At 44.3% G+C, this 59,095-nt stretch overlaps 2 protein-coding genes and 1 long non-coding RNA gene across 11 annotated transcripts; 2 read left to right on the forward strand and 1 right to left on the reverse strand.

Annotated features, from left to right (window-relative positions):
- Positions 1-4,136: 4,136 nt before the first annotated feature.
- Positions 4,137-16,658, forward strand: CBX1 (chromobox 1). Its single transcript, XM_035134335.3, has 5 exons — positions 4,137-4,503; positions 11,069-11,239; positions 12,580-12,757; positions 14,494-14,588; positions 15,309-16,658. Exons 2-5 carry the CDS (start codon positions 11,100-11,102, stop codon positions 15,451-15,453), a joined length of 558 nt encoding a protein of 185 aa, XP_034990226.1. The 5' UTR covers positions 4,137-4,503; positions 11,069-11,099; the 3' UTR covers positions 15,454-16,658.
- Positions 16,659-16,934: 276 nt separating this feature from the next.
- On the reverse strand, positions 16,935-48,772 carry NFE2L1 (NFE2 like bZIP transcription factor 1). 9 transcript variants are annotated; one of them, XM_035134324.3, is made up of 7 exons: positions 48,658-48,772; positions 43,233-43,424; positions 42,412-42,923; positions 23,923-24,138; positions 21,867-21,956; positions 21,283-21,444; positions 16,935-20,169 (listed from the first exon to the last, which is right to left on the reverse strand). In XM_035134324.3, the coding sequence occupies exons 3-7, from the start codon at positions 42,919-42,921 to the stop codon at positions 18,853-18,855; spliced, it is 2,295 nt and encodes a 764-aa protein (XP_034990215.3). In that variant the 5' UTR covers positions 42,922-42,923; positions 43,233-43,424; positions 48,658-48,772; the 3' UTR covers positions 16,935-18,852. The 9 variants fall into 9 exon arrangements, with proteins under 9 accessions (XP_034990215.3, XP_034990216.3, XP_034990218.3 ...); XM_035134325.3 differs by lacking the exon at positions 48,658-48,772 and adding an exon at positions 48,258-48,377; XM_035134327.3 differs by lacking the exon at positions 48,658-48,772 and adding an exon at positions 47,708-47,727.
- A 495-nt stretch (positions 48,773-49,267) lies between these two features.
- Positions 49,268-54,425, forward strand: LOC132593033 (uncharacterized). The gene is made up of 2 exons (XR_009558454.2): positions 49,268-49,583; positions 50,477-54,425. It is a non-coding gene; the product is annotated as an uncharacterized LOC132593033 (long non-coding RNA).
- Positions 54,426-59,095: the final 4,670 nt, after the last annotated feature.

Consider the following 59,095-nt stretch of genomic DNA (forward strand, 5'->3'; position numbering starts at 1 on the left):
CTTGCACCCTGTGACTCTATTTTTTTAAAAAAATATTTTTTATTAATTTTAGAGTAAAAAACAACCAAAACAAACAGCACAATAAAACATAATAAACACAAAAAACATAGCAATACAAAGAAAAACACAAAAGATCCAAATAAACAATCTTTTTCTTTTAACATTGTAACATTCCTCGAGTTCCCTCCAACTGCGATTCATTTCTTCTTCATCTTTAGCAATTTCCAATTTAATTATTAAAAAATTCATACAATTTCAATCTCTCATACCTCTATTTATCTCTCCTTTTTCCTCAGTCCACAGTTTCTATACACTTCTAAATCTAATCTTAATATACAATTTTACCATATTTTTTCAAATAAATTTTAACTTCTTTCCATTCTTTTTCTATCACTTCTTCTCACCGGTCGCGGATTCTCCCGGTCATTTCAGCCCGTTCCATGTATTCCATCATCTTCATTTGCCAATCTTCCACTGTTGGTAATTCCTGAGTCTTCCAGTTCTTAGCTAATGCACCCTGTGACTCTAACCTACTTCTATTTCCACAGTCCCTTTCCGAGTTTGTTTCTTTTTTCTTTTTTTAAAAATTTAAAATAGATCTTTATTCGAATAGTTTCAAGAAATTACAAAATCCAAAATCAAGCACACAGAAAACGAAAAATACATTAAAGATACAAAAAAAAACAAAAATCCAATGATAAAAGAAGAATACATAATCAATCATAAATCATAAATCAGCTCAATAGTACATAAGTTTGTTTCTTGGGGTGAAAACAGATGTAAATTTCCTTTTGTGGCTGCAATCCTTGGAATGATCTCCACAAGACTGAGCTATTATGTATAGATAGGATCGCGCTGTCAGTGGTACAGGTGGCTTCAGATGTAACTTCCATGTGGCCTAAATACAAAGGCTTTTTGAAAGACTAAGATTGCACATTTTCATTTGTCACACAACTTTTAATTCCCCCAAATGCAGAAACATTAAGAATTTCAAGCCTCCATTCATCACTATTTAATATGTGCTAAGATTCTGTCCCTGATGCATCATTTATTGTAAGCCACTCAAACTCTTTTCTTGAGAAAAATAATTGAAATTTCTAAAAAGGATTGTGGGGGGAAGTCAGAATATATCGTTATGGACCATCCTATTCTGTTGTACAAATGAAGATACAGTATATCCTAAGTTCTATATAGCCTTCAAGTTGATGGTTTAACAGCAGGTGTTGCTTTTCGTCAGTGGCCTAACATGTTAATTTGTTTGTTTTTGATCTAAAAGTCAACCTGGAAAGTACCTAAAGCCAGGAGACAATGTTTGGTGGCGCTGAGAAACAAGATACTGGATTTTATAGGCCTTTGGTCAGGTCTGATCCAGCAGAGAGCTTCTTAAAGCCGGATCAGAAGATGCTTTGTCTTGGGGGCTGCTGTTGATTCTGAAGCTGCTGTTTTTACCGCTAGGGTTGACTGCTTATGTTCCTACTTGCTTCCCACCTGTTCAACCTGTATATTTTAATCAGTAAATAGAGAAAAACACAAGTCTTTAGTGCTGTCTTCCCGAAGGAAATTGATCCTGCAAAGCTCCCCTGGGCATGGGAATCAAATTTTCTTCTGGTCACATTCATGTTGAGTTAAAAATAGCTCCTTCCTATTATTTGGGATGTACAGTACTGAGTATTGTAATCCTAATCCACTATGTTCCTGGGTATTGTGTGCCATGAGACTACAGCTCCCAGGAGGCACAGCAGACAACCTCCCGTTTGCGAGTGCCCATTCTTGGGTGCTAAGTGCTACAGGTCTGTAGTGGTGTTAGACTGAAATAAAGTTAATGTCGAGTCAGATAGGTGGCGATGGGAAAGTCTTCGGACAGTGTAGGAAGTCTGAAAACGAAACTTCTGGGTTCCTTTACCATGCCCCTCTCCGTGCCTATTCATTGGAAGCAATGGAGAAACCCAGGATTTTTGCGCTGCTGTGATTGAATACCAATGTGTTCACCAATAAGGCAGCAGCCACGGTGACAAAAAGTAGGGCTTTTCTGATATTTCATGTGAAGAACTGTTCTTTAAACTTTTCAGGCATAATAATAATAATAATAATAATAATAATAATTTATTATTTGTACCCCGCCCATCTGGCTGAGTCCCCCCAGCCACTCTGGGCGCCTCGCAATTGAGTATTAAAACAATACAGCATTAAATATTAAAAACTTCCCTAAACAGGGCTGCAATCAGGTGTCTTTTAAAAATAGGGTAGCTGCTTATTTCCTTGACGACTCTTGGAAGGGCCTTCCACAGGGCGGGTGCCACTACCGAGAAGGCCCTCTGGTTCCCTATAACCTCACTTCTCGCAATGAGGAAACCGCCAGAAGGCCCTCGGCGCTAGATCTCAGTGTCCGGGCTGAATGATGGGGGTAGAGATGCTCCTTCAGGTATACAGGACCGAGGCCGTTTAGGGCTTTAAAGTTCAACACCAACACTTTGAATTGTGCTCGGAAACATACTGGGAGCCAATGTAGATCTCTCAGGAACAGTGTTACCGGTATGTGGTCTTGGTAGCCATTCCCAGTCACCAGTTTAGCTGCCGCGTTCTGGATTAATTGCAGTTTCCAGGTCACCTTCAAAGGTAGCCCCAGGTAGAGCGCATTGCAGTAATCCAAGCGGGAGATGACCAGAGCATGCACCACTCTGGCGAGACACTCTGCGGGGCAGGTAGGGTCTCAGCTGGTAGACAGCCGCCCTGGACACAGAATTAACCTGTGCCTCCATGGGCAGCTACGAGTCCAAAATGACTCCCAGGCTGCGCACCTGGTCCTTCAGGGGCACAGTTACCCCATTCAGGACCAGGGAGTCCCCAACACCCACCCGCCCCCTGCCCCCACAAAACAGTACTTCTGTCTTGTCAGGATTCAACCTCAATCCGTTAGCCACCATCCATCCTTCAACCGCCTCCAGGCACTCGCACAGGACATTCACTGCCTTCACTGGTTCTGATTTAAAAGAGAGGTAGAGCTGGGTATCATCTGCATACTGATGAACACCCAGCCCAAACCCCCTGATCTCTCCCAGCTGCTTCATATAGATATTAAAAAGCGTGGGGAAGAGAACGGAACCCTGAAGCACCCCACAAGTGAGTGCCCAGGGGTCTGAACACTCATCCCCCAACACCACTTTCTGGACATGGCCTGGAGAAAGGAGTAGAACCACTGTATAACAGTGCCCCCAGCTCCCAGCACCTCTAGACAGTCCAGAACAGGGGTCCCCAAACTAAGGCCCGGGGGCCGGATGCGGTCCAATCACCTTTTCAATCCGGCCTGCGGACAGTCCGGGAATCAGCATGTTTTTACATGAGTAGAAAGTGTCCTTTTATTTAAAATGCATCTCTGGGTTGATTGTGGGGCCTGCCTGGTGTTTTTACATGAGTGGAATGTGTCCTTTTATTTTAAATGCAACTCTAGGTTATTTGTGGGGCATAGGAATTCGTTCATTTTTTCCCCAAAATATAGTCCGGCCCTCCACAAGGTCTGAGAGACAGTGGACTGGCCCCCTGCTGAAAAAGTTTGGTGACCCCTGGTTCAGAAGGATGTTATGGTCAATGGTGTCAAAGGCTGTTGAGAGATCCAGCAGAACTAGGAAACAGCTCTCACCTTTGTCCCTAGCTCGCTGGAGATCATCGACCAGCGCAACCAAGGCAGTTTCGGTCACATGGTGAGGCCTGAATCCTGATTGGAAGGGATCCAAATGGTCCGCATCCTCCGCATCCTTGGAAACCTGCCCTGTGTCAATGCTTCACATACTGCGGAATGGGGGTGGCTTACCTTGCAAAGCCAAATCCTGCCCTCAGTTGTAACACAAGCTTTGTTTTTCATTGACTTGCATGCAACTAAGCTGCGCTTGTTAAAGCTGCAATTCTCTAACCACTTTCTTGAGAGTAAGCCTCATTGAACTCAGTGGAACTAACTTCTGAGTAGAAGGCGCGTATAGGATTCTGCTTGGAACCTTTCAAAAACCACGATTAGAAAAGAGGAAGGTTTTGTTTTCGCGGCGTGTGTGTGTGTGTGTGCGTGTGTGTGCGTGTGTGTGCGTGTGTCTGTGCAGGCTGCTTTGCTGTCCATCGCGGCGGTGCGGCGCTCTCAATGGCTACCCGCGAAGAGACTCGCAAGTAAGAGGCGCACGCGAGTCTATTTCGTACAAGTTTACGGGTAGAGGAAGGAAAAAGACAACATCCGGTCCCAAAATGCCGTGGGCGAGAGGAGGTCTTGGAGGGAATTAGAAAGAGGGGCGTAGGAGGAGAACCCGGAGCATGCGCAGTGCGTCTCGGCGGGCCGAAGGGGTTGCAGCGCTCTTTTGTTTGGCGGAGGTGGAGCGAACGCGGGAGGCCTGTTGTCCAACCGTCGCTCTGTTCTGCTTTGAAACGAGACCGGCTCGCTCCGTGCGCCGCTCGCGCCGTCCTTTTCTCTCCCGCCCGTTTGTTTTTATTTCCCCTCGTGCGTTCTTGGCGGGGCTGAAGAAGGTAAAACGGGAAGCGCGCGCAGGGGGCAAACATCGCGCGCGCGGGCTGGACGGCCATGTTGGGGGGTGCTGAGGGAGGGGGGATATTTCTGGGTGAGCGGGGGCTCCTCTTGGGAAGAGAGGTCCAGTATTTAAAAATATGCGGGGTGGGGGGCCCTTTTCTGGGCAGAGGGGAAATAGACACAGTGCTTTATGAGGAGGAAGGCGAAATACGTGAGTTCGGAGTGGAGTCGGCTATGGCTCTTCCTAAGGGCGCCTGTGGATGTGGAGTCCGAAAAGTGGGGTGTCTATGGGGGGGGAGGGATTCTCTAAAAGAAGCGCATAATGTATGGGGGAGCTATTTCAAAGGGGCAAACGTGGAGTGGGCAGAGCAGATGGGGTGTTATGGGAGGGGGGACCCACAAAATGAACCCCCGTGTACATAAGGTGCGGCATTTGCTGGGGTTTCACGTGGGAACGGGGAAATCGAGAAGGCGTTGGTAGTAAGTAAGGGGGGGAGGGGGCGTTAATGAACGCGTGCAGGAAGGTGGAGAACGGTTTCCTAAAATAAGCTGTAGCGGTATCATAAATAGGGATGCCCAAATAAACGGGCCGGTGGAGGGAGCCTGTGTGTGTGCGCGCGCGCGCGCATTTTTAATAGGTGTTCGAGGAAGCTGCTCCAAAGATGACGAAGGGTGTGATGTGTGGAAGATGATGTAAAAAATCCTAAGGTGGGGGGGGGGATGGATGTAGAAAGAAGTGAGTGCAGTGGGTGGTGAGGAAGTGGGTATGTAAGCCAAATAGGTCCCCCCCCTCCCCGAAAGTGGGAGGAAATATGCAGAAAAGGGATAATAGGGGTGGGCTTATGTGGAGCTGAGATGGTTAGTTAAGAGGACTGTTAGAAAATTTATAAGGGGAAATGAAATGGTAGGATATTGGGGAGAATAATTCTTCAAGAAACTAACTATGAAAGTAAAGCGGTAGCGACTTTTTCCAAGTAAGGGGATCATCTGTCCAGGGAGGTAGTGCTTGTGAAATTGGACACTCCTTTAATGTAACAAGAACATTGACTGGTGTGTTGGGATTGAGGCTTTCCTGTGAAGGAGACAAAAGTGTTTCAGAGTATTGCATAGTAAAGTTCAGTGTTGGGATGGTGCTAGTTTCAGAGAGACCTGTAGAAAGCAATGGCTTCTAAAATTTCTGGGCTGCAATCCAGCAGTTTGTACAGATACCATTATTTCTGAGGTGCACACAAAGAAAACTGAGGTAGCTTGTGAGAGTACTGTGAGAGTCTGTATTGGAATGTAGCTGGTTATGTGGCTAAAATGAGGGGGGAACAAAAATGGATTGCATACAGATTGTGTAGCGAGTAATGTGGGTAGGAAGGGTGAAATTAAAATTTTAAGGAAGGTAGGTAAGGGTTTTTATAAATTTGCACCTCCAAACTAGCGTAATCAAAGTGTAGTATTGGAGGAAGGTAAATGGGTTAAGAGTGTGGGACCATACAGCTAGGCAGTCTCCTATGTAGTGGTGAGGGTGTTAATTCACTTGGAAAACAGCCAAAATGATCACTGTTGGTTTGAAGAGCGCTAATAGGTAACCAAGTCGTGTGGGTGAACAGGTTTAATATTTAGAAGATAAAAAGAACTGGGGTGTACTTCAGGGAAATATCTAGGAAACTTGTGATATGTGAATTTGAGTCAATGTGGATCTGTTTGTTAGAGTGAAAGAACCTCATAATGGGGTGCTATTTTGAATGTATCCAGGCAACAGTATTGTATGATGGCTCACATTGGCAAATAGTGTTGCATTTGATGAGAGAGATGCATCTATTTATTACATTTATGCCCCGTGTTTCTTCCAAGGAGCTCAGGGTTAGCCCCATTTTTATCTTCCCTGTTGGTAGGTTAGACTGAGGGGTACTAACTAGCTTAAGATCACATTGTGAGACTTATGACTGTGTAGAAATGAACTTAGATTTCCCTAGTCCCAGGTCCAGCACTTTATTCCTTATGCCACCCTGACGTATGTTGAAGACACATAAGCATGTAGAACCAATGACCTTTTAATAAGTTGTCATGGGTAGTAATTAAAAGAATAACGGCCCTGTGAGGTCAGCCTAAAGCCTATCTAGCCCAGTTCCCTTTTCCCACAGTTAAGTAGCTTAACTCAATATATGTGGGAAGCCAAGAAACACAACATGAGCGCAATAGCCCTCTCCTGTGGCTGTTTGCCAGCAACTGGTATTAAGAGACAAGCAGTATATAAAGCCTTGCTCAGTTCTCACTTATTTTGCAAATGCTGATAGTAAGTACTTCTTTCTTTCAATACTAATTCATATTCCTAAAGTGGCTTACAGTGAACAATAAAATATAAAACTAAAATACAAATATCAAAACCTTATAAAACATTGTATCACAACCACAAAGTGGAGGATTAAACGCTGTAGATGAGGGTTGTCTAACTTCTCATACCAAGTGGACCGCAAGAGTACTTCAACATAGAACCCTGGGCTGCACACTGCCTAGTCACATGGGGTGGGGAAGCAAGGCTCAAAATTGATGCCCCTGCCCCAGCCATCATGCTGCCTTCCCAAAGTCAGATAAGCGAGTCTCTGGCAGTGTCCAAGAGCCCTCATGCCTCCTTTCCAAAGCCCAGCACCTAGGTTTTGGGAAGGCAGCTCATGGGCTGTGGGGGGGGGATCAAATGTTGCTGAGAGCCATCAAAAAAAGGCCTCAAGGGCCATGTGTTGGAACCTCCCTGCTCTAGACATTTCCCTTGACTGAAAAGTATAATTTTTGATAGCCAGCTATATCAGAATTTCCCCACTTCCCTTGCTTAAGGTAAACATGATCTCTTCAAACTGAGTGTCTGGTCCTCTTACGCAAGGCTGCTTTTCTTTATGAAGAACAAACTAAATGAAGTTATTTTTCGTTCATCATACATCACAATAGTTCATTTATTTTACAGCTTGATACTGGTGGCCAGCAAGCCACCACAGGTGTCATGCATTGGTCCATTTGGGTGTTTTATTATTAAATATCTAGTAACTACTTCATCTGCAGTTTGCCCAGTCAGACTAATTGTACTACCCCATCAAACAACATGGGAACAGCACCTAGGAGGATGCATTGGGATGTTTATAGCTGCAATGCTAGAAAGGGTTTTTTAATGGAAAATACTGGAAAAGCCATTTGAAGGTAGAAAAGTGATTAGTGTAGAAGCAGTGGGGCTATACGTAGATGAGTTTCAGAAGCATATAAATTTCAGGCCTCCTGGGTTGCATTTTTCACTTGCTACTTGATTCATACCCTTCTCAAATGTGTTTGCAGGGCTGACTGGAGAACAGAGAGGAGTGTATGTAGGAACTACCAGTAGTGTACTGTATAGGTAAAGGCAAAATTTGAATCAATAGTTCTGCCAACTTTTCCAACTGGCTTCACCCACCATTGGCATGAGGTCCCTGGAAGATTACCTGGAAGGGAAAGCAGCCCTCCAGCTGAAAGTTTACAAAGCACACTGATGATAACGCCTATTCATGCAGAGGTAGCTTTGGTTTGGGATGTTAGGGGAGGCGTACCTATGGTGAATGACATGTTGTGCTCCTACTAGGGTACTTTGTCCAGCTTTGGGTCCCTACCTGCACTCAGCTCTCCACTGCAGCTCCTAGAAGCTGTCAGCATGAAACAGCGGCCACATAGGCTACCCTCACCTGGTTTAGCCAGCCAGTCAAAGCCATTTCCTGGGGTGTGGCCGCTGTCTCATGCTTTGGAGGTTTGTCAACCTAGGAAGTTAGCCATCTAGGAAAACTCTAATCCTACACCTCCAGTGCCTTGTGGGATATCTTCGGGAGAAGAAACGGCTAAGGAGTAATCCCTACACAAATTCAGAGTAGAGTCCCTAAGACAGTTGAATGGCATCTTGTATGTCTCCTTTCGGCAACTTCTGCAGCCAACCTGGTGCCAAATGTATTGCTCTGCTTTCGTTTGGGAGCACATCAGCGAGGCCATGGGGTGGGGTCTTGTCATTTGGGCAGCCCAGGATCTCCATACACACTGTCTAGGCTTGTGCCGCCAATGCAGCGGTTTGACTTTGCTGGAGGCACACTCCTTTGTCTCTCAAGACAATCCACTTTGAGTTTGGCTCAAGGGGCCTGTAGAAGGAGCGACACCACTTCAGATCAAAGGTGATGGAAATTCTGAGGACTTAACTGAACGAAAATTTAAGTTCAGTTGAACCCCTTTTCTCCTCATAATAAAGGAACCAAAGTTAAAAGGTTCTGGAATCTGAGTTGTGTTGTATTGGGTAGGGTTGCCAAGACAGTGGGAAGCCAAGAAACACAACATGAAATGTCTGGGAAAATTTGGACGTATGGCAACCTATGTTGGCTGAGTTGTTTTTTGCAATTTACCTTAAAAATAGCTCCCAAATATTCCCCCCCCCAAAAAAGCTCAAGAAGTTTCTTCATTTTTGTCTCAATCCTAGTACGATATTTTATTTACAAAAGGCAAAGTGTGTGTGTGTGTGTGTGAGAGAGAGAGAGAGAGGTTCTCTAAAACTCCACATCCAGCTCTATTTGCCCTGTTCATTTATAGAACAACTTTGTGCATGTATGTAGGCATTGGTGTGGATACCAAAGCAGGTCAAAGTAATTCAAATGGAGCCTGATTAAATCTATATAGCCTACCGTATATTCTGGCGTATAAGACGACTGGGCATATAAGACGACCCCCAACTTTTCCAATTAAAATATAGAGTTTAGGATATACTCGCTGTATAAGAAATACGACCCGGCGTATAAGACTACCCCCGACTTTTGAGAAAATTTTCCTGCGTTAAAAAGTAGTCTTATACGCAGGAATATACAGTACTTTCAATTTCTTAGTCATGGGGTATGCAAGATGGAGTCTGTTTTATAGACCACAGGCACCTTTGAAACGTCGTGAGAAGCCCATAGAGATCTCACTAAAACACTTGATAATTGTATTGAAGCCCATGAGGAATATGAAGTCCCAATGCTTCCAGGTCATGCTGGTTAAGAATAAAATTCCTTGTGCATGAAGATGCCCAGCTACTCCCCTCCATACCTCAGAGTAAAAAAATGATGTTTCTTCCCAACTACTTTACTGTTCCTGAGATACACTTCCAGAAATTCTGAGCTTTGGCACTATATAGGACTAACACCAAGCAGTGCAGATCGCATGTTATTCCCCTCCTGGTTGGAAAGAGGAAAATGTCTATACAATGTAAACTGGTTTTAAACTAGTTTTAATATGGTTTTCTTCCTTAAAAGAATTATGGAAGCAGTGACTTCACGAGTGTGCCAAGATTCCAGCATTTGTGAGGGAGGGAGACAGGACTAGTTTAAACTTTGTGAAATTGTGTTCTCTAAAAATCTCTCTTCCCCCCCCCCCCAATTCAGCTGCTGTTTGTGGGTCTCTTTCCCTAGCCAACCATCCTTCACTGCAAACGAGACCCATTTCCTCTAAAACCTAGCTGTGCTTGACGGCCCCTTTTGCCTATGTTTTATCAGACCCCGACTGAGACAAGTGCATCCTCCTGCTGAGAGATGCTTTGCCTGCAGGAGCCCAGCGTAGCTTTCTTTTTCCAGTAGACTATAACTTTTCATTTCCAGAAAAAGCAAGCTGTTTAATCTTCTATGCTTGCTGGGTACCCTTGTGGTGCCTCCACCACTCATGGATGCCTTCTCTTCCCAGCACTGCCGTGCTTGCTGTGTAGTCACAAACACAGTCCTGTTGTTTCTGAAAGTGGTGGAGGGAGGATATGGTGGGAATTTTTCCTGCTGCAAGCAGAAAGGCCAGGCCTGAAGAACTTCAAAGTTCTGCAGAGACACAGTGATTCTGTCTCCTGCAGAGCCTGCTCCTTTTGGAAGAAAAATGTTAGTTTTACAGAGCTTCCTACAGTTGGTCCAAGTGTTCAGTATAGATTAAGACTGTCACAAGTTGCTTGGGCAACAAACAAATCGTAGGTTTGGCAGATGGAACATGTTGAGCAAATGTGCACAGTTGTGATTCGTATGCCATATTTTTAAATACCTAGAGTTGGGGAAAGCATTACCGGTAGTTAAGTTTTTATGCAATTGCATCTTGAGGCAAGGGGAAAGTCTTAACATAAATTCCAGGAAAGTAGCCATGTGTGTCCTGTTGCAGAAAAAGTCAGAACCTGATTAGCTGTCATAGGGAAGTGTTCACCATGAGGTGCTGCATCTACTTTTTAATAATCAGTATATGTGGATAGATGTTGTACAGCAAGGTTTGGGTTTATGTGGGTCCCATTGATATTGATGGGATTCAACATTTAACTATCTCTTTTATTTGAAGAAGTATCTGAAGAAGTGTGCATGCACACAAAAGCTCATACCACTGACAAACTTAGTTGGTACTGGAAGGAATTTTTTCCCCTTTTATTTGTGTCACTTTGCAGCTTCTGGAACATTTTTCCTACACTTTTTTTTTACATATTAAAAAATAAAATGACAATACAGACAAAAAATTGTAAGTGTCACGGATCTCTGGTATTGACAATTGCAGTTTCTAAAGCTATCTTTCTGCATTCTCTGTTAACAGCCTCCTTAAAACTGCAAAGCTGGCGAGCACAATGGGAAAAAAGCAGAACAAGAAGAAAGTGGAGGAGGTCCTAGAAGAAGAGGAGGAGGAGTATGTGGTGGAGAAGGTCCTTGACCGGCGGGTGGTGAAAGGGAAAGTGGAGTACCTGCTCAAGTGGAAAGGCTTCTCAGAGTAAGGCTGCTTTCCCTTTATTTCAGCTTTGCAAACTAATCTTTAAAGGTTAGTAGCCCATAAAATCAGTAGCCTCTTATTCCACATATACTTGTGGTTAATCTCTCTGTGCACTGGTTTTGAGAGAGGGAAACGTCTCTTCCGGTTTTCAAAGCTTTGCTTGCCTTGTCACCCAGGAGCTGTTTAGAACCCTGCTTTAGGCCTTTTTTATCTTGCTCTAGGGCAGGCATCCCCAAACTGCAGCCCTCCAGATGTTTTGGACTACAATTCCCATCATCGCTGACCACTGGTCCTGTTAGCTAGGGATCATGGGAGTTGTAGGCCAAAACATCTGGAGGGCCGCAGTTTGGGGATGCCTGCTCTAGGGTGATGTGCCAGGGCTGCTGAATACCTGTGTCTTAAAAACCAGCCCAGTTTCCCCATCCCATTTCTGGTTTATTCATGGTCTTGAAATCTTCTTTTGGACTTCTTCCAGATATGTGTGGGGCTTAATTCTGTTCCTGCAGGAGGGAAAACATGTTTGAGAAACAGGTGTGGTTTTTTCCTTCCCAAAAGTACTTTCTACCTTGAAAATTCTGTTTGAGGCCCAGTTTGGCTGTAGTTTGTGAGCAAATGAATGATTTCACGTCTGTGGATGCTTGTATGTGTTCAGAGTACAGGTCAGCCTCAAACTGATTGTGTGCTTCTGGGCAAATAAGCAGTCCTCAGTTCTGCTGTAAGGGGTGCTTGAGGGGGAAAGTATCTAAGACTGCTGGTTATGTGTAGGAGAAAGCAACCATGCCTAAAAGTATTTATCTGCCTGTTTAGTGTTGAAGCTGAAAATCTGATGTGCTTGTAGAGAAGTTGCAATTTCTGCAGAAGGCTTCCAGGTCTGCACTTACACTTTTTCCTTCCTTCTCCTAAATAATGCAAATCTGAGGTCCATCTCATTAAGTCAGAACCCAGTCAAGAATAACAGCTGAAAATCTAGTAGCCTTACTCTGCCCTTATCACTCCCTATTCTGCCTTACAGCAGTCCATCAGCTTTAAGTCACACTAAGTCACATTCTCAAGTTTACAACTTTAGGGTGTCTTCTTTGCATTTCCAGAAAACTTTTCAGGAATCTCAACCCACCATGTCAGGATTCTAGCAGAAATTGCCTATCATTGCAAAAACCTGTAGTTTTTAAGTCTTCCCCATTCCTAGAAAAGTCATTTTTATAGATTTTGTGCCAAGAATTTCCAGGTCACATAACCAGGGAGATAAATTTCTTAAAGGGGCTATTTTGCAAAAGAAACTCTAGTTACAAAATCTGGTATTTTGCAGTCCTGTCCAGCTGATAATAGTTGTATGGTTTCAGCGAAGATAACACGTGGGAGCCAGAGGAGAACCTTGACTGCCCTGACCTCATTGCGGAGTTCCTGCAGCACCAGAAAACGGCACATGAGAGTGACAAGTCAGAGGGAAGCAAGCGCAAGGCAGAATCTGATTCAGAGGATAGGGGGGAGGAAAGCAGACCAAAGAAAAAGAAAGAGGAGGTAAGGCAGATTTTCTCCATCTGTGGCTCAATGAGGGTTGCTTTATGCTTTGCAGTTAAAGAAACATGAAAAAGGACCGATTGATGTTTCTGAAAGGGTGAAACATTAGCTAACAGCAGTGATATTTATTGCCTCCTTAAAGTGAGCTACATAACTTTTTGTAGTGTAGTGCCTCAGCTGCAAGTGTCTTTGGGAGTATGGTTGACATTCATTAGTCTTTGGTACCACTAGTGGTGTTTCTCACCAGAATCTCTGCCTCCAGCCAAGTTACCTCCCCATCAGAGAATGTGGCTATGTGTTCTTTCAATTTTGGGGATGCACCTGTTACAGTGGGAAGACTCCATTTGCTGTGTTAGTATGCTGGAAGCCAAGTGTCATGGTCCTCATTGTGTTGTTCTTGCATACAGCACTGTGCATTTAAAAAGTTGGATCTGGTGACTTGGCTGGTGGTGGGCTTCTGTTTTCTCATGTATTTCTCTTTGTAGAGTCTGCCCTGTGTCTTGCCTTGCATTCTTTTGAATACAGCCTTTTTTCATTCTGCCTCTAAACTCTTTATAGTCGCATTATCCCTCCTTTTTATTTCAAGACAAGAGACTTCTGATAGTAGTTTTGTGTGGTTAAGTAAAAACAGCCAGACCGTTCCGATATATGTATGGGTTCTCAAAAGTTCATAGTTCTTTCCCACTCCGCATTGTTTGCATTATTTACCCTCTGTCTGTTTGTCTGTCTGTTTGTTCATCCTCCCTTTATTTATTGGTTAATGCTTAGCACTTCCATCCCTTTTATATTGTTGCATTTTCCTGTTAGCACACAACTCTTCCTCTTCATTTCTGATTTCTTTGATTTTATAAGTTTTTTCCTGTCTTTGCTTCACACCCTCCCATTTTCAACTGTTCCTCTCCAGCCCTTTTCTCCACATCCTCCCTTGGAAACATAACATGATTAAGCTAGGGATTACCAAAAATGTAGCTCTGAAATCTTTCAATGCTGGAGCTTTGTTCTGGAAGATACTTCTCAGCAAATTATTTCCAGGAATGGTTGAGCCCAACACCTTTCCTCAGCTGAGGAAGAAACCAGAATGCAACAAGAGCAGGTTCTCTGCCTCACTAGCATACTCTGATGTCTGTTTCTCCCTCCCTCCCTGCCAGCTATGTTCCTGCTCTAGCAATCAAGGCAGTTGCTTCAGTAGTGCCACACAAATATGTTATGGTAGATTAAAAGTGGGAAAGATTCTGGAAGGTGATGGGTGTGGTCTTACTTTGTTTGGAATGAGCGGTTTAAAATTGCAATGCCAAATAAGAAACGCTTTGTCTTAAAACCTCCTTGTTTAATATGCACTGTAGAGCAGTGTCATATTATAAAGAGCTTGAAACTGATTAAACTGGTAGCATGTACCAGAGAAGCTTGATAATATTTTTGTGACTATGCTAAGAATTCTTGCTGGAGATCTAACACTTCCACAGAGGTACAATTAATGGGATTCTTAGGAATTGCAGTAGCTCAAACAACTTTAAAACTAGTTCAAATCTCATAGTATAATTATGCATGGACAAAGCATCTACATCATGTCACTCTTGACTTTGATATCCCCCCTCCCCCAAAGTAGGTCACTGGAAAGGCATTTTCTGGCAGTTGTTTTGGCTCTGCGTCACACCAAATAAAGTTCAATGTCCGTTTTCTCTGTCACCCTTTAAAGGCAATACAGTAATCAGAAACCTTTCCAATTCTTTCATCAGGCTGAGAAGCCTCGAGGCTTTGCAAGAGGGTATGACCCAGAGCGGATTATTGGTGCCACAGACTCCAGTGGAGAGCTCATGTTCCTGATGAAATGGTAAGCCTGATCCTTTGTCTTTTCTCCCTTGTGCATCCTCCATCAGAGATTAGAATCCAGATGTTGAATTGTTGGGAACACAGCTGCTTGTGTCTGTAATGAGATCAGGTGGTAGGACCATTGGTTCTCTAACATTTTTAAAAGTTTAGGGGGATAATTAGCTGCAGAATGCTGTTAATATACAGTCTCTTCGCTTTGATGACCTCTTGCATTTTGATCTGCTTTCTAGTTCCTTGCAAGTGATTTATATGAAACTTGTAATCTGCTTTCTATGTTGTGTAGGGTTCAACTATCTTTTACTTGCAAGCATTCTGAGGTCATAACTGGAAATAACTAGCTCTTGCAACCCTTCCCACAATCCTTCCATGCCTTGAGGAAGGATTGTGTGGATCAGGCAGGTAGATGTATTCTTATAAATCCTATTCTGCATTCTATACATTTTGCATTATACATTTGTGGCCAATGATTCTATGAACTGCCAAGTGTTAAGGTACCTCAGATTTGCATTATCTTTCTGGACAATAATCTTCGTTGTGGTTATGCATCAATAGCAGAGCCATGCATTAAATTCTCAATATTATCCAGAGTTTTAAGATTTCAGATCACATGACCCCAGACTCAGCCGTATGCACACACATTTGGCAGAAATGTTAACACTAGAATATCTTCATACCTTCTCTTTGAGATCAATCCCAAATTTCCCATTTCTTGGTTGTACAGGAAGAACTCTGACGAAGCTGATCTGGTCCCTGCCAAGGAAGCGAATATCAAGTGCCCACAGGTGGTTATCTCGTTCTATGAGGAAAGGCTGACATGGCACTCCTATCCATCAGAAGATGATGACAAGAAGGATGAGAAGAACTAACCTGCCTCCCCTTCTGTCCCCATCCTTCCTCTGGCCGACTTTTGTATTAAATCATCAAACTGTGGGTTTGAACATGAGTGAGAAAGTGAAGAGGAGGTTGTGGAAGATGCTCTCTGTAGAAACTGGACAATTTCTATGCCCCTGACAACTAGGTATGACAACATGCTGTCCCCTTTCTTCCTTTCTCATCATTTACACGTGAGGAAAGAGGAGAGAATTGGTGAGTTCCCAGCTGGGGGGAAGGGTTGAAGCAAAAATAACTAAAAATAATAGAGTTGGAACAGGCTGCCACAAGGGATAGGCAGAGGCTATGTGTTCTTCAGAGACCATCCCTGTGATTTACAGCCTTTCTCCCCAATAGTGTTAACTGCATTTTTACAGATTAGCATGCGTGTAGTTTTTCTTTCTTCCTTTTTGCTATTATCTGTGTTATCGTTGGGGTGGGAAGGGAGGGTGCATTCTGATTGATTTGGGGAGGGCCAATTCATGGTTTCTGTATCCAGAATTGCAATTCTTACAAAATACATGCCTCCTGCTGCAAGTGGAATTGACTCCGGTGAGGCCGGAGCTTATGTGTCTAAGTGTTAAAGTTAACAATTTGATTGCAACCATGAATACAGCCACCTTCCAGAATTATTACTGCTGAAATTGGAATAGTGAGGGCACTCTGCCCCCAAAATCATGTGACAATTTTTTTTAAGTACCTCTGCATTTTTTTATTCCAACCAACCAGAAACTGAGGGTTTTTAGCCTCCCCCTCCCCCCCCCGCTCTTGTATGTATGTGGCATTTTAGGCTTCCTTTTAATTAAGGGGAAGGAAAGCAGGGGTGAAATCTACCCCCTACAGCACAAGGTAGTGGTAGGTTTCAGAATATTCTGTAAACAACTATCTTCTGTTCAGACTTGGGCATTTATGATTGCTTCCCTTGCCCCAAGTCCTACCCACATTTCATTTTTAAGCTAATGACACTTTGTTCTTCCAAAGGACAATTTTACCTCTGACATTCAAAAAACCCCACAAGCCACTGACCCCCCCCCATTCATCCTTTGTGGGGGGGGGTGGTATGTACGTAGAAGTGTACAAACCTTTTTTAAAAAACAAAGCATGTTTAGGTTTCTGTGAAAATGTTGTCTAAAACTCAAGTGTTTGGATTCTAACTTCATACTGAACTGTCTTTTTGTCTCAATAAAACTTTAGATTTATAGTCCTGCTCTTTTTCTTCTTCATCTGGTCCAGGCCTTCATCTGGACCACAAGGCTGTCCTTTTCAATTGCAACTAGAAAATATTGCAGGAATAAGTGATATGCTGAACTGAGAAGTATTGCAGTCTGTTAGAGGGGAGCATGGTCGGTACATAAAGTCAAGAGAGGGCACATTCCCTCAGTCATTATAATGCTGAATTTGGTGACCCTACCTTTATCACAACACAGGCCTACCAACAAAAGTGCAGAAAATTAAAGACACCAAACAAATCCTCAAATAGTGAATAAGCCATTTTATTTTTGTCCTGTGCTCATACGCTCTCTCTCCTCTCCCCAACAGGTCATAGAAACCATTCAAAATAAAACCTCTACAGAAAAAAATAAATTAACACATGCACACATCAGGGCTCTATCCTCCAGCAACCCAGCCACAGTTCCAACACATTTTGTGCTTCAAGTTTCATGCTGTCAAATCACAGAAGCCTGAGAGGTGGAAGAGACTCACTAATAGTTTACTTCCCCTCTCACCTTTTATATATTCCTTGTAAGAAATCATGGCCTTGAGAAAAAACAAGATCATATAGAACATATGGCTGCAGAAGTTGCCTCTATTACAGTGCTTCATACCCCCAGAGTTTCCTGGAGGATGCCCATTTCAGTGCCAAGTCCTCACACGCCATCACATACACAGGACTGACTGGGGAAAACCAAAGCCATTTAGCTCATCAGATGCTGGTAAAGTCAATAATACTCCCAGCTGTGCTATACTGCAAGTTAAACAGCTTCGAGGATTGCCTCGAAACTTGAGGCCAGCTGTGTTCAAGGCACTACCCTCACCCTTTGCCTTATTTTTTTTTTAAGGAGGAGGAAAGGGGGAAGTTGGAATGACACCACCCAAGGACAGAAAAGAAACCAGCTGTGGAATCACAGTTTAACACACCGAGTCTTAATGGCAGAAATACCTTTCAGCAGCTTTGATCATCTGGCGGAAAGCATCTCCCTTCTCTCCTTCCTGCATACCACAAATCCATTTTACAGCCCTATGGGAATGGGGAAACAGGCGCACACAAGTCCTACAGAAATAAATTAAAACCAAAGTGCCCATTAAGAAAGGGGCTTGCCATAGATGGCTATTTGCTCTACACAACATGCCCACTTTATGGGGGTAAAACCCATTGTGCTGTAGACGAAGTGGTGATCACACACCAGACCCCCCTCCACCTTGCAGCCTCCGCTAAATGAAAGTTCAGCCTTCACACCTGGCCCTCACACACCCCTTTTTGTCCACAGAATGAATCTCTTCAAGCCAAATCAGTGAGAAATGTCAGCATTGTAGCATGCAGTTACCATGCGCCATCTTGTAATGTACCTTGATGGTAGCCCAGTATAACACTGGCTCCTCACTGTGGGCAGTGACATGCTTAGTGAGTTTTGAATGGAAGAGAAGGGTGGTGGAATCATAGTAATTCTATTAACCCTTTCCACTCCCACCATTCCAACCTTTATGGCAGATTAACTCAAAGTCCACCCAAAAGGCTGTACTCGGTAACTCCTTGCATGGAGATCTCTCCATTCTCCCGAGCTGAAAGGGGTTAAGAAAAATCACCCTTCCCCCCTAAACAAACACAACTTAATGTGTTCCACCTGCACTTACATATACATACAGATGTAGGAAGGGATGGCGGCTATGTCATGGGATTCAGTCATGTTGTCAAATTCCATACAACTGATGCCAAAACTGGTTCGGGGGAAAACAAAACCAGCTATCTGGAATATCGAAGTTTGAAGGTGGGGGGGGGATGACTTTAAGCCTGCTCAGTTTGTCCACTTAACCTTTTTTCCTTTAAAAAAAAATCCAGCTTTAACAATTCAGATTTTCTACCCTCTGCCAAGACTCACCCCCCTCCCCACACATATTTATGCCAGCTTGTCCCCCCTCCCTCAACGTTCAATAATGGATTCCAGGCTGCTGGGGGCACAGGTCTTTCCCTACATGCTTTGCCATTCTGCCTCTCAAGACTTGTAGGCCCCCGCCCAGCAGTCTGTTCCTATACACTGACTGGCAGCTATCATGGTTTGAGAAGATATATTGGATAAGAAGGCGTGAAAGTTCCTTCAAATTCTTCGGGGCTCAGCCCTTTCTCCAGGATGCAGTTTCTGCAAGTTTTGCACTCTCCTGCCAACATTCATCACCTCTCACTTCCTCCTGTCTTTCTGTTTCCTCTCTTGACGTCTGCCTTGCTGGTCAGCCAAGGAGCGTGGTATTAGGATAACACTACCGTTACTGGCGTACTGTAGGGCATACTGATTCGGGGAGTAGGGCTGGCCATTCTCATCACGCAGGCGGCCAAATACCTCCTGATAGAGGTTCTGCACCTTTTGCTTCATCTGGCGAATGGACCTGAGAAATTCCACCTTCTCCCTGAGCAGCTTTGACTTGTCTCTCTGCAAATCCTCTACATCCCGTTCCAAGTTGAGGATAGTGTCCAGCTTTCTCTTACGACAGTTTTGGGCAGCCATCTTGTTCTTGCCCCGTCTCCGGATGTCCCGGATTAAGCTCAGCTGGGCCTCACTCAGTTGGTACTTCGACAGGAGTTCATTGAATTCCTCTACAGGCAAGTTGATGATCTTCTCGTTGGGGAAAGGGATCTTCATGGCTCGGGCCCGGTGCTCGTCTCGGCTCATCTGCTTATCCAAGAAGTCTGCCTGCTTATCCTTGGCACTCTTCTTCCCCATGGTGGCTGGCTGGGGCTCGTCAGTGTCTAAGGTCCTGGGGGCCATGTTGTAGGTGTGATTGTGACCTACATGCTCCAGATAAGGCAGATATTGCAGCTGAGAAGGGTTCTGGTAGCTCATCCGACAGAACTTGCTGTACTCTGGCTGGTACCCAACTGCCCCTTCTGCATCTTCAACATCCACATTTTCAGAGTCCGAGTTGTAGCCCACAGCACCTTCCTCAGAAAAGGAGGAGGAAGCTGAAGATGATGACGACGATGCTTCTGAACTGCTGAGAGAAGCAGGGCTGTGGCTCGAGTCTAAGGAGAGCCCAGAGTCTGAATCAAATTCTTCCTCCAGGCGGGAGGCCTGCACTGGGTTGAAGCCTTCTTCAGTGGCCAAGTCCATCAAGCTAATCTCATCTAGCATGGCTTCATCAAGGAGTCCCCCAAGAGGATCTGGCAGCTCAGGCCCAGATGTTTCATTTACAGTGCCATTTAACTGGGGAGGGAAGAAGATCCCACTCAGGTTGGTAGAGCCATATGTGGTGTTGAAGCCAGTGGAGTTGTCAGGAACCAGCTGCAACAAAGCTGAGCTGCCAGCTACTGAGAGGCTCTCCATCTCAGAGCTGAACAAGGAAGCAAAGTCTTGTGTACAGCTGCCCAGTGACGCCTGATGCAGGCTGACATTCTGGTTGATTGGGGTGGATGGAGCAAGGCTGTAGTTGGCATTCAGAATGTCTCCACCTGTGCTATCGTACAGGGTCCCTGCAGCTGCTGTGCTGTTCACCTCCATACCCTGAAAAGGGGAAAGATAAACTTTTCAGACTTTAGGTGTCTCTATTTTCCTCCTAGAACACAACTTGAATAAACGGGTACACAAAACAAGTCCTCCAAAGAGAGAGAGCAAAAAAAAACCAAAGACCCAATCATTCAGAAGTTTTAAGTTCGTTAGCATGAAGGGAACTCACTTCCCTCCCACTTGCACATGTGGAGAACTGGGACACGGGTCTCTGTTTGCAACAAATCAGGAACTTGCATAACAATGCAGCATGCTTGCTAGCAACTGTGCCCTATCTACCAAGAAAGCCAAAGCCAGGTCTGCATCCTGCCCTACTCAATACTCCTCTGTAGCTATCTATCTAGTTATTGGGGTGGGTCCAGGAGGGGGACGGAAATGGCTCCTATCTGAGACACACCACTGATAAATCTTTTTGTCTAGTATAGGAAGCAGGCAGCAGACAAACGTTCAGAAACTGATTGCTCTTAGACAAAATCTGGCCATCTGAGGAGTGTCATGACCACCAATCTGGCAGCCCAGAGGTGAAAAAACCAGGGTCGGGAGCAGTGGCTGTGCAATTTGTGGATGGATTTTTTATATTTAAAAATAAAACAATACCTGGTATGCAGAGAGGCAAAACATTTTCCCAGCAAGGATAATGAACAGGCCGCATGTATCCTGTGACAGGGATGCTATATTGTTTTAAGGATGGGAAAGAACTGCCCCCAAGTTGTAGTAGCTTATTATGACCCTGAAGAGAGGGGTGTCTTTTGTTTGGCCCTTCCCAGGGGACCTCTGCCCTGCTACATTGCAGGCAGTCACTTGGTGCAGTGTGTGCACTGCTTTTGAAGACTCTTGAACTAGATGGTCACCTAACTCTGCAGCTCTGGTTTCCCATTTGCTGCAAATTCTTCTAGGCTCCTGCCTATTGTTATAGGAAAGATGGTTGCAGCAGCAGCAGAAAGATCATTCTTCTACAGAAGGAGAAATTCACAAAACAGAGATGTTAACAACCTTCACATTTGACTGAAACCTGGCAAAACACTAAACAATGGCATGGTAAACCCACCTGAAGAGGAAGCAGAGGAGGACCTAGAAAAATAAACAAGGGTAGAAGCCATCCTTCCTCACCTGTGTTTCCATTATAGACATGAGGTCCTGCCACTGCTGCTCCAGGTCGAAGGGCAACTCTGTCCCTGTTAGTAAGGGAGACAGAAGCCCGTCTGGCACAGTGGAAGGCCCGCTCTCACTCGGCAGAACTTCAGTTAGGCTGGGGGCATCTGCAGCTGGAAACTGAAAGCAAAACACCTTTCAGTCATGGTGCGTATGAGGCAGTGAAGCATCATGTCAGCAACAAATCATTACTCCCGCTTCCTCTCTCTGCATGAACTTCTGATGCAGACTGTAACAGCCATCCCCACTCCCAAGGTTCCCTGCAACCACAGTATTAGGGGCTTTAAAGCATTTGCAGGGGCGGGGAGGGGTGGCATTCTCGCCACTTCTTTCCTGCTAATCTACCTGGCCTTGTGCCTGGAACAAGAACAAGCTTTTCTCTTCATTTGAAAGAATTCACAGCCTCACAAGGTTATGGCAAGGGCATGAGATAAAGATTGTCCAAGTCCATTTTTTACACTGAATGCGTCTATAGATATGCCATATGCTGTTACTACTAAGCAGTTAAATCTTCCCTTTCCCAAGGGCCATCATTGACCCACCTCCGAATTCTCCCCAAAGGGAAATGTGGCCTCCAGCAACCTAAGGCACTCCTCCAAAGACAAGGCTGTCTGGTCCTCAACACCAGGCACCTGAAAGAGCAAATAATTCAAGTGTCATTTTACTGTAAGATCATCTATACCTGTGCCCTTCAACTTTTTCAGACCAGCCTCCACTGGCAACATACGACTCACTTTTTTTAAAAAGCCTGAACATCCTCATATTCTTTGTGTGCCTCTTTTAAGAGATATCTGGAGGGTGGCAATGAGAAAATGGCCCTTTTCTGTCATCCTTCCAGCACCAGGCAGACATTTTTATTCCCCTGGACGTTTCAACAGCATTAATAGTGGCTGTGTTTGTGTGTGCTTGTTTGTATACATTTTTATGTGGATGGGGTGGTTATTTTATGTTGGTGGTGATATTGTAGATGAACATTATAGTGCATTTGCATTGCTTTAAAAAGTATTGTATTTTGTGTGTTACTGCCTCTATAATTCACCGAGACTTCTTTTCTTTTGGCTGTGTAAAACAATTCATTAGCTGAATAAACTAAACTAATCCTTTATCTTTCCTCCTAGCCCCACTCACTTTTATTCTTCTCTTGAACTTAGATAAATGTAATTAATGCTGAGGTGACACCCGTCTCTGACAGGGAGGAAACCCTGTGATGTAGTCCAATGCACAGCCTGGGACAGGGCTAAATGCTCAGAACCAGGTAGTCCTGACCAAGAGACAAAGTTTCCTAAAAACTCACCTCAACAGCCAATAGCTTCATGGTTGTCTATCTGGCACGGTTTCCAATACTGCACCCAGTTCCCTGTCCCACAACCCCTCCACAAGCACCCCACTACTTATTCCAATGACACCCTTGAGTCTCTTCTCCAACACCCCGCATTCTGACGAAATTTCAAATGCTGAAGTCAAGAAACGGTACATCTCACACAGTAAAATTTACTCAAATGCAAATTCTCTTGGTGCAGAATTAGATGCAGCCCCCAAGAAGGGAAGGCCTGCTTCCAGAGGATATTCTAACTGTGGGGTGAGCCATTCCAGAGGCTGTCACCTGCCCTGCATTCCTGAAACACCTGGAGTGTAAGCAACTACCACAAACAGTCGTGCAGTCTTATAAGTGTAAGTGGGGACTGAATCTGGAGATCTGATGTGCCCAGTAACCACTGTTCTCAAAGCCATCCAGGGCAAGGTATCAAGAGTTTATTAACTGGCTTTGATAGGATATCACAGTCCTACTCTGAAGACTCAGGATGGATTTGCCAAATTAGAAAGAGATATAGACTAGGATGCCAAGCAAGAGCAACCCCAAGTAGAATCCTACTCACAAGATGCTCCTACCATATTTAGGGGGGAGGGCTCATGGTGATTCCCCCTGCTGTCCCGTGCCCCCACAAAATTGGCTCCAGAGTAGTATGTGAGGTGTTATAAAGAGAAATAAGGGGAAATGGCCTCCCCCACAGCATCTGCTAGCAGGATTCTCTGATAAATATTAGCCCCATTTGGAAGGAGGCTGGCTAGGATCAAACTAATGAGATTTATAGAGAGATTTAAAATTTCTTACTAAATAACATACTCTTAACAGTTGAACCAAAAATAAGACATGGGAGAAGGCCCAATTCTCACAGAACAGAGGTGAGAAGAAGCCAGGATGCTGAGATAAGGATCAGAAGGTGGTGGTGTGAAGCCTAGGAAGAAACAAGGGGTGTATGTTGAGAACTACCACAAAGCAACAGAGCACAGACCAAGGCCTTGAACCAAGCACTGAAAGGTAATGAATATATATGTACTCAAACCCAACACAAACGGAGGAGCAGCCCTGCCTGTTTTTCAGAACTAATACTCTTTTAAGAGTTGTGTCTGAGCTTGAAAAGGGGAGGACATTTTCCAGCATCACAGCTATTTTCTTCCCAAGGCCTACCCAAACATGCAGTGAGAGGGAGCAGGAGATTTTCTTATACTGGGCAGTTACAAAGAACAATCCCAGGCAGGATGGTGGCTAAGAAAACTGTCCTACCCAACTAGGGAGTTGGGTTGTTGTTTTTTTACCTGTGCAGGAAAGCTTTCCCCCGTCTCGCCATCCACTAGCAAGGCCCTGTCAGCGGCATCGCCCCCTCTGCTCCTCCAGCCATCCCCACACTCCTCCCCATTATTTGGTTCTTTGTCCACTTCGTTCTCCTTCTGGCGGTGGCTGTAGTCAAAAATCTCACGCCCAGCTCCAAGGTCGATATCCTGTCTCCACAGGATGTCAATTAAATCAATGTCCTAAAAACAAAAGAAAAACAGGGGGGGGGCTTTAAAAACTCTTAATAAGGCTTCTCCTTTCCTTGCCGCCCTCTTTTCTCTGGAGGATGACCTCCCCTGCAAAACTCCCAGCACAAACATCTCCAGCATAACTTCAGCCTCTCTTGTGACGTACTGCATCCACCACCATTTGACCCTACTCACCTCCAAGTGCCGCCCTTCATTCTGAATGTGGTGCAGCCCCACCTTTCCTGCTCCTTTTCTGGACCATCCCTGATGTCGTGGGGCTCCAGATACCTTCCCCCCACCTACAGCCATTCTGCACTGGGAGCTGGCCAAGAGCGGCTCTGCAACGAGGCTGCTCCGGGGCACAGACTGGGAACTCCATGAACAGCAAAAGAGCTGTCTCCTTGTCGCTGCCCATGCTACGCAGCAGTGCTCGCTCTGTCCAGGCAGCAGGGAGTCTGCAGCTTTAACCGCTCAGACGGCTGGCTGGCTGGCGGAGGGAGGGGAGGAAGGAGGGAGGGAAGGGAGGGCCAATTGTCATTCTGAATTGCTGCTCCATAGCTTGCTTGCATCAGCCTGTGGTGCCATTCTGGCTATTTGCATAAAGGGGTGGGGATTCTCTGCATTTTCAGCCACCTGATGCAACTCAAGAACCCGGCTTTGCCATGCGTGCTCTGCCTGGGCAGCTCCCTCTCTGCTCCAGACAGCAGAGCTGCCTACCTTAACCAGCCCTTCAAACTGAAAGCAATTGCCCTGCTGAACGCATCCAAAACACACTGCCCTCTTCCAACTGCAAAGCAGTGATCAGCCCTCATCCAGACCAGACTTGCTTCTCCTTTGGAATGCCATCTCCCTTCCCCCACAATATCCTGAAAATTCTTCCTCTGCAGGACAGGCCTCTCCCAAGGCTAAGCCACCCCCCACAGGCAGGCTATATTTATTCATGCACTGCAGGAGTGTGTTCCTTTCATCCAGGCCCAGCCCTAGAACTGCCAACCACACAGAGGTACCTCCCCACCCTGTGGCAAAGGCAGTTGTTCTTTTTGGTTACAATACATCTGCAGTTTTTTAAGTGCCACTGTCAGCCAGCACTTCTGGCCCCACCCTCCGCAAACCTATTTCCTAAGGAAAACAAATACCCCTCCCCAAACTACTATTCTACTATGTACAGAGGTTACATATGGATCCAGAATTCAGGCTGCCAGAGACACTAATTTTTAAGTTGCTGTTTCTTTCTTCCAGAAAAGAACTCAGCAGAGTAAAGTGCCCCCTTTTTCAGAGCACTACCAAAAACAAAACAGAAAAGTGTCGACCCCCAATGTCAGAGCGTAAGGTTGAAACACTATTCAGAATTTTTCTCCTGTCAATAATAGCTCAAACCTGAATGTGCAAATTCTGGTATCACCTTCAATCACTGGTCAAATATTTCAGGACCTCCTTACAAATCAGGCTCTTCTGTAACTGCCAATCCTGTTCTGCTATGGACTCTCACCATCCCCACCCCAGCAGAATCAAATGCTCTTTCAGGGCCTAATTTGTCAGAGGCACTATTTGGATCACCTCTCCTTCCTCCACCCCCCTTTTTGTATTCATCCCAAATTAACTAAAACAAGTTTAGACAACCCTCTCCCCCGTCTCACAAAATGGGTACCTTGACCAAAAACAACTTTGTTATTCTCCTGCAGTGTGCCCTTTAACACGAAAAATCCATTCAAAGTAAGTAACACAATCTGGATGGATGCCTTGTCCAGTTACACATAGAAGATTTCTCAGGGCGATGTGATGATGTGGGCAAAGACATATGTCAGCAAGGTACCCATCTCTGCCCCCCCCCACCTGGACCTTCCATGGTGTAAACAGCCCAGGATACCCATATGGGCCAAAGGTGTTTTTGTTCTGCACCCCCTCACCCTCATTTCGACCATCTGCTTCTTCCCAGATGTACCCCTCCCCATTCCAAGACTCCGCTCACCCTCCCCCACTTCAGGACATTCATTTCTCACACAACCCATTTCCTCTTGTTCTCAGAGCCTCTCCCTCCTCAAGTCGATATAACACATCCTTTCCCTCTACAGATTTCTTAGCTCCAAAGTGCCTAGTGGGAAGAGATCTGGCCTGCTGTGGCCAAAATCTAATAGCAGGCATGAAGGAGGAGCAAGAAAAGGGTTAAAAGGGATACCTTTCTCATGTCCCCAGCTGCCGCTCCCAGAGCTGTCCACCCAGATCATGGTCTATGTAGAGCGCAAATTCCGGGCAGGCAGAGCTGGGTGACCCAGGCAGGGTGCTGGACAGACATCTCTGGTTTCAGTTAACAGTTGCTCTTTTTTTCTTTTCTTTTTTGGCAGGCTTGCCAGCCGCCCCCGAGTTGTTTAGAAGCCCCCCTCCTTTGCCAGCATGTGACCCACAGGTGCTGTGCTATCGCCAGACCTCCTCCCTCCACCCCAGCATGAGATCCAATCCTCAGCGCTCCTCCTCTTGTTGCTTAGAGAGGAGTTCCAGCGAATCCCCACCCCCTGCTCAATGCCCAGGCTGCAGATATGGAATCCCCACCCCATGTGCCGGGCTGAGGCTGCAGCGAGACTGAGACAACACCCCCCCACCACCATCACACACCCGTTACCTAGGCTGCAGCCGGAGCCAATCCCCTCCCCCAGGTCACCGCGGAGGATGCAGAGAGAGCCAGGCTCCGCCCTGTGCTGGTTACCTAGGCTGCAGAAAGAACCAATCCCAGGCCTCAGGTCCCTGCTGAGGATGCAGAGGAAAGGGCTCCTCCTTGCACTTCGTCACCTAGAATGCGAAGAGGAGAGCCAATTGCTTCTCCTCTCTTCCACCCCGCCCAGGTCGCCCTGGGAGCTGCAGCAATGTTTGGGCCTCTGTCTCCTTGAGAAGCTCCCACGCCAAGATGCCCCACCCAAGCCAGGCAGTGATGCTCGCAGCGCTTCGGGGAACACCGGAAAGAATAAAATGCCGACACATTCCTTCACTCTTGCTTTTCACCTACCAAAATCAGTCCTGCTAGGCAGCACCCTTGCCTAGAATGTTTTCCCCAGCCTGCCAGAGATTACCAAAAGTTCCCTCTTCCATATCAACACAGATTTCATCCCCACCCCCACACTTTCGTTTTATGGCAGCACGGAAGGGCATGGAAGCCCCTCAACCGCCAGAAAAGCTCTGCTGAATCCCACTCCGGCTGCTGAGATTTTGCTGCACTACACTTCAAATTAGGCAAAGCCCTAGGAATGAGCATTTACAAATATGGTATGGGGGGGGGGGGTCTATGGGTTCTTACACAGCAGCGTTAACATAAACAGACAGAGTGCCAGGACAGAGGAGGGTCAGTGCATCTTGCTGTTAACCAGAAGGCTGGTGGTTCGAGCCTACCTGGCTGTGGCCAGGATTCCTGCATTGCAGGGAGTTGGACTAGATGCCCCTCAGGGTCTCTTCCAACTCTACAATGATTCTATGATTCTACTACTACCACATCCACTCACACAGGCAATCAGCAGAAAACCCCAGGTCCTTGGAACATATATGATTTTATTTTTATTTTTTTACTGGCACATGGGAACTTAAGTCTGTAATCCTACATTCACTTATTCACTACATTCAGTGGGACTTTTTTCTAAGTAGACTTGTACAAAATTACACTGTAAATAGTTTATTTTCAGTTTGATTTTACTTCATTACCCATCTCCTCCTTTAAGACAGAGGAGCTGACACTACAAAGACATGTTCCACTTCTCCCATTCTACACTATAAATGATAAGAGTTAAAGCATGTACCAAAATTACTTACAAAAACCTCATGACAGCTCTAACTAAAAGTAGTCAACATGGAGGCCAGACAGACAGTCAACAATGTGTGCTCAGCTCACTGTGTAGTCAGAGCCTAGAGCCACTATGTGGGAATTTTTTAAACCCTGACCTCAAAATATATTGCCACCCATTTCCACCTAGACTTTTCCCAAACAAGCTTGCAATCACCAACAAGGTGGTTTGATTTAAATCAAGCTGATTTAAAATCAATGGTTATTATTTCTTCATATACCGTAGTTCCTAAAGAATGGTGCACATTTGATCATGAAACCATATTTATTTACAGTTTATGCTGTAAGACCAAGGGAACCAAAGTTGATTAAACTGCTTTAACTTGCACTCCCTCTGGAATTTTCTCTTTAAAAAATACATAAAACTATTTCCTTATTCCATTGGGAATAAAAGAAGGGGATTCAGGAGGACACCTCCTGAGCTGGTTGAAATCTCTCACAGGTTTGGGAACAGGCTGGGTGGCCAGGAAAGCTGGGAATTCTTCAAATCCAAGTCATTTCCTGATGTTGTGAGAGGGAATGGCTGAACACTGAGGAGTGGTGGTTGGATACTGAGGAGTGGGCACCACCGGGAGAAGGGGGGTTAGAGGCTAACTTGGAAGAAGGGAGAGTGATCTGGGGGAGCCTGTAACAGACAGGAGACGAGAATCAGGCAGGATAAGTTGCAGGATTGGAGAGTAAAGAACAGGTTGAGGAGGAGGGAGGGAGAGGTCAGGCTGGTGGAGTGTCAAGGGCATGGGTAGGCAAACTAAGGCCCGTGGGCCGGATCAGGGCCAATTGCCTTCTAGATCTGGCCCGCAGACGGTCCGGGAATCGCCGCGTGGATCTCCAGCACGCACGTTCTTTCCCTCTCCCTCACACAGCGGCAACACATCCTCCCTGGCTTCTCCCTGCCCTGTCTAGAGAAGGAAGGGGGCTAGGCTTTGTTGGTGCCAGCAGCAGCAGCGCTTGAGCGGCCGCCATTTTAAGCAGCCCCTCTCCGGAGCCCTTTCATGTGCCGCTCATCGTCCCTCCACCACCACCGCCAGCCCCTGCCACTTGCAAAACACAGGAAAGCAGCCACCGTGGCTCGTCCGGTACTGTGGAGAAGGGAGGGGAGAGTGGGGGGGGCTTATAGTCTGGCCCCCCACTGAAAAAGTTTGCTGACCCCCGGTCAAGGGCTTCCACTCCTCCTCCTCTTGCCCACACCTCTCCTGCTCCACTGTCTCCCAGGACCAAGCAAGGATTGAAGAGGGAGGAGCAGAAGCAGGTTACACGCAGATGCAGTCTTCACATGTTGCTTATGCGCAACTTGGGTGAGGAAGATACATAAGCTGAGGTCAGGGGCCAGGCCTCTCTGTCGCTGCAACTGCCTCATCAGCTCACCTTGGAGTAGCTGAGCAATGTAGGACTGATGGACAGGCCTTTTCCCTACTTGTAAGTGTACTTTTGTCAATGAAGAGTTAACTCCTCACTCTGGACATTCCTTGCCTGGCAGGGCCAGGGCACTGGGTGTTTCCACAGGGATGAAGCTCCAACGTATTCTATGGTTCCTGTCTAAATAGAGTATTGTTTATACCAGGCATCCCCAAACTTCGGCCCTCCAGATGTTTTGGACTACAATCCCCATCTTCCCTGACCACTGGTCCTGTTAGCTAGGGATCATGGGAGTTGTAGGCCAAAACATCTGGAGGGCCGCAGTTTGGATATGCCTGTTTTATACTGTTTTCATTCTTACAACTATGTACTGCATCCTGCATTGTATACATTTTGTAGCAAGGTTTGTAGGTTTTTCTTTAGCTATATAGGGAATGCCTTTAAAATATTCCCCTTGCTACAACCAATAGCCATGGGAGTTTGTGAGGTTAAACATAAAAATATAGGAACCTGACCACTGGGTAAATTTGATGTCTTATTTACAGAATTCCTCCTCTCTGCTTCGGCTCAACCTCACCCTCACAAAAACAAAGTAACAAAGATTGAAGTAAGGGTAGTTACTGGGTTATTTTCATTAGGTAAATAAATACCAAATACTTTGGTAGGCTGAATGCAAATATTCATATCTGATCACATTGGATCTTCAGACATAGATATAGATATAGGCAAGCCTCAATGCTACCAGGTAAAAATTAAATCAGTAGAAAGGTATAATATAGTGCTAACATGCAGATTAACTTAGTTGTTCTTTAAGATAAACTTCTAGTCACTTTTTTAAAAAAAATGGTTATTATTTTTTTAATCCACCCTGATCACCCTGAGAGCAGGTGGGGGGTAGTTTATGGTTGAGAGTGATGAGAAATAAAAACAGGTTTTGGGGGAAGAAGGTGAGGGAATGGCATCCTGTTATGTATATATCTAATTCAAAATGAACAGGTGAGGAAAGCAAGATGCAGAAAGAGTCAAGAGAGTATGGAACAGATATAGATATACGTAGATATATAGATATAGATATATAACCATGAATAAAAAGTTGGCATTCAACGGACTCCAAGGAGGCTGCATCCTAAGTCACCCCATTACACATCTGAGGTCAAAGCATGACATCAAAAGCCGAAAACTGTATTGCCTGCATTCCATCACAATTTCCAAAGAAAACTTAGACAACTCCTTGATCTTCTACACCCCAGTTTGCTATCCATATATAAACACGTAATCACAATGAAGGTAAACACAGGCGAACACCCAGTATGTGGGCGATAAACATGGCAGCTTAAGAAAACTTGCAACGTTTATAAGACTTGCCCCTTTTAAAAGTATGTTGAAACAGCATTTACTGCTTTAAATGGTGAAGAAGAGCTCCAGGACTTTGGGACCTAATCTCCAACAAAAGTTAGCTTTTTGGTAGCCATGTCAAGGCAAACAAGAGCAGCTGGTTTGGCCAGGAAACAGGGTGGTGGTGAACAATGGGCGATAGCATTTATAGTAAGGACATTTCCCAAGGGTTCAGGCCAAACTAATGTGTTTGAATCTAGTGATAGTCCCAGTGCATACATGTTGTAATTCCGGGAAAGACAAGCTTACTAAAAACAACAACAACATACTCTGCTACAGTTAAAAATAAACACAACTCAAGGATTTCATTCCTTTCACTTGACAGGGCAGAACCTCTTCAAACCCGCCTAATCCCAAAGGTTGCAAAGGGTCCTACTTTCACAAAAGTGAGCCCAGGTTTGGGGGGGCCCTGAGTACAAACAGAAGTGCGAGACTGGAGAATAGCTGCAGCTCAAGGAATGGGAAAAGTTGTGCTGGATGCAATCAGAAGTGGGCACAGAAGTGTCAGAGTTTGTGAGCAAGTTGTGTTTCTCAACCAGCCAGTTTTCTACAAACAGTCCTTAATTTCTTTTCAAGAAAGTAGGATTGCTTAAGCCTCCCTGCTCTCCATCTTTCTGAGACTGCATGCCCATACCCTAGTTTTGTCTGCCCCTGGGACCATGTCTGTCCCACACCTGTCATCTCCTACTGCCAGTTCCTCTAGGGGTCACTTTTGCAAACATATACTCAGAGGCCCTATTCCTGCTATCTTAATCAGCACTCAATGCATAAACATGTAACAAAATATCTGCACACTTTAATCTTAAATTATTGTGCAATACTTGACTTTCCTATACAGAACTAGTATCAATATGTTTTTGAGAAAAACAGACTTGTGTGACATACCTACAAATCTTTTAGGCCAGGGGTAGCTAAACTTTCTTGGTCCAAGACCCACATTCATCCTTGGTCAGATCTCCAGGGTCTGCACACCAGTGGTAACAAACACCACACTTTTCACCACAACCTACACACGGGGCAAACCCACGTACAAGACACAGTGCCCCACCCTTCAGCTGAGCCATGAAGATCTAACTACCCCCTCCCAGATCAAGTGGCCAGTCAGATGATTGGGAAGGGGGCAATTTGCATCCCCATCAAGGTGCCCATTCCAATATCATGTGTACACTATTTTTGTTTCTGCCACTGCCAACAATATGGGGAGGAGGTCTGGGAAACAGGGGAGAAACATTTCCCTGGAATGCTGGATCTTACGGATTTGAGATTTGTATGCGAGTACTATAGTTCACCTTAAGCCTCTGGTCCAGACTAAGTAATAAATCACTTTTTGAGGGGTGGGGGTAGTAAAGAGGCTTAAAGCAGTATTAAAGATAGAGCTTGAACTAAAACAGCCATAGGCAAACTCGGTCCTTCAGATGTTTTGGGGTTATAACTCCCATCATCCCTGACCACTGGTCCTGTTAGCTAGGGATGATGGGAGTTGTAGTCCCAAAACATCTGGAGGGCAGAGTTTGCCTATGCCTGAACTAAAAGTACCAGTACAGAGAAAGAAAGGTTCAGATGGATCAGAGATACAGACAAAGGTAACATGAATCAGGCCCAAATCCTAACACTTTGAATAGCAAGAAAAGACGTTTGGGGTAGGCTCCAGCTTTTGAGGGACTAATGATAGCAAACCATTTGGTGAGATGACCCTGCTCACCCACCCCGCCTCCATGAGGTAAGTCACCATAATGGACGGTGACTTCTTCTTCCTCCCCCCTCTACCTGCCATCCAGTGAGTAAGCAGTGCAGCAGTGGTTACTGCTTGCTGCTACCATCATAAGTGGGAGAAGGCAGGCAAGTAAATTGCAGCAGAAAATGCTCCCACTATTGGTGGTGCATGCTAAAGGGTGGATGCAGCCAATTAGTGTTTAATTACATTTTAATGATTGTCTTTTTCTGTTTTTAGCTCGTTCTATTTTATCTGTGTAAGTCGCTTTGAGTCCCAGACTGTAGAAATGGTGAGACAGAAATTATTATAATTACCATATATTATAATTATAGTATCACTAGAGAGACAGAGACAGGGAGAGGTGGCACTATGGGCAAGTTAGGAGTTAATAAGTAAGCCTCTCACTAAGCACCTTGGGGCACAGTAGCTGCCCAATGAAGATAACCCAAAACCAGCCTGAAAAAGCAGCAAGGGCAATTCTAAAATATGCAACGAAGCACAGAGACTAGGCTAAAGGGTGCTGAGCTGCATTCTTACTAGCAGACAGCAGCCATTTTCAGAAGCAATGTATAATCTTACAGGAGTCTGCTGTGTCCTAATAAGAATGCTGCTCAGCAGCTTTGAAGTCCTGTGCCTGTTTTGCAGTGCCTACTTTATGCAAGTCTGCTCTGAACAGTCCAGTCTTGTTCTAGAGCAGGCATGTCAAACCTGCGGCCCTCCAGATGTTTTGGCCTACAACTCCCATGATCCCTAGATAGCAGGACCAGTGGTTGGGGAAGATGGGAATTGTAGTCCAAAACATCTGGAGGGCCGCAGGTTTGACATGCCTGTTCTAGAGGTTCAGAAGGCCAGCGGTCTAGTCTCACACTGAAAAATGTCTGTGCACATACTAGAATAGTTCCTGTAAACTCCATTAGCCCTCATGTCAGGAAAGGGGAGGGGGAACCCTTCCCTTCACCTCTTAAGGTTTGAGGAAAACAGTATGTTCTCAACAGGCCCATGTTTACAGTAATTGCTTAAGGAACAACTCTCCCACCACCACCCCAGCATTCAGGGGGAGGGAGGAGACAGAGCAAAGGGTAAGGACATCTTCTTCATATGTTGCCAGAGTAGAGACAGGCTTGGGGTGGGAGTGGGTCACGATGGAATAATACTAACTCTCTCAGCTCTCATCACATGTTGCCTGAGCTGGTGGGCATTTATTTTTATACCCTTGTTGTGGAAATATAATACAAGGGCACCATAATCCAGAGAACAAGTCTAAAGATCAAGCTGCCTACACAACTCAAGCCTATAGAATCATAAAGTAGGAAAAATACTAGAGGAATTAACAGCAAACTCTGCCATTATTATTATTATTATTATATTATTATTATTATTATTATTATTATTATTATTATTATTATTATCATTATTTATTTATACCCCGCCCATCTGGCTGGGTTTCCCCCGCCACACTGGGCGGCTTCCAACAAATACCAAAATACTTTAAAATATCACAGATTAAAAACTTCCCTAAACAGGTGTTTTCTAAATGTCAGGTAGTTGTTTTTCTCCTTGACCTCCGATGGGAGGGCGTTCCACAGGGCGGGTGCCACTACCGAGAAGGCCCTCTGCCTGGTTCCCTGTAGCTTTGCTTCTCGCAGTGAACCGCCAGAAGGCCCTCAGCGCTGGATCTCAGTGTCCGGGCTGAACAATGGGGGTGGAGACGCTCCTTCAGGTATATAGGACCGAGGCCATTTAGGGCTTTAAAGGTCAGCACCAACACTTTGAATTGTGCTCGGAAACGTACTGGGAGCCAATGTAGGTCTCTTAGGACCGGTGTTATGTGGTCTTGGTGGCCGCTCCCAGTCACCAGTCTAGCTGCCACATTCTGGATTAATTGCAGTTTCCGGGTCACCTTCAAAGGTAGCCCCACGTAGAGCGCATTGCAGTGGTCCAAGCGGGAGATAACTAGAGCATGCACCACTCTGGTGAGACAGTCAGCGGGCAGGTAGGGTCTCAGCCTGCGTACCAGATGGAGCTGGGAGTCAGCCGCCCTGGACACAGAATTAACCTGTGCCTCCATGGACAGCTGTGAGTCCAAAATGACTCCCAGGCTGCGCACCTGGTCCTTCAAGGGCAGTTATCCCATTCAGGACCAGGGAGTCCCCCACACCCGCCCGCCCCCTGTCCCCCAAAAACAGTACTGTCTTGTCAGGATTCAAGCACTGTTCTTGAATTCTTGCACAGCAGGCATCAAGACTCTGGACTCCTAAATACAGTGGTACCCCTGGTTGCGGACAGGATCTGTTCCAGAGCTCCGATCAGATCCTGAGGTTTTCACAACCAGAGGTGCCTGTTCTGCGCATGCGGCGAAGTCCACAAAAATACTTCAGGGTTTGCTGCGTGCATAACCCGAAGGATACGTATCCAGAGGTAAATGCAACTAGAGGTATCATTGTACAAGCATCCCTCACTCTCACCCAATTCCTAAACCTTGCCAGAAACCAGGGAAATCACAGCTGCCCAATTCTCTTATGGTTACTCAATGTTGCATTTATAGGAAATGACTGAACAAGACTAGCTAGGGCCATGAACAGGAGCAATCTTGCAGGATCATGTCTGATGAAATCAGGTGCAAGGATACCAGACCAGGCAAGAGGGCAGATAATTGAGGAGTCAGCAAGCTTAATGGAAAGTTTCAGGCCGGCAAAATGCAAGTATTTGGGGAGGGGTCATAGACTCTGCTTTGCATGCTGAAGGGTCTCAGGTTAAATCCCTGGCATTTCCACATAGAATGGGAAGAGACCCCCTGCCTGAAACCCCAGAGAGCCACTGCCAGTCAGTGTAGTCAATACTGAGCTAGATGGACCAAGGGCCTAATTCAGTAAGGCCGTTTCCTATGTTCCTATAGTCCCCCACAGGCAAGTTCCAATGAAGTTTTTTGTCCACAATTTACAACATCCACAGCTAATGAGCTGGGGCAACCAAAGCACCCCATTCTAGGACAAAGTTGAAAAACAAGCACTGACAGCCAAGGCCAATAATACAAGACAGCCATGAGAACTCTATATGGCCTTGCAGGGATGAAAGAACAAGTTTGGTATGAAAGCTGTTACAGCTGAAGAGCCACCCCACTCAACAATCTAAAGCACAAGACTTGGCACCCTGATCCACAAGAACAATGCTGGAGCTCAGATGACAAGGTGGATTATGTTCAAAAAAGCATATGAATGTAATCTACACAATCTCTTTCATCCATAGCTTATGGCTCATTTGGGAATGTAAATTTCCCAAACACATATGCTTAAAAAAATTATTTCAAGATACCCGGTACTTGAAATTAATATGGAATCAAAATACTACATTACTTAGATTAACAAGGATGCTCCAGGATACCAGGTATTTCTACAAAAGTGTATCTCAGCATACTGATCTGGTGTGACATAATATTTAGAACACAAAGAGTGAGCTGGAAGTCCCCAGTTCATTTTCTATACTATGAGCCCTCTAAGCGGCTCCAAATAAGTCACTTTCTTTTCCGTCTAAGCAACCAACTTGTGATATGCTAAATGTTATTATTCTGACTTCTTGATATAAGGATTACTGAGATATTATTGTACACAAAGAACTTGGAAAGATACTTCATACTTTTACAATCCCCCCCCTTACCTTTGGGCAGCATTCAGTAAGAAACAAGTTCTTAACTTGAGGCAAGGCTCAGCATGGAGTATCTATAAACTGCTTCTGAGCATGTACAAAGTACCTTTATTTCACTATTTCATAATCAAACCCAACCCAAAACACAGCAAGGAAGAAAGGAAGAGCTTTCCAGAGCAGACAAGTTTTAGGCGAGCTTTAATCCCAGTACTCACATTTTTAGAGCCACTTCTAGGTAACAGCAACAGGCTGTGTGTTTCCACAAAGGTGGAAAGTGAAGACTAATTCTTGTAGCAGCTACTAAGACTAATTCTTGTAGCAGCTACTAAGAAACTAGGCAGAATCCAAAGACAATATCCCATGTAAAACAACACAAACCTTGGACGCAAAGGAGAAGTAGGGGAAAGCTCCATTATAGAGTAACTTGAGAAAAATCCATACTGTGATTACACACCAGAAGACAGACACGAACATTCTTATTTAGTAGATCTGCCCCAGTTTTAAACAAACAGTGGCTATAATACATAAATGAATCCATATCATTTTTAACCTGCTATTCATCAAACAAATGATCCCAAGGTGGGTACATCAAACTAACAACACAACAATTCTAGTAAAAACAACAACACATTATATGGCGGATCAGTACAAAAAAAGTCAGTTACCTAATACATGAAGAATCCACTTTTTTTAAAAGGTAAGCTAGTACAGTACCAAATACCTACCAATGTTGGTGCCAACCATATTTCAAGAGGGAGGGAATTCCAAAGTCAGGGAGCCACCGCTGAAAAGGGTGTATTTTGCTGCCGCACTACCCTGCAGACCACCTGATTCACCCAGCAGCAAAAAAATATTTTAACTTTATTTATTTTTGCTGCCAGGCGAATTGGGTAGTCTGCAGGGTAGCACAGCAGCAAAAGACACATATTTTGCTACTACGGTGCCCAGCAGACCAGCTGACTGCAGCCAGGCAGGTGGAGATGCTAGGAGTCAAGAGGTGGCACCTGGATCTCCATCCAGTTGCAAAAGGCTGGTTGCCAGTCGCAAAATTAGACTGGTGCTTGGCTAATTTTGAATGCTGGCTGCAGCTCCCAAACAATCTCATATAGAGCACATTACATTATTCAAACCTATAGGTTACCAGAGCATGGATCACTGTGGTCAGTCTCTCTTTCTAGGAACAAGCTAGCCAAAAAGGCGCTTCCGGTGATGGAGATGAATCCGAGAGCATCCCACACCACGCACCCAACTCCATCAGAGGAAGCACAACCCTGTCCAGAACAGGCCATCTACCCAATTCCCAGATTTGGAAACACCTTATCCACAGAATCAATCTCCAAGCATTAGAGTGTCTATTCTACCCACTCAATAAACTTTGAGAATCAAATTGCTGTGGATGGATAGCAAGGCTCCTAGGAGCATGTCTTGTGCCTGTGAATCTTTTAAAATGCCACAGTATTTCTACGTAGATGGCAGAAGATGGGAAAAATTCCCCACTAATGCAACACTACTCAAAGGCAGACAGCATGCCTTCCATATTACCTCTATTAACACAAAAAGCCCCTTAACATCTCAAAATCCCCTGCAAGTGCTTCAGGTCACTCAGCAAAGAAAAACAAAGCCAAAATATCGCTCTGAGGTTAAGATTACACATCACATCACAAGCAAGCAGTCTTGGGTAAGTGCATGAATATGCATACAGTACAGCTGTGGGGGGAGTTCTTAGGAGAATTATTATTGCAGTCATGGAAACTAGACATTGGTCTGGTGGATATGGTAAGCAACTTTTTATCTCAGTGATAAATACACAACTTAGTGATAGAGAAAAGCAGAAGCATCCACTGTACTGACTAGGCCCAAGAAGAAATTATACCTTCCCCAACCCATCCACTGAGAACTGCAAGATTGGTACAGACACCTGCTTTTAAAGGATCACTCACTACTTTTGAATGAAGAATAATGAAGAATAATTGGAAAAGGAAAAAGGAAAAGGAAATATTCTTCTGGTCAGCAGGGAGTGGATCAGACAGCAAAGGGCTAAAGTCCCATCAGAAGAGTTAGGCTTTTGTTGTGTGATTCATTATCCTGTGGACCAAGAACAGAAGAGCTGCAGGAAATGTAGTCCTCACCTCACAAGTTGTCCCATATTATAATTTCAAAAAAAAGAAGTGACGGAAGACCATGCATGTAAGAAAGGTATGCATTTTACATTGGTTGGACATATTTTTAAATTTTATATTGCTTTTATTTATTGGTCCTAATGTTTTTTATGTTCTGACCCACGTTGAGAGTTTGTATGTTTTTTAACAGAAATGCATCAATTCCTTTGGTAATCAGAGAGGGCCTGACTGGTGGTTATCACATGGTGAAATGAAGAGTCAGAAGCTGTTTATTACCAGTTCATATGTCACATGCTGAATCTTAGCAAACCCAGCTCTCACATCACCTCTAGACAAACAGTTAAAAAAATACCTAATATATCAGCTCAGGGAATACTACATTTGCTTGTCTGGGCAGGGAGTGGCTGTGCAGCTGCTGCAGGAGGAGGTGTATCCCCATAGCAAGCAGTTTGTGGCATTTGCATGTGTGGGGGTGCGGGAGGTAAAATGTTTTGAGGGTTGCAGCAATGCTTACCTCCCACATAAACTGGTATTTGGATTAACCAAATTCTTCCCAGCAGTGGATCCAGTCTAAGCTAGCTAGGGTTCCAGTGAGCAAAGAACATATGCTGAGAAATGGGGCTTAAAATAAAAAACAAATTCAGCAACGCATTAGGGAGTTGCATGATATTTTATGAAGCAAAAAAGGAAAGGAAAGCCCTAGACAACACAAAAGTGGTATCATGCTACTCCCACCTGGCCCTCATTTTCATATGCAAAGCATTAATAACCACTTCTGCAGATACAATAAGATAAACCAAAGTCCTACACAGCTCACCTACACATTAAAAAACCTTCACGTTGCTGAAGCCTCTCCTTTCTCAACAAACTCACAAGCCACTGCTATTTCTGCAGTTCCTTCCTTTTCTATAGGGAGTGAGGGACTCCAAAACTCATACCAATTGTTTTGTATTCCCGGTAATATTCACTCTCATAGCCACCCTGTGAGACAGGCAACTATTCCCATTTTACTTGTAGAAAATAGCAAGATATGCCCAATGTTGTACAGTAAATCCATGGTCCAAGTTGCCGTTTCTTCCAGAAACAAGTCTCTAATTACAGGGCTAAGGGCCATAATAGCTGAACCTCATTGCTACCTTCATCACAAGATATATTGCCCTTCTCCCAAAGAGCTCTGATAAACATTTTAGCTTTTCAAAAATCAGTGGCATAGCTCCCAAGTCTCCCACTGAAAAATGCGGATCAGCAGCAGCGCGGCACCGGAAGTTGCTTCTACGCATGTCCAGACATGCGTACAGTAGAAGCGACTTCCGGTGCCGCTCTGCCCGATCTCCGGTGCCCAGGCATGGGCAAAGCGGCACCCGAAATGGAGCCTCCCTCGCAGGTAGGAAATCCGGGGGATTTCCAAGATTTTTTTCTATTCGGGATAACAGCGGGAAACGGATTAAAACCCGGGGGTTTCCCGCGAAAAACGGGAGACTTGGCAGCAATGATCAGTGGGCAGGTTAAGAGATCAGTTGAACATAGTTTCCCATACCCATTGCTCACAACTTTGGACAATGCACAAAACTGTTCATGGGCAACCCTTTCTTCTGTCCGTCATCCTCCATAGCATTCACAATTGACCTTGCAATAATCACTACTGATATAACACTTCAGTGTTTTAGGCATTAGGCCAGAACCTGATCGTTTAGGAAGGCCTTCAGCTGAAAAACTTCTTTCATTGTTATAAATATATTAAGGTTGTTTTCCTTTCTCTTTGTTAAGCAGTCACAACTGCTTAGCACTATAACAAACAGCTCAGAAAATTCCATCCACGTTGCATCTAGCAAGTGCTTAAACACAAACTAGAGCCAAACCTCCCTTCACAAAACCTTTCCTGAAGCATATTATCTTCACTTGAGCTGCTCCTCTACGGACATAACACCTGTCCACCTATATCCAATAAAGCCTGTATTGTCCATTCAAAGCAAACCCTAAGCCTGCTTCTAATCTGTGCATCACCCAGTGAATCACTAGCACTAAAACTACTGGTATATCTCATAATGAGAAAATAATAAATATGTAGCCTTTATATGGCAGTTTGAGTTAGTGGGATTGTGCATATATACAACTCTACATGTCTATCAAACCCTTCAGCTTTCTGTCCTCCTTTTGTGTTCAGGGACTTCCCATTTAGGAGCGGAAAACTGCCGCTGGGCACCATCAAAGCTTGTATCATTTCCCTCATATCCACACTGTATTGCAGCCTGTGCCTGAATTTAAGTTCTCTGCACAACTTAAAAAAAAGGAGAGGAACTCACTGCCTCATTGCAAGCAAGGTGACTATGTCCCTATCCACACCATGAACCTGAAGTTTTGTGCATGCTCAGTATCTGCACATCAGTAGTGAAAGCACATAATTGGTATAACATCGCAATTAATAAAATGAGCCATGAATTGGAAAGCGCACAATTCAAATACAGTATAGTCTCAGCTCTCAATTCACTAAGGCAAATCATACTTTACTCAGTCCACAACTGACAATAGGGAATAGGAAAATGGCTTGGTGGCTTGCATTGCTGTAGCATTATGAACATGAAGTGTTCTGAGTACTTAAGTGCAGAATGAAATATTATATACTTCTAATAAACCCATGACAAGTCCATTCCATCCCCAGATCACACATGATCAGCACAAAAAGATAGGAAGCAAAATGAATGAACCCTAAAAGCTGCTCCAAAATAGGAGCGTCTCTGTACTGCACACTTTCTATCCCTGTCCTACACACACACCTTGATCAAAGTCAGAATCAATGCCATGAGACCAACACAAAACTTGTTCACCCTTTGGGAGCCTCATGAGTTTATAAGAGTGAACAAGTACCTGTATTGTGTTGGTCTTCAGATTCATGGTTGAAGAGCCTACTGATTGTCCTTGTCCACAAAAAACCCTAGTCTTATATTTGTGTTTTTTACATTGTAACCCTAGCAATAGAAAGTACACGTGTGCATACACACACAAAGGAAAGTACCAGCAACCCTCACTCTTCCCTTACAAATTCCTTTCACATTTCAGCAAGTCACTATTTACAGAACTTTTTAAATATACAAAAAATGCTATTCAACTTTTCAACGCAGTATTCTCATTTTTTAAATTACAATAATGGATAGTTAAAATGGATGTTTTAAAGATAGCATAGTCTTAAAATATGAGAAATTCTAGAACTACAACCATCTTCTTCCTCATTCCTGTAACAATAATCCAGAACACAAAAGATGTATTTAAGGATGCAAACTAGTATCCCCTGCTTTACCAGAACAAAACAAAAAACCTTCAGTTCTTTAGCTTCAATCTCCCGTTCCAAGCACCCCACATGCACATCCACACACACACTCCAATCTGAGTGGGTCATTCTCCATTTCTGTTATCTATTTCTTCTGTAGGGGAAGCCCCGCAAACTGAGAGATTTCACTTTTGGTTTCCAAGGATAAGATCTCAGAAACCTTTAGCCTATTTTTGCCGATTGTAGGGATGAGAAAACATGACAAGAGCGGAAGGCAGCCACAACAGCTGTTTCAGCAACTCCCAGGCTGGCCACTAGCTCTAGTAATACTATACATTTTCAACACAAAGTATCAGGGATTAAGGGTGGTCTGGAAGAGATTCTCCATGACCATTCTACCCTGTGTTTGAGAGGGATTTGAGCACCCAAGTAAACAAGTCGGCTATTTAAATTCATCACTAAGCAATGCACAATACAAACAGGTCAAACCAGAACAGGCATTCATGAAGAAAACCTTATGAGACAACAAGGGGCGGGAAAAGGAAGGCAATAGGACTAGGCAGTCATTGTACGCTGGAATTAGAAACTAGGATGGAGCAGGAGACCTGCTTTACCCATTGCTCCCCTGAAAAGCAAGTAGAAAAATCTCCTGGAAGTACTCCAGAGCTGAGTAAATCACTATCCATTTGATACGTGCAGTGAGACTATTACCTAATGCTGCAAAATAAGCAGGTGGTGTTATTGAGAGAGATGCCTCCTGAAAGCTCCAACAAAAGAACTGCTCTAATTTCAAACCAACAAACATCTTACCAAAAAGGGAAATTTCCCAATATCCACCCAAATCACTGAAATATTAAGCTACTGACAATAATTAGCACTTTTATAGCTGCAAGTCACAAATAAATCCTCAAATAGTTCTCTTTTCCCCACCACATCAGTACACAGATTGTGCCTGAGGGTAACAACCTACCTCTTTGGTTAGATCACCATTCATTGGAGGAGCCACGGCACCTAGGTCTTCCAATTCTTCACCAAATCCTTGTTCAGCTCCATTTTCCCTCACTTCATTGTCTGGAACAGTTCCATCTTGCAAGCCACTGCCATTCTCAAGGGCAATGCCTGTATTGGGTTGGGCACCAGAGACAGAACCTTCAGAATCTCGGTGTACCAACCAGGCACTGACTTCTGTGGTGGGCACCTGGAACCTGTCCAGGGCCCTCACCTGGTTAAGAAGCCGTCGAGCTGTGAAATAATAGTCCAGGTCTACACTTTTTGGATGGATGACATAGCCATCTAAAGTGTTCCGCAGGTTGTGGAACTGTGTCTGGGTGTAAGCAGAACTCTGGCCCAAAAAGATCTCTCGCAGAGGGGGAAGATGTGAGTTCAGGTAAGTATCTACATCCACCCTCACACCTATTAAGCTGAGGAGAATGGTGAACTGGATGAGTCCTTCAGTGAAATATTTCTTCAGAGAAAGCATTTCTGGAAAAGGAAAAGCAAATGCATGTAGCAGAAAATGTACTAAAACTCACACTATCAAGCTAACTCTCCACAGTTATTTAAAGAATGAAAAAATCAAATTTAAAAAAATGTTCAAACCCCATTTAAAAAATAAAACCTAAAAGCAATCATTACCACCAAGAGAGTTGTTAAAGTTCTAAAGATCTCCCGAAGAGAGAAAGCTGTCTCCCAGCAAGAGGATTCCTATTTCTGCTGCTCTCTGCCTATCCAGAGACAAAAACTGTTTTGTAACTAAGCCAAGGTAGTTGCATATAAACCCACGTGACTTACTGTCTCAAAGAGTCCACATGCAGCAACTTCCTTGAGTCTTAATTTCCCACACCGACTACAAGATGGGACAAGTCCTCTGGAACAGCTGCAACTTCGCTCTTTCCTCCTCCTCCTCCTTCCTCTAGTCCAAGATTCCAGAGCAGGAAAATGTTCAAAGACTCTTCTGCTGCTTGCTTTGGGTTTCGTCAGAAACTGAAACACAGCCAAAACATGAAGGTGATAAAACACTAGAGACACCACCCTTTGGACACTGTTCAACACTGAAACACTTCATTACCTATGGGCCACAAAGAAAAAAGTGTGCACAGAGTCTATGTAATTCACCAAGTAGTATATCTTGACACACCAAAGTTATATTTAGGTCAATACTGTCCTGGTTTGCTTATCCTCCTCCATTCTATAGCAACATCATCTTTTACTTCTCTCCACTCCCCTTTGACTCATCAGCAAGACACAACAAAGAACCAACTGATAATAACCTTGCAAATAAAGCTAGTGCCCCACTTGCTTTTCACCCACCCTTTATCCTCTATCCCAGCTGTTTACAGCCAATGATTTTGAAACAAAATAAAAATAAAATAGAAAAATTCCTTCCAGTAGCACCTTAGAGACCAACTACGCTAAGTTTGTCATTGGTATGAGCTTTCCTGTGCATGCAAACTTCTTCAGATACACTGATTTTGAAGTATGCTGATTATGCTTTTATTCAGTATGAGTTTCTGGTCAATTTACATTAAGTATAAGTGTGAAGCCTGGCTTTCAGGTTTTAGAAGGGTGTTATTCATCAATGTGGGGACGTGGGTGGCGCGGTGGTCTAAACCACAGAGCCTAGGGCTTGCCGATCAGAAGGTCAGCGATTCGAATCCCTGTGATGGGATGAGCTCCCATTGTTCGGTCCCAGGTCCTGCCCAAAGCACGTCAAAGTGTAAGTAGATAAATAGGCCCCGCTCCAGCGGGAAGGTAAATGGCGTTTCCGTGCGCTCCTCTGGTTCGCCAGAAGCAGCTTAGTCATGCTGGCCACATGACCTGGAAGCTGTCTGCAGACAAATGCCAGCTCCCTCAGCCTATAGAGCGAGGTGAGCACGCAACCCCGGAGTTGTCCGTGACTGGACCTAACGGTCAGGGGTACCTTTACCTTTTACCTATTCATCAACGTACATCTCTGCAGCTACTTCTACTTCACACACAGGGCTTGCTGGCACTTCAGAACAAAACCCACATTTATCCAACAAATGCAGGACCAAGAATACTATTAAGCTCCTGCTTAACATGTTCACTTCCCCCTACTTTTGTCCCTGCTCCAGAAACGGCCAAATCCTATTATTTCCATTCCAGTCACAGATACCTACCATATATATTTGTGATACTGTGGGAAAGCCAAATGACCTCACTAGCCACCCCCACCAGCTTCTTCCATTCTTTTCCATGGTGCCTTCCACCACTTTGGAATATTCATATTTCCTCAATTATTAGCTACAGAACTCTGAATTACTGTATATACACATCAGTTTGAAAGAATCTTCCAACATTTCCCCACAAAGTTTATAACATCATAATGCTTACAGAATACACATGCAGGGAGTGTTTAACTATTAGGGGTCATTTAACATCCTGAGCTTATGTATGAAAAATCTAACCACTCCCTGTGACCCTTAATCTAACTTGCAGCCCCTCTGGTGGTTATAAGGAACCATGGAAACTGTACAGAGAAGGATGGACAGGAAGTAATGAGCCACAGTTCCTAAGAGTTTAATTCAAAAGGGAAAGGCTAGAGCACATGCTTTGCACACAAAAGGTCTAGGTTCAAATCCTGGTGTCTCCTGATAGGGCTAGGAAAGCATCCTATCTGAAACCTGGAGAGCTGCTGCCATCAGTTTGATAATACTGAGCTAAATGGACCAATGGTTTGACTTAGTATAACGCAGCAGCCCCCAAAGCGTGCGCGCGCACACACACTCACACCATGGGAATAGCCGGAGGGGTGCAGGTAAATAAATAAAAATACTTAATATGAGTTGCAGATAGCTTAGTTCTGCCCCCCAAAACACAAAAGTCCTACCCCCTCAACATAAATCCTGGCTACGCCCATGACTCACATGCAAGTTCAGTCATACCTCGGGTTGTATCCGCTGCGGGTGGCGTTTTTCCGGGTTGTGAACACAGTGGACCCGGAAGTGTTTACTTCCAGGTTCCGCCGTGCATGCATGTGCAGAAGCACTCTGTCGCGCTTTCGCGCATGCATGAAAGCGCCACTCAGGTTGCAGACTTTTCGGGGTGAGAATGGCACCCAGGAACAGATCGGGTCTGCAACCCAAGGTACCACTATTCTTAGTTAGCAAACTCCCAAGGACATGAGGGTGCATGTACAGTATAGCATTAAATTACTATTAAGAACCCACTTTTGACAGTTGTTAAGCCACATGAGAATAGGGAAGGCTTAGCATGCCCATCACAAAATTGCTGGAGAGAGAAAATGTGTTTGCACATCATAACATATCCATAACATATCTTTGTTTTTTTTTAAAAAAATAAGAATTATACATAAGCCTTAAGTAGAAAGATGATAGCTTGCAAGCCTTCCTGTAGCATTTCAACACTTTTGCCTCACTTAACCTGTAACATTTGTTGTAATCCACTCTTAATCTTTGTTCCATCAGTTGTCACCACCAGCAATAAGATAGGGGGGGGGGGGCGGGACAAGAACTTTCAAAATCCATACCTTGATTTACTAAGTGCAATCATGTACTCATCCTAATCTTTGTTCTGGTGTACTATCACATTTCAGTGTCCCTCTCTTTTCCTTTCCATCAGAGACATGTGATTTCAAAGTTGTTGTTGTTGTTGTTGTTGTTTAAAAAAACCTAGGAGAGCCAGAATTCCCCAACACATGTTCTCCAGCATGCTTGCCCCCTCTTTAATCCTAAAATCTGTCACTATGGCTTTCTGGGCTCACATTTCAGTCTCATTTTAAACCTTCTCAAAATGCATCCAGATAACATGGGAGACAGCCTGGAGAATTCCCCCTAGGCCAGTCACTACCATAAAATCCTTTTTCAGACAACCAGAGAGCCTGTACTTATTTATACAGCACCACAAGGATGCACATCTCTAACAGTTCTGAGCTTTCAAAAAAATTAAATTCCATTATGAAATCCACAGCCCCAACCAACCCCAACCCCAACCCTCAGCTCTTTAAACCGTTTTCTCAACTGAGAATGTAATTTTCTCCTCACATTATACTAGAACAATTCCGTCTAGTTTTTCTATTTAGACTTACTTGCAAGCTTTTGAAATATTTCCTACTTGTAAGGTAATATATATATATATGAATATATTTAAAAATATTATTTAAACTGTAAATGACTAGGTTAATATTTAAAAATCTTAATAAAGGCAGGTTAGTCCTACAGCTACCCTCTAGACAGAATCAGTGTCATGTACATTGAGTTAAATGAGCCTTCTGTACATAAAAAGCCAATTTGACAATTTCTCAAATATGAGTATTTACACTGTATCTCCCAAATGCATATACTGTACATGCATTTTCACCTGAAGAAAATAGATCTAGTCTAGTCTGCCTACAAACTATGAAGCCTTGCTTTGACATATCATTCATGTGTGTTTTATTTTTCCTTGTAGCCTACAGTATTTATGAGGGTGGGATGGGCAAAGGCAGGATGAAACAGATAACAACATTGGGAATAAGAGAAGACAAACTGTCCAGTCTGCATGTTCCAATATCCTCATACTAAGGTTCCAATTCTATACCCTCTTTCTAGGAGTAAGCCTCACTGAGCTCCATGGGACTTCTGAGAAGAAATGCTTATTAACCTCCAAACAATCATGCATCCTGATTATGACATGCCCCATACGGGAATATTTTAAAGACATTTGTTGTACTGGTAAGAAAGGAGAGCATACAAAATGTATATACTGTACAACATGACAAAGAGATGTAAAGCCTAGTTGAAAGAATTAAACAGTGTAAATAACATAGTTTATTGGTGTCTTACACCATAGTTTTAGAAATAACTTGTAGAATCAATGGGAAACAATTTAAAATCAGTATTTTAAATTTGTCTTTTATTCTTCCTGATTTAAATCAATCTACTCTACTTGGTAGGGACGTGGGTGACGCTGTGGCTTAAACCACAGAGCCTAGGGCTTGCCGATCAGAAGGTTGGCGGTTTGAATCCCCGCGACAGGGTGAGCTCCCGTTGCTCGGTCCCAGCTCCTGCCAACCTAGCAGTTCAAAAGCAAGTCAAAGTGCAAGTAGATAAATAGATACTGCTACAGCGGGAAGGTAAATGGCATTTCCGTGTGCTGCTCTGGTTCGCCAGAAGCAGTTTTGTCATGCTGGCCACATGACCTGGAAGCTGTATGCCGGCTCCCTCGGCCAATAAAGCGAGATGAGCACCGCAACCCCAGAGTTGGTCACGACTGGACCTAATGGTCAGGGGTCCCTTTACATTTACCTTTATACTTTTCTTCAGAACGACAGCAAACAGCCCTTATAATTCACAGGCTCTTTCATTTTTTAAAATTTGCATACCACCTCTCTACCCTACTGTACCGAATGTGGTTTACAACTCAAACCTACAACGAAAGTCACACTGCCATCCTATGCCCACACCAAGAATCCCTTCATCCGCTGCCGAACTACTCCCCCCCCCCCGAATTTTGGAGTAACCCCTCCCACATCCACCTGCACCATCCTTTCTGAAGTCCCTGCTTCAGGTTGCTTCATTTCCCAACAAAACTGGGGAAACCAGAAAAGGGAGATTCCCCAGCCCTCACTTCTCCAGGCCAACTTTTAACGTTTAACAACCCCTCCATACAGCCCCAGCAAACCAACTCCTTTCCTTTCCTCCTCTAGCCCACGTGGTGTCCTTTAGCTCTCAAATCCCCCGATACACCCTACTCAAACCTTTCCCCCCCCACTCCACAGCTTCCAGGCCCTTCCCCCACACTTCCATCAGCCCACCAGCCGCCGCTTGCAAGGGGTGGCCTCAGTTTGCCCCCTACCCTTCCGCAGCCTCCCTTGACAAGCGCACCACACGCGGCTCCTTTCTCCTCAGCTTTCTGCTGCTCTCGGTCTTCCCCGCCGCCTTCTTGTACTCTCGCCGCTGCTCGCCCAGCCCACGTTTCTCCTACCCGCTTCCCTCCCACCTGGCCTATTCACGGCCAGCGTTTCTTTAGCCCCCTCCCATAAATTCGCTCTCCACCAGCGGCCCAGTTCTCTACTGCGGACCCGTCTTGCCCCCTCCCCTTTGCTCTTTCTGTTTCTCCCCCCCCCCCCACACCTCCGCTTTATGCTTCCCCCCTTTTAGTGGTACCCTTTTAGTCTCCCCTCCTGCTTTGTTTAACTCCACCCCCTTCCCCTCATATAGCCCTATCCTCCTCCCCACCCCACTTCGTTTCATACCTTCTCTTCCCCAGCTCCCGTTGTTTCAGCACCCGCCGCTGCCTTCGGGCGGGCCTTGCCCCGGAGCCGGTCCCGAGCTCCAAACAGCAGCACCCGTCTACCACCACTCTTCTCCCCGCCCGCCGCGCTGCCTCGTCCAATCCTCCTCTAAGACGGCAGCGAGCGACAGCTTGTTTGTCCAATCAGAAGACAAGCAGCGCCTCCCAGCTCCAAACCTCACAGCGAGTGACATCATAACGGCCAATCGGAGCGCGCTCAGGGGGAAAAAAACGGTAGATGAGGATGGCATTTAAAAAAAAAAAAACCTGATAAGGGGAAAGGCCCAATCGTTATAGTAGTGGGCCGGCCGGACTGAGCTGACTGACATCACAAATTCGCCAATCCGTTAAACGCTCGCGTGGTTCCCCCGCGCCATGTGGTTTGAGCGACGGAGGTAGCAACCAACCGCCGATCGAATAGCTACTACGGTTGTTCCCATTGTCTTTGGACAGTGTTGCCATCCGCAACGGGTCCTTAGCCCTCCCCCCTCAATACGTAATCTCCGTACATTCATAGCGGCCTGGATCTCACTTTATGAGGGAGCGACATCTTAGGTAGGTTGCCACGGGCAACCAAGGACGAAACCTCAGAGGCGGGGTGGGTGGGGACGACCTGTGGGATGTGAAACACAAGAGCAGTCAAGTACAACATCCCTAGAGTGGACATAGAAGGGGATGTCCCTAAAAGAGTTGGGCTGGCAGCCATTTCTCTCTTTTACTCCGGACTTCAAGCAAGTAACATCTGCTTAGTCAAAGATGCTCTCTTGGCTACCAGCCAAGAGAGAACAAAAGAACTATCTCCTTATGAGATAGATTCCAGGTGTATGTAACTTTTTCTAAGCAAAATCAGTCTGCCTTCTGGGATGTTATATGTGAACAGGATGATGTGTGAGTAAACTCTTTTTATATTCTTATAGAAGACTGTGTTGTGTCTTGTCTTTTAGGAAGGAATAAGGGGGGAATACCAGGACATTATTATTATAGAGATTTTAGTGAACCTGAGCAACGCATCTGCGTGAGTTTTAAAGGGGGAATGTTAACTCTGCTAAGTTGTGGAACTTGTTAACACAAGTTGGAATAGGATATAATCAAACAATATAGCCTCTCCTGCATCCCTAAACATTCCCACAAAGGGTTAGTGACCCCAGCATTACATCTTTTTGTGTATTTTTGAAGGATTGCGTTGGATTGTGGTTTTGAGTTGAGTGGTATTTTTCTGAGAGTACTTCCTGGTGAGCACATGGTGCTTTGTTCCATTGTGGGGGATTAGGCCACCCCTCCTCTCCCTCAGAGTTCACAGTGACCCAAGGCAGTGAATATTTGTTTTGTTTTTTGAGATTTTGTTTTTAGAATTTTGACACATTTTGAATTTTGAATATTTTTCAAATTTTTGAAGTCTATTTTTTTAAAAAAATACTCATTTTATAATAATAACACACATCAAACAAAGAAAACATTACACAACAATACAATGAGAAAAATACCACATAGAAACAAAAAGAAAAAATACAAAAATTTCACACTTATAAATCTAATTTCTTTAGCATTTTAAGGTGACTTCCTCAAGTCCCCCCTATCTGAGCTTCATTATATATCAACTTTAGCAATTTTTAAATCATAATTTCAACCACATTATTTTTCTTATCCGACATAATTTTCTCTCATTAACTACTTACATTTCATTACTATATAAATTCTTAAATACTAACCACTATTTTTACACCTACAGCCTATAACAACTTCCAAATAAATTTTGAATTTCTTCCAATCTTCTTCCACAGACTCTTCTCCCTGATTACGTAGTCTCCCCATCAGTTCGGCTAGTTCCATAAAGTCCATCATCTTCATTTGCCAATCTTCCACTGTTGGTAATTCTTGTGTCTTCCAGTTCTTGGCTATCAGTATTCTCGCTGCTGTTGTGGCAACAATTTGTTCTTTTTAATTGTAAGATGGCTAGTGTAGTTTTTGATGGTGATGCAGGGCAAGGAATGCCTATGCTGAATGAACACAATTTTATTCCATGGAAGAAACGTTTGATAGCATTTTTAGATGCAAAGCATGTTTTGGATGCTATAGAAAATCCTAAGCCTACTGGCTCAAGTGAAGAGGACTTTGCAAAGATTAAGTTATGGGAGCTACAAAATAATAATGCCAAGACTATTATTTTTAGTCTACTTCGTGATGAGCATCTATCATTAATAAATAGTAAAGATGATGCATCTCAAATCTTAAATGATATTGAACGCATGTATAGAGAATATTCCAAGAACAACTACAGAACCTGGATATGTCAATTAACCAGACTGAGAATGAATTCTAAAGAAGAATTCATACAGCACATCCTCAAGTTTACTGAGATTGTTGAAAAGATTGACTTTACTCCTAGGCCTTTGGATGAAGAGACAAAGATAGCAGTTTTGCTAGCATCTTTAGGACCGCAATTCAAGACATTTGTAAGCATAATGCGACATAGAGAATGTCTAACTTTTAAAGACCTGATCAGTCATTTAAGAGAGGAATGCAGAGGGAGATCTGAGTCTCCAGTAAGAACTGCTAGAAGCAAGAACAGTAATTATGCGTCCAAACAATTTGTAAAGTCAAGAGAGGTGCCCAAGAAAGTGGTTTGCTTCAATTGCAGAAAGGAAGGACATATAGCAAAGAACTGCAAAGCTCCCAAAACAAGGAATTCCCACCCCTTTCAGCCAAAAGGGGAAAAGAAGGGGAAATTTGAACGTACCTTGTGAAAATAAACATAAGTGGATTTTATATTCTGGAGCATCTTCACATTTCTGTTTTGAAAAGGACTATTTTAATGAGATAAATTATGATGAAGGATCTGAAATTGAGATTGCAGATGGCAACATTGTTAAAGCAGAAGGTGCAGGTTCTATGGACTTGAAATTCAATGTAAACGGAGAATCTTTTAAGACTAAAGTGTCTATAGAGTTCTTTATGTACCACAATTGAGCTCCAATTTACTCAGCGTGTCCACTTTGGACAGAAAAGGTTTCCAGATTACTTTTGAAAATGGAGAATGCAATGTAACTAAAGATGGTGAAGTGTTTGTTCAAGCCAAGCTAATAAATGGTGTATATGAGATTGCTCTTTCAGAGAACCAGTCTGCAAAAGTAGCACACTGCAGCCAGAAGGATGAAGCTGATCTGAGCCTGTGGCGCAAGAGGCTTGGACACAGGGACATCAACGTTATTCTGGATCTACAGAGAAGAGATCTTGTAAGAGGTTTGCAGGTAACAGAGAGCAAGAGAGCTCCAGCAAAGTGTGTAAGTTGTGTTACTGAAAAGGCTGTAAAACCTTTTCCACGTTGCACAGAACAGAGAAGCACCAGAGTGCTTGACATTGTACACACTGACTTATGTGGATCCTTGAATGTTCCATCGTCTGGAGGCAAAGGATACAGAGTAATGGACTTACAAACTTGTAATACAAGTGCACACCATGCAATTTATTTTGATGAACATAGCAAAGTTGACATTAAGAAAAGTGTTATCGGCTGTTCCAGAGAGTCAGAAAGGATTTGAGAGTTTGCATACTTCCCTTTTGAAACCCCACAAAGTACTAATCTGCCCTCTAGTGTCACAGCCCCCCCCTACAGGCAGCGCAGCAGAGGACCAGACCCCTGGCGGCACCAGAGACGAAGAGGAGGGCTCAGATGGGGACCTGCCGGTGTTGGAGGAGGATGAGGAAGCTGATGCAGTCACAGAACCAGAGGTCAGACGCTCATCCAGAACCAACAGAGGTGTCCCACCATTATGGCTGTCCTACTTCGCAGGGTCGACGTTTCCACAGGAACCTTCCACGTGGGAAGAGATACAGGAGATGCCAGCTGCTGAAGCCAGTCTCTGGAGGAAGGCCGCGCAGGAGGAGATGGATGCACTGCATCAAAACAAGACCTGGACACTTAAAGAGCTACCTCCCAGTAAGAAGGCCGTTGGCAGCAAGTGGGTTTTCAAGGTTAAGAAGGGGTCAGGAGGAGAAGTGCAACACTACAAAGCTAGACTAGTAGCACAAGGATTTTCACAACGTTTTGGTGAAGACTGTGATGAGGTTTTTGCACCAACCGTGAAGTACAGCAGCGTAAGAATGTTTTTGAGCATTGCAGCCTCCAACAAATTACAAGCACATTGACATTGCTACTGCTTTTCTTCATGGGCAGATTTCTGAGAAAATTTACATGAAACAGCCCAAAGGTTTTGTAAAACCAGAAGAGGCACATTTAGTGTGCAAGCTGCAAAAGGGACTTTATGGACTTAAGCAGGCTGCTAGAGCCTGGAATCAGAAGTTGCATAAAATGTTGATGCAACTTGGATGCAAGCAAAGCAGTGCTGACAAATGCTTGTACAGTAAGTCAAATAGTGGACAATTTTCATATATCCTAGCATTTGTTGATGGCTTGATTATTGCTACAGCAAGTGAAAGAGACTACGCACAGATAGTAGAACACCTTAGCAAAGTGGTGGAGGTCAAGGAACTAGGAGATGTCCAGTATTACCCTGGGATTCAAGTGGAAGGAGAAGAAGACGGCTCATTTCTTCTCGGGCAGAGGCAAAAGATCCACGAACTGATTGAATGTATGCAGATGCAAGATGCGCACCCAGTTGCTACACCTATGGCCACAGACTTCTTGAAGAATCAGCAGGATTTGAAGCCGTTGCCAGATAACAGTGAATACAGGTCGGCGATTGGTAAACTTTTGTATTTAGTTACCACATGTAGACCTGACTTAGCAAATGCTGTGGGGATTCTTAGCAGAAAGGTGAATTCTCCCACTGAGCATGATTGGGCAGGTGTAAAAAGGGTGGTGCGGTATTTGAAGGGTACAATGAAGTATAAATTAAGGTTACCAGCTGTCAGAAACCCTAAGTTGGTTGGGTACACTGATGCAGATTGGGCTGGGGACAATGCTGATTATAAATCAACAAGTGGTCATGTTTTTATGTTTGGGGGTGGACCTGTTGTATGGGGTAGTTATAAATAGAGCTGTGTAGCATTGTCTTCCACAGAATCAGAATATGTTGCAGCAACAGAAGCATGCAGAGAGGTTGCCTGGCTCGATCAACTCATCAAGGACTTTGGGTTGGTAAGAAAGGGACCTGTCAGCTTAATTGAGGTCAATCAGAGTTGCCTGAAGCTGACGCAAAGTGAGAAGTTCCAAGCGAGAACAAAACATATAGGCGTAAAGTACCATTATATACGCGAGATGATCCAGGATGGACTTGTGGAACTGTCTTACTGCAGCACCGAAGAGATGGCTGCTGACATCCTGACAACGACCCTGCCAAGAGAGAGTTTCCAGAACCTACGTGTCAAGCTGGGACTTTGGGTGGTTAAATAAAGTTGTTTATGTTTTTGTGCAGGCATCCCCAAACTTCAGCCCTCCAGATGTTTTGGACTACAATTCCCATCTTTCCCGACCACTGGTCCTGTTAGCTAGGGATCATGGGAGTTGTAGGCCAAAACATATGGAGGGCCGCAGTTTGGGGATGCCTGTTTTTGTGCATGTTGTATTGCCTGAAAAGGGGTATGTGGGATGCGAAACACAAGACCAATCAATTACAACATGCCTAGAGCGGACATAGAAGGGGATGTCTGGGCCAGTCAGATGTATGGGCTATGTATTACAGGTGTATGTAACTTTTTCTAAGCAGTCTGCCTTCTGGGATCTTCTATGTGAACAGAATGATGTGTGAGTAAACTCTTTTTATACTCTTATAGAAGACTCTGTTGTGTCTTATCTTTTAGGAGGGAATACGCGGGTGGCGTTGTGATCTAAACCACAGAGCCTAGGGCTTGCCGATCAGAAGGTTGGTGGTTCGGATCCCCATGACGGGGTGAGCTCCCATTGCTCAGTCCCAGCTCCTGCCATCCTAGCAGTTTGAAAGCACAGATAAATAGGTACCGTTCAGACGGGCGGGAAGGTAAACGGCTGGCCACATGACCCAGAAGCTGTACGCCGGCTCCCTCGGCCAGTAAAGTGAGATGAGCGCCGCAACCCCAGAGTCATCTGCGACTGGACCTAACGGTCAGGGGTCCCTTTACCTTTTTACCAAGACAATATTATTATAGAGGTTTTAGCAAACCTGAGCAACGCATCCACTGTGTGAGTTTAAAAAGGAGTGTTAACTCTGCTAAGTTGTGGAACTTGTTAACACAAGTTGGAATAGGATATAATCAAACAATATATCCTCTCCTGCATCCCTAAACATTCCCACAGGACCTGTGTGAATGGCAGCTGCCAAACTTTAAATACTCACTTTGCCAGTGTTGAACTCAAATCTGAAAGGAGCTTTTGGATTTTAAAATACCATAGGGATGATGAAAAATCTTTTCTCCAATCCTTCAAAAATATTTATACAATTTATGTAGCATTTAGTTTGTGAATTTCAGATTTGCAATTTACAGTTTAGAGCAGGCATCCCCAAACTTCGGCCCTCCAGATGTTTTGGACTACAATTCCCATCATCCCTGACCACTGGTCCTGTTAGCTAGGGATCATGGGAGTTGTAGGCCAAAACATCTGGAGGGCCGCAGTTTAGGGATGCCTGGTTTAGAGGATAAAATAGAGAGACTTGGGAAACTCATTTGACAATATTTAAAAAAAATTCCTTTCAGTAGCACCTTAGCGACTACTACGTAAGTTTGTTTTGGTATGAGCTTGAGCTTTTGTGTGCATGCAGTAGCGCAATCCCACGGACACAGGGACTAGACGCAGAGGCACTTGGACTTTATTATAGAGGATGAGAGGGTGGGGAAGGGGGAAGGGTATTACTCAGAAGGGTAGGGCTTGCCAATCAGAAGACCAGCAGTTCGAATCCCCGCGACGGGGTGAGCTCCCGGTGCTCGGACCCAGCTCCTGCCAACCTAGCAGTTCAAAAGCACGTCAAAGTGCAAGTAGATAAATAGGTACTGCTACAGCAGGAAGGTAAATGGCATTTCTGTGTGCTGCTCTGGTTCGCCAGAAGCGGTTTTGTCATGCTGGCCACATGACCTGGAAACTGTCTGCGGACAAACGCTGGCTCCCTCGGCCAGTTAAGCAAGATGAGCGCCACAACCCCAGAGTCGTCTACGACCTATCAGTCATGGGTACCTTTACCTTTAAGGTGCTACTGGAAGGATTTTTTTTATTTTTTCCAACTACAGCTACCTACCTGCAACTAGAACATTTGACAATGTACACGGTTTTCTCATACCCAATAAAACTTTAAATTCACTTAGTAATTTAAACTTGCAAGTATTCCAAACATGACATGGTATGAAACTGAAAATGACATCAAGTAACAGAAAGAATTTAGAGCCAAAATGTGAGAATTTGTGTATGCTCCACTCTGTTTCAAAACACCCATTTTCAAAATGTCACAATTTTGGATTTTACCTACCAGAACTTGGAAGTTTCAAAAGCCAAATAGAAGTTAAATCAGAAACTTAGGGTTTTGAGTTACTGTATGTTACATATTTACCTATCTTTCATTAAAACAATACTCAAAAACACAAATTTGTTTATTGATCATGCACGGCCTCTCAAACACATTGGAATCTCAAAACAGGATCTCACAATGCTTACATGTTAAGCTTTAAAACTATTATCATCTGCGCCCTCTGCACAAGCAAATCCTTCTATTAAAATGTTCACCCAACCAAGGATGAAATTGCCACTAAATACACATTTTAAAGTGCAATCCTATACACAGCGATTCTGAAGTCTCATTAAGTTCAGCTGGGCTTACTCCTAGGTGAGTATAGGATTGCACCCAGGCAAAGCAGTCGTCTACTCACACCATGCTGCAGATCTCCTATGCTCTTATCATTCTGAGGTGGGTGGGGGAGGAGATGGGAGGACTGCTATTTTTTATTTACTCCCCTCCCCCCCCCCGTTAGCTTCTATGGGAGGCAAAATTACATGCACCAACCTCAGACCTGGCATAATGTTTCACTGTCATATGGGCATGTCTTGGAAATGAAGAGGTGTAACTATGCCCTGTTCAGGGCACACCCATGATTCCATCCCATTCTGCTTTCCCCACCGCACCTGTCCTATCTACCAGTGTAACTTTTGCCAGCACAGTATCTCTGCCAACATACCAGCAGAGTTCCATTAGCTTAAGTGTCATGCTGGAGGTGTAATTCCATCTGGACTGGCAAAGCAGCACTAACAGCACTTAGCCACTTCCTAAGATCATTCAGCCAGCATAACTCAAATATAGTGCCCTTGTTTTCTTGTTTAGCTAGATGTCAAATATGTCACAACAGTTTAGAAACACTATAGTCAATCTGAATAGCAGCAATTAATATACAGTACAGATAAAGTGTATTTTACTTGTCGAGCTAGTCACAAAACACTCCCAAATACCTGTCAAGAATTTGATTGAAGGGTATGATATGCATCGCTCAAATAAGGAAAAGAAAAGTTTAAGATTACATGTGTTATCTCATTATATTTCATCATTCTATATATTAGTTGGCATCACTGCCCACGTATGAATACTGAAGGTCAGATGAGCTGGGGTGGGAGGTTATGCAGTTTGGGAAAGATAACCTACTTTTGCAAAAAAAAAATTAAAAAAATGTGAGGGTGAGGGAGAGCTCTTGCCTTGCCTACTCAAAACCTGTGCATATGGGCCACGTGTGGTATATGTTCAAGGTTTTTGGGAAGTGATATTTACAAAAATCCCAGACATAAAAGGCAATCAATCCCACCTGACTTGGCCCTTGGCCCTATTGGCCATAGTGCAGCCAGATGACACCAATTTAAGTTCACCAAGACCTAGTAATTCTTTTGCTCACAGCTGTCCATTTGGAGTTAGCTAGTCACTGGAAAATTTGTAAAGCAGGTGGTTGAGAAGAATTGGAAATCTGGGGAAGGAGGAAGTATAATGGAATGGCATACCAATAGGTTGTGCAATGAAAGTAGCTAGCAAGACAAGCTCAAGTATTAAGACAGGACTTTGCAAGCAATTGGTTTTTGCAACGGCTTTTGCATTGGGCATAAAATCCTATAAAAATATCACTTATTCTGGACACCCCTGACGGAGAAACCTGTTACGATAAGATGGCTATCAGCTGTTGGATATGGGATACTGATGATTACTCTCTATTTTTAGGTATATCTATTGTTCTATTTTGGTAGTTGAAACAATGCAAACATCTCCTTACAAAAACTGGTAAAGGGCTAACTGGTTAATGTTTGGGAAATGGCATTACTTGAATGTTTAACATAAATGTTTAACATAATTTAAAGATGCAGTAATGCAAAAAAAGTTATGAGGAAGGCCTGGTGGTTGATGGACAGAAAGTTGACATCTTTAAAGAAATCCCATTCAAATTGAGAATTAAAAGAAGGAAATATGGAAATTTAACAACAATCCTTAGAGGAGCAGGGATAAATTACAAATGGGAATTCCCAGGAGGAGTTTCCTTTACTTACAGAAGGAAGAGATACAGATTAGTGACAGAGAGTCAGGCACAGGAGTTTATACAAAAACACAGCAAGGACCCAGAGTTTCACAGTTCTCTTGTGGAGGGCGGATTTTCAAGACCTCACAGTACCAAGGTGTGTCAGCCATAGCTAGGCCAGAGGAGAACGGGTACAAAGTTCACAATAATCTGAACGATGATAAATAGTAATTAAGATTACACCATTCCGTGTTTCAAAAGGACAGAGATGTTAGATAATGCTTGGCAGGCTGACAGATCAGAGATGGTACATGAGCAATGAAGAGGCTCACAAAACAAAGCCAAGCAGGAACAAATAAAAGTTGATATTAGTCACATTAAAACAGGTGCACTGTGAGAATGCAGCCTGGTCAACGCATGTTGTATAATTAGAGTGCAGTGTACCACTTCAGACTGCAAGAGTGCTGTATTTTAATGCATTCACCCCACCAATAAAATACCGCCTGCAAGTAATAATAATAAAAAAACCAGTAAACTGCAGGGATAAAGGTTCTGGTCCAGCCTACTCCCTCCCATGCCTCACCATAGTGGAGTAGGAAGCAAGTGTAGTATTGCCAGCTCTCCAGAAGCTCATATTCTAGAAACTAAACAGGGTAGTTCTGGTAGACAAGAGGGCAAAGCCTTGCAGCACTAGAAACACCCAGAGCATGGTCCCCAGTGCAGGGTTATTGGCTTCTATCTGATGGGTTGTGAACAAGTATATTAGTGAACACCCCCTTCTCAAGTCAACTCTCTTGCAGGGGCTGGATGAGTGGGGAGAAACTCAGATGGGACAACTTGTTGAGATACAGCTTGCCCCCTTTGCTTCTACCTCCTCACAGATTTAATAGCTTCCATTGGAAACCTTGAGGAGCCATCCTGAATTATTATTTTCCCCACATGAACAATGTAGGCTTTTATTTTGAATGCTTAACCTAGAGAAGAGACTTGAG

Source organism: Zootoca vivipara, chromosome 12 (genome assembly GCF_965207765.1).
Source record: "Zootoca vivipara chromosome 12, rZooViv2.hap1.1, whole genome shotgun sequence".
NCBI classification, from domain to species: domain Eukaryota; kingdom Metazoa; phylum Chordata; class Lepidosauria; order Squamata; family Lacertidae; genus Zootoca; species Zootoca vivipara.

What these genes read in the sequence shown, in the direction of transcription:
- CBX1 (XM_035134335.3), top strand. Translation starts at nt 11,100, where the DNA reads ATGGGAAAAAAGCAGAACAAGAAGAAAGTGGAGGAGGTCCTAGAAGAA. An exon ending in AAGTGGAAAGGCTTCTCAGA is followed by an intron (nt 11,240 to 12,579) that starts GTAAGGCTGCTT and finishes GTATGGTTTCAG; the next exon opens with CGAAGATAACACGTGGGAGC. An exon ending in CAAAGAAAAAGAAAGAGGAG is followed by an intron (nt 12,758 to 14,493) that starts GTAAGGCAGATT and finishes TTCTTTCATCAG; the next exon opens with GCTGAGAAGCCTCGAGGCTT.
- NFE2L1 (XM_035134324.3), bottom strand. Translation starts at nt 42,921, where the DNA reads ATGCTTTCTCTGAAGAAATATTTCACTGAAGGACTCATCCAGTTCACC. An exon ending in ATGGTGATCTAACCAAAGAG is followed by an intron (nt 24,139 to 42,411) that starts GTAGGTTGTTAC and finishes TTTTGTTTTTAG; the next exon opens with GACATTGATTTAATTGACAT. An exon ending in TGTCTATAATGGAAACACAG is followed by an intron (nt 20,170 to 21,282) that starts GTGAGGAAGGAT and finishes TCCCCTTTTCAG; the next exon opens with GGTATGGAGGTGAACAGCAC.